Source organism: Astatotilapia calliptera, chromosome 17 (genome assembly GCF_900246225.1).
Source record: "Astatotilapia calliptera chromosome 17, fAstCal1.2, whole genome shotgun sequence".
Lineage (NCBI taxonomy): Eukaryota > Metazoa > Chordata > Actinopteri > Cichliformes > Cichlidae > Astatotilapia > Astatotilapia calliptera.
In genome coordinates, this window is record NC_039318.1 from 35,899,568 (window position 1) to 35,970,309 (window position 70,742).

A 70,742-nucleotide genomic window follows, 5' to 3' on the forward strand; every position below is an offset into this window, starting at 1 on the left:
TTGGTGCTGTTCCCAAACCAGGTGCAGATGTTTGACGTCAGGACGCTCTCGATGGTGCAGGAGTAGAAGTTCTTGAGCACCTTCAGTGGCAGATGGAAGTCTCTAAGTCTTCTGAGGAAGAAGAGACGCTGACGGGCTTTCTTAACCAGGGTGTTGATGTGACAGGACCATGACAGGTCCTGAGTGATGTGGACACCCAGGTAAAAGTGCCGTCATTACAGTGCATTAAACCTGAATTCTTTCCAAAAGCCAGCAGGGGGCAGCTCCTAATGGATTAGGATTAATTAAATCTCATTGTAAAGAAGTACGTGGCATTCAGGCATCTACTGCCTAGATCTGTGATTTAGAACAAGCACTTTGTGGATAAGTTGTATTGTACTGTTTGGTATACAGCATGAGGATTACTTTGTAATTGATGGTCACCTCTGGACTTAAAATGGAGGGTAAACTTCAAAGTAACGTCGTGATTAACACATCACTACCATATGAGACTTCAGTAGGTCAGGATCAGATCCAACACTCGCTTGTCATGTCCATCTTTTATATACAGTCAGTGTCAAGGATCAAAACACATAATTAACTTACTTTAACAGTGAAGACCAACAGATGCTTAATACATGCAGTAATTACCAACAATATTGCTATTTTTTGTTTTTCTTTAGTGCTGTTACTGTTTTCCACCTTCATCTGTTATTATTATTATTATTATTATTATTATTATTATTGTTATTATTATTATTATTATTCATCTGTCCTGTGGTTGTCACTATGATTCTTTGTTCCCGAGTGGTCTTCCATGTCCTCCTCATTTGCTGCAGCATCATCATCACAGACAGCTGATGATGAAGATCATCAGGAGTGTTAAAGCTACATTCATCACACATGTCTACTAAACTGCAGCACAGGAAATACTGTAATACTCAAAGGCTTGTTTAACCCCCTTTGGGATAAATGTTCTTCTTCAGTTATACTCAGTAAATGACAATAATCAGTGATGATTCACTATTTTCATTTGTTATCAATAATCTTACGAAGTTATCCTTCTGATAAGGATTGTATTTGTACTGTACTGCCAGATGAAGAAACAAACAATCAAAACAAGTGCTAATCAAATGAATGTAACCGAGCTAAGTGAATAGGGTCTTTCACTCTGGTTTTCCCTGCCCTCTAGTGGATTTATTGGTTAAGGGTTGAGGAAACATGAAGTTATATTACATTATATCGTGAGATTATATCGTGCACACCTTTGAAACTGCTCAGGAATTTAATGGCAATACCGTCAGTTCAAGCTTGTATAATTTCGCCTTGGTTCTAATAAAGTTTATTCAGTCAAATTACTAGTATCACATTCATATCTCATATGTCCCCTTTAAAGCTTCTCTTCAGGCTGATGTCATCAGAGGTTCGACTGCTGTACCTAAAAAAAGAAGCTGCATCATCAGCTAACTGACTAGGCATCCTCACGTTAGACAAAACATGCTTCTTCTCCTTAAAATATACTTCTTGTCAGAGGTTGTTAATAAGACTATAAAATATTCAGACAAAAAAATGCATCTAAACTTGTGATGGAAAAGGTGGAAATTACATGTAGTGAGCTGGTGATTGAACTTTTAACACAAAGCTCTTGTCCCTTGCTGAGAGTCTTTTTTAGTATGTCTTAGACCAAGTGCACAGATGTCAAGCTGCTTGATATGGGGTTACAGGCGTTGAAATCAAAAGTTCTAAGCAACAGCTTTATAATCAGCACAGACTCTAAATATCTACTTACATAAGAAACACTCCAGCTTCTAAACAGCCTGTGTTTCTTTTCTTATTATGAGGTTCCACTGAAATTTGAACTCAAATCATTGGATTCAGAGTGCCGGGAGCTACTCATTACACCACTAATGGCCCACTCAGGTTTGGTCTTCTTTATAAAGGCGGAACACGTTCCAGTTGCTCAGACTCAGTGTAACTCATAAGGCCCTGATATTATTTTCAGTGGAAGGAAAGCTGCTGGACTTGCGTAACCACGTACATAATTGGCCACACAAGATTTAAGAAGTAAGAAGCAAAGCCATTGCTTTGTATGTGTTTCCCAATAGACCTTGAAGGCCTATAGGCTGATATATGCTAGACAAAAGCAGATAATTCATGGCGTTACATTCAGCAACCTGGTCTGTAAAAACAGTGATATGCAAAATAGGTTTGTCACTGATTTTTGTGGTGAATGCACCATTAAGTAGGTTTCCTCAATGGTAATTTACAAGGTTGTTATGACCAAAAATAACTGGCTCATAAAGAGCTAGTTCTCCTTTGGTGCCATTTGAGAATCTGGTTTTAGCAGGTTTGAGAAGTGAGCATAACACATAGAAGCAACACACAGAGAAGTCAGCATAATATCAGAGAGATATCAGCTGAGGTTTCACAGAGCAGCATTGCTTAAGCAGTCTTTTTAGAAACACATCAAACATTTACACTGCTATGGAGATGAAGCCAGACAACATAAATGAATCTGTTAATCTACAGCTACGTGTGGGCCTGCCTTCTTTCATTTGAGCAATATTGTCAAAATTGTGAACATGCTGTAGAAGAGTGTATAAGAGTGATGTAGAAGAGTGATGAGGAAAAACTAGTTAATGCATTTATTACTTTCAAGTCTGATTATTGTTATTCCTTAGCGAAAAGCCTTCATTTGATCTAAAATGTTACAAACATATCCCTCACAGATCATCTGCTCTTTGTTTACTCCCGGCTACATCCAGAATTGAGATTAAAATCCCATTTTTTTCATACACAAAGCTCCGAATAACCAGGCCCAGACATTTCAAACACATCATATCATCAAAACCACCCAGCCGAACACATTTCTCACAGACTGCAGGCTAGCTTGTGCTTCATAGAGTGTCTAAAAGTAGAAAGGGAGGCAGAGTCTGCAGCTACCACCCCGCTCCTACAATGACTGATCACGTCTCCCTGTGTTTTTAGACCCCATGCATTTAACTTTGGTCTTCTCTCTCCCATAGACTATGTTTTGTCCTGTTTGTTGCTTCTGGTCTTTCCACACTTCTCTTTTCTGTCATCATCAAAGCAGTTAAAATTGATAGCTGCCCATCCCTGAGCATGGTGCTACCACAGGCTGTAAAACGAGAGTTCTTCCTCCCTACCTTTGCCAGGGTCACGTTGGTCACAGGAGATCATCTGATCTGGAACTGGAAACTCTTTATTTTGCAATATAAAAAGCCTTGAGACGATGAAATAAAAAATTGAAACTGCACACTCAGCTAAAATATAATTTAATATAATATAATATAATATAATATAATATAATATAATATAATATAATATAATATAATATAATATAATATAATATAATATAATATAAATCTTTGTTTTTGTTAATGATGGTCTATTATCTTGTGTTACAAATTCTTGGGTGTGTAGAAGTGGGAGAGAGACAGAGAGAGAGCGAGAGAGAGAGAGAGAGAGAGAGAGAGAGAGAGAGAGAGAGAGCCTGTCACTGGCCGGTGCAGTGCTTGCAGCAGTAGCTTGGCTCAGTCAGCAGACGGCGGCCAATCTACCGATTTCCTCCTCTCGTTTCTATTCTCCCCCCTCTTCCCCTTTATTGCACACCTTTTATTTTCTGTAGCAGGCTCGCAGAAATGTCCGCCAGACCGGGATTTTACCGGCAGGAGCTGAACAAGACTGTGTGGGAGGTTCCAGAGCGCTATCAGAACCTGACGCCGGTGGGCTCCGGAGCTTACGGCTCGGTGTGGTGAGTGTGTGCGTGTGTGTATGTATGTGTGTGTGTGCTGTGAGAGTGGAGGGGCGAGGCTGAACAGTCACAACATTTACGGTATTTCTGTTCATGATGCATCAGTAGACTACAGCGCTTTATGTGTGTGTGTCTCTCAGGACCGAGCTGCTTTGTTAACTGATTGTTTGGGAGGTTTTATTGTCTTCACTGCTGTTATTACTGGCGTTTTTTTTAATTATCATGCTCCCAATATTCAGCAAAACACCTTCAAATTCCATTTCCGCCCCTGTTTTTGTGTGCATGAATAAGATTTCACTGCTTGCACTGATGTCAGCCTTATAGAAAGACAGGCAGGTCTGCAGGGCTTGTTTTTGTCCCACCGCTCACTGTCTGTGGGTCTTACAGCCTGTGTGTGGGAGGGAAAGACAGAATGAGACAGTACAGGAATTTCCCCAATAACCCTCTCCTCACCCCCACCCAGCTTCTACACACACAGAAATAGTCTTGGAAAAAAGTCTCGAATCTTAAGATTTAATTTGAGTAGCACCTCAGCAGATATTCATATATATATGTGTGTTTGTGTGTGTGTGTGTGTGTGTAGCACATCTGGAATGGGAACACAGCTGCAAGTTTGATGCTGTATTCCTTGCACCTGCACACTCACTCTCCTTTGTTTATAACCCCCACGCTCTGTGTGGATGCACTATCAATTTTGCAAAATGTAACTGCCTTAGATTTGGATAAATCTGCCTCAGCCGGTGGGATGCCGTTGCCATGGCGATATGTCATGGCATAACCTCCTCTGACAGTTAATATTAATTAAGCTGTTACCAGGAGGCTATGAAAACGCAGACAAAATTGTTATTGTGTTTGTGTGACAGATCCCTGAGGAATAATCACATTGTGCCACGTATTTAAGCGGATTTGCATGTTGCCAGCTTCAGTGGTATCAGTGAGAAATGACTATTAAAGCTGTGAGTAGTCTGAAAAACCTTCCACTACAAACTGATTGATCCTGGCAGCTGAGCAAAACACTTATCTATGAGCCGAAACGCCCAAACACTGTAGAGAAGTTTACAGATATAATATAACGGACCTTCCTCCAATGACTCTAAAAGCCTTATGAGAGGTAGTTAAAAGCTATGCCATCACCTCCACAGTAAACCGGGTAGACACCAAGTGACGACATCACATGACACAAGCCCACTCAGCCTTTTCAGGCTAAAATGAGAAACTCTAAAATTTTAGGTCAGCGTTGCTAAGTTCCCAAATCCTGTAAGTCTAAACCCAAATCCTGTGATGCTTTGTAGCAAGGAAATAAAAGAGGCAGAGGATATAATAGCAGGGAGTCCAAGTTTCTACAGATGGAGCACTCACTCTGTGCAGCCAGTTTGGAATCGCCTGTCAAGTTTTGATGTGTCATTTTCTGTTTGAGCTTTCTCTGCACAGGCAAAAAAATGTGCCAATAACCGAACCCAAAACCAGGCTGAATTTCCTGCATCTTAGTCTCACTTTATTATCTCCTTCTTACACAGTAGTAGTGGGAGCTTGTGTCCAGTCACACACATATACAGAGCTCATATCTCAGCCCGTTAAACCACACCCAAGATGTCACTGCCTGTGTCCTCACAAAAGCAGTTTATGTCTTGATGGCTAACATCCTCTTCTGTCAGATTTGAATTAAGGCAACATTTGAACTGGGATGGGATGATGGGATGATGGGATGTGTGTCTCCCTCACTTACCTCACGTCGTGATAGAAGCTTTCACAGGAGTACTGAGCATTAGCATCTTGCCTATTTGCAGCTTTAGAGTTCTGCTCAGAATAGCAGCAGACTAAAAATGCACAGGGGTGGATCATGACTTTGCCTTTCAGCCTCGAGGTAATACTCACATGGACATTTTTTAAAGTAAGTTTAAGGTCTGATTCCCATTTTGGATACTCATGGTACAAAGGACGCATTATGAAAAAAAGTCCATTCAACACGTATCTTGTCCTTCTTGAGAAAAAAAAAATGCCCTAAGCAATTCACGCTTGTAACTCATATTCTCTAAAGGTGCAGTGAGCTTGTGTATAGACAGAAAAGTCAATGCCAGAAGCAGAGTTATTATTTATAGCTAGCTACTGCCACAAGACGCACTTTCTAGACTTCTTCTCTGGTTACATAAAAGGATGATTATGATTTGATAGACTGTTTTCTTGAGTCTTAATTACTGAAGTAAACATTAGCATTGTGAGTGACTCTCATAATCCCCCCTTTGAGGACAGATTCATGCTGAAAATGATGCATAACTGTTGCCAGTAGGCTACAGATATGAGCTATTCAAACCCTTCCTGGCTAACACACATCACCACAGCCCTGACAGGTGAACTCACAGAACCTGTTCACTCATATTACTCTGGATCATCAAACTATATTGATTTAAATGAATTTTTTCCCTTGTTTATATATAAAAGTGGACAATGACGCCCTCTTAGAGTTTGCATGTAACAGTTTATAGCCAAATGAATCCGTTTATCTGAGGTTTAGTGGTAGCACTTTAGAATAATGTCACATTACTAAGCATTATTAAGGTATTAGCAAGTGTTTAATTCATCCTTTATATAGCATTACTCCTCCTTAGTATGTCATTTAAAAATATTTATTTATTTATTTATAATTTTAGCTAACTATTTAATCCATTTAACACCTATTTTAAGTTAGCCCAGTTCATCCATTATTTAGCTTACTTACGTTCTTTAAAAAAGAAAAGAAGTAATAACCACTTATTAATTACTTATCCATTATCCAACGATCCATTTTTTAAAGCTAAATGCTTCCAACACTTATCAGTCAACTGTTTTAACCCTTTAAAGCCAAGCGTATCGTATTTGATACACGTGTTTTGGGGAGTTTTTGAGACTTCTGCTTCATCAGCGGGACTTTTTTTACCCCCCAAAATGATATAAATTGCATGACACATTTGTAATGACTAAATTGCAAAAATATGGCTAATGTAGCAAATGCGATACAAATGAAAACTCATATGCAGATTAACATTTGATGTATTTTTATATATATTTTGTCTAAAGGTTCAACAAACACTTCCTGGCAGTTATTTCATGGTTCAGGTTTTAAAGGGTTAATCAGCTTCGTTCTAGTTGTTTTAGCTAATTAATTTAACCATTTATCCACTGTTTTTAGCTATCAAACCTTTCTTCCATAGCAGGTCTCTTAATCCTTTTATCTTACTCACCTGCTTCTCAAAGCATAATTTCTAGACAGGCCAAGTGCGAATGGTTGAGCTTTAGATTATTATACAATTATACAAATACACAAAGGGCATTCCTCCACACACATGCTGACACCGAGTGCTTCCCTGCATTGTTAATGTTGATCTTGAGCTATTGTCACTGACTTTCTCATGGCAAGACTTGATTAGCAAACAGTAGGGGGATGGGGTTAAGGGTATGGCATCTGTATCTGTCGTGTCGTGATGGAGAGGGGGGGGGGGGGGGGGGGGTCGATACTCAAGCAGTCCAGGTCTTGAAATGTGCACAAATGATCCATGTTCTCAGTGCAATCTCTCGAGAAAATAGGCCTTAGGTCAAGGACCCGACAAGCTCATATAATCCATTATAGCTGGAGCTGAAGAACATCTATCCCCCATCCTTACTGGGAGTAGGGGAATCAAAAGGCAGATTTAAGAGAGAAAAATGGAATAGTTGCATGGAAATACATAAGGAATAACTTTGGAGTACAGACACTAGAGCAAGTAGCACCAAGAATACAAAGCTGTTTTAATAATTTACCATTCACTGCTTCTTGAATTTTGCTGTCATACTCTATGTCTAATATAGCCTCACTGTCTTCTCAGCTTCCTGCCTTGAGCCATAATCCCGTTTGCTCGAGATTGAACATCAAGACAGAATATATGTTGAGCTGATCAAGGCTGCTTTCATCTCATGTGAGCATATGTAACATCTGTTCACTAGACTTTGGGCATGAAGCCTTGCATTTGGATTACTATGAATAAAACATGACTGCTTCATTTTCTCCTGTCGAGATTGTTATATCTCTGCTTGTCAGATTGTTGATTGGAAATTTGATAAATTAGGGAGGAAAAAGCACACTGGGATTCTGAGTTGTTGTGGATCTTATGAATAAATAGCATGTGAATGATCGCAGGGTAAAAGCTGTGAAATAAGCTTATTGGAAGACAAATTTAAATGTAGCAGCTGTTTGCGTAGCTTTGCATAATTCCTATAAAAAAATTTAAATAACATAAAATTCTCTTAATGCAGACAACTTGATTTAGCACCATGTAGCAGCCTCCCTCAAATCATTTTTGGCTTTCTCTTAAATTTAATCTGAATATATCACTGTTTAGACTGCTAGCTATCTTATCTATATGAAACATTTCTCCTCATTGCAAAAACAGTTTACTTCCACCGTCTCCGTCTGAGAAACCCAATGTGCATTAAGAGCTGGGATATTAAAGGCATACTGAGACAAAAGGACAGTGGAGAAATCGATGCCTTTGCTAGCTTGTTTGTGTTGAGAATGGTGCATCATACCCATGTATGGAAGATGGCAGGGGGGAAGATATGCTCAAGGCGGTGAGGCCTGCTTTATGTCAGACGGAGGAGGCTGGCTGCTGACCTGGACGTAGCCCAGCTGGGACATCCGGGCTGTCAGCAGGTGATTTGGAGACGGAGAGCCGCATGGATGCACTGAAGTGTGCAAAAGTGCAGCAAACTAAAGCACGTAAGCATTATATATCAGCAGGAAAAGATACAGCAATATTTATAGTATGTATAGGAAAAAAAAACAGGACACATGCATCATTTCATGGACACCTCTACTGTAACTGTCTGAAAGTAAACAGACGTTATACCTGCTGTTAGCTGAATCTTTGCAGGTCTTAAGGGTAAAAGAAAAAATGTGTTAAGCTGCTAAATGGCCTAAGAACATCATCCACAATCTCTGTAGGGAACAGTACTTTTTACCTGCACAGGAGGACACTCAATTAAACAAAGATGTTATGAATTAGAAGAATAATTTGATGCTTTCTGGTTAAAAGCGTTTTCATTCCCTTGGCATCTTAGGTGAGAAGATGAGGCCACTATGTATATATACTAATCACTAACGTACACAGGATTTCTAAAGCTTAACATGTAGGCACCATCATGTCACCAATCACTTTACACAGTCCCACTCTGAAGCCTTGATTTATGCATTTGTGACTTGATCTTGTTGTGTTTCTGGAAATCAAGGACGCTACACAGTCATATGGTAACAACTTCCCAATTACAAAATGGAAAAATTCTGAATAAATGTACTATAACAATGTAATAATAATATATTAAATAAAATAAGACTTGAGACTAGTAATTGAGACCATAAGCTCACCAGGAAAATGATAACTAAGATAAGATAAGAGATAAGATAAGATAAGATAGAACTTTATTAATCCCTCGGGTGGGTTCCTCTGGGAAATTCGATTTTCAAAAAAGCACAGCACCGACAGAAGTTACAGAGTTACAGAGTTACAGAATATTATATATATATATATACACACACACACACACACACATATATATATATAAATACAGAGACAATATAAATAAAATATACGAAGGGGATAAATAGAATAAATAGGAATAAAAAATAAAAATACAAGTGAATTGCACATTTCAAGTATTGAAACTGAGGTCATGAATCAACTGAGCTTTAGGATAATTTTCCCAATGACGTCTGTGCAATCTAACCTCCTTTTATGTCACTTTCCGGTTACCTCAGAAGTCAGATGTCGAAACTTGGGAGTGAAATCTCTCTGAAGTTAGTGAATTCCAGAATTCCAGTAGTAAAGCTAGAAAAGCGAGAAAAAACTTGCTTAGTTCTTAGCAAGGTAGAGTTTTTCAAGTATCACGAGTAATAGAGCATACTACTTCTTTGCTTTTAGCTTAAAACCACTACTGGAGCACATTCGTGGATAGAGTCGAGTCAGTGCTAGCCAACAGTGGCAGCACAGATTAGTTTTAAAGTTTTACTGCTGTTTATGCTCACTTATGCAACTTTGGATTGTTAGCTCAGGGTTGGCGGGGCTGCTCTTACTTTCTAAGTATGAAATGTGACTTGAAAGGGTGTTCCAGATAAAGAAATTCAGACTTAATCTGGAATGCGGCACTGCGCCCAAAGGAGTAACACCCCCCCCCCCCCCCCCCCCCCCCGCTGGCTAGTAGACATAATGCAGGTTTTAAAGCACTTAGCTCTGGCTTTACTTATCAGAACAGGAAGCTTTGTCCATCCTTTATGTACAGTATGTTATCATAAACCGGAGTAAAACATTTCATCCATGCTGCCAGATGTAAATGATATTTGTTTTAAAATGTCAAATGTTTACAGTCGTTTTATTGCATCAGTTGTTTTGCAAGTGTTGTTCATCACACAAATTTTCAGGTCATAGTTCCTTTTCTTACTTCTTGGTCTATTTTTGCAATGTTATGCATTGTTACTCAATTCCCACCCGCTCTTCCTGTTGGTCTGTTCCACCCTCTGATGGCTGTATTATTATTCTTTCTAAGAGCGGTTGCAAAGCTGGCAGGCCTGAAAAGACACTGGCACCACAAAGGCATTCAGCATGAGCCGCAGCAGGGCTCAGTGTTCAATATGTGGAGTGACATCTACATTTCAAAAGAGATGAGATGAAAAAAAACCCAGCAGCACTTTTACAATATCTGACATCCTCGCTTCCCTTGTTCCACCACATCCTCTTTCACTCACTTCTCCCGTCTGCTTGCGTTTCAAACTCTTCCAGCCCGTTTCTCTTTTTATTTTCAACTTTCAGGCATTCATCACAGCGTGAAGGAGTAGCTTAGCCTAGCTCGTGTGTTAATGGCACTGCATTTAAGTATATCCACACACGTGTTAAATGCTTTATCTGTTTGCTCTTTGCAGTTCGGCGTACGATGTGGTCTTAAGGCAAAAGGTTGCGGTGAAGAAGCTATCCAGGCCTTTCCAGTCTCTCATACACAGTCGCCGCTCGTACCGGGAACTCAGGCTTCTCAAGCACATGAAACACGAGAATGTTAGTGCTCCTTATAAAAATACCCAGAGACAGACAGACGTGGCTCTCTGAATGTTTTTCGCTCCGTTATTGATCCGCTCTGCTTCTGTTTCTGTCTCTGCAGGTAATAGGGCTGCTCGACGTCTTCACACCTGCTGCCACATTAGAAGACTTCAATGAGCTGTAAATCTTTGTTTTTCCCTCGGTGTTTTCTACAAGCTGTACAGCTGTCCACCTTTTTAGATATTTCTCTTATTAGAGGGCATACTGATGCATATATACAGGCAATCCTAGGGGGATTATAGGCTTGTAGAGATGTCAGATGGTTGCTATGGCAGCACCTCCATGTTCTCCTCTGAACTGAAATGCCCTCCCCCATTCACTCATGTAGACTCTCTCCTCTTTTCCAGCTACCTGGTGACTAACCTGATGGGCGCAGACCTCAATAATATAGTCAAATTTCAGAGGTTGTCAGATGAGCATGTGCAGTTCTTAATTTACCAGCTCCTCCGTGGCCTCAAGGTAATTTACTGCATCACGAGTATCTCCTGCATGCCACACTGCAACATGAATAATCAGCTGTGTCTGTTTTAATGCCAGCAGACACATGTAACAGCAGCGAATCATAGACTGTATACAAAAGACAGACAGACTCTGATTTGAATACACAAACCTGGAATTTTGGTCATCGCCATCTTGTTTTTTTCTTTCTTTCTTGTTTGTTTGTTTGTTTGTTTTTTTAACTGGAGATCACTTTTTTGCATGTTTGTCACACTTAAATGCTTCAGGTCATCAAACAAATTTAAATATTTAGAGAAAGGTAACACAAGTAAGCACAAATTGCCGTATCTAGGTCACAAACGGATGGCCGGACATTCTCCTTCAGGATGTTTTGACAGAAAGCCCCAGACCATCACACTACCACCGGGACTAAAACATTTCAGAAAGTTCAGCTTTTGTCTTGTCAGTTCACAAAAGTCTTTTTGGCAAATGCGAGACGAGTCTTTCTGTTCTTTTTGGTCAGCAGTGGTTTTCTCCTTGAACTCTCCCATGGATGCCATTTTTGCCCAGTCTCTTTATTATTGTTGAACCATGAACTCTGACCTTAACTGAGAAATGTGAAGCCCGTCGTTCCTTAATGTTGTTCTGGGTTCTTTTGTGACCTCCTGGATGAGTTGTTGATATGCTTTTGGAGTAAATTTGGTCGGTTGGTCACTCCTGGGAATCATCACCACTGTTCCAAATTTTCTCGATTTGTGGATAATGGCTCAAACTGTGGTTCAATGGAGTCCTAAAGCCTTAGAAATGGCTTTTTAACCCTTTCCAGACAGATAGATGTCAGTAACTTTGTTTCTCAGTAGTTCCTTTAGATTGTGGCGTGATGTGTTGCTTTTTGAGCTCTTTTTACCTGCTTTACTTCGTCAGACAGCTTCTATTTAAGTGATTTCTTGATTCAACAGTCCTGCCAGTAATCAGGCCTGAGTGTGTTTAGCCAAACTGAACTCAAATTTTCAAAACATGGCGATTAATTACAGTTAATCAATCATTTAACAGGAAGGGAAATTACTTTTTCACACACGACCAGGTAGGTTTAGGTAACTTTTTTCACTTTATCAAGTTCATTTTCTATATACTCAGGTTATCTTTGTCTAATATTAAAATTTGTTTGACAATCTGAAACATTTAAGTGTGACAAATATGCAACACACTAGGAAATCAGGAAGGGGGCAAACACTAGGTCCACCTTTAATCTGTTGATGCCTAAAACGTGCTGAAGACTGGCTGAAAAAAACACATCATTTCTGACATTTTTCTGGTGACTTTATATAACAAGACATTCGTTCTATACATCCCATTATGTTTGGTTTTGTTTTTTGTTTTTTAAAAAAGTTCAATATGCTTTAGGGTGATTGACACACTGCTACCATAGTGTACCACTGACATGTGACTTCAAAAAACAAAAGATGGTGGATGGCGAGGCTTCAAAACAGTTCTGTGAAAATCAAATAGATAACTTTTGATCATTTATATACAATGTAACATTGAAATCACTACACTGAAGTGCACACAGACTTTGAAATCCACAATTCCAAGATTTGCCATCTAACACTGAATCATCCAGCTGCCTGTAGATGCTGGCTCTTCACTCTCCGATAGACAAAAGAGGCAGAAAGTTAAATTCTGAGCTGCACTGTTGACCCCCATCTTCTCTCTCTCTCCTCCCCCTGTACCCCTGCCACGCCACCTGTTGAACAGTACATCCATTCAGCTGGATTGATCCACAGAGTGAGTTCCTTCTTCTTGCCTTGGTCAAGAGACCACTGCTGCACTTTGGTGGTTGAAACGACAACATCTTAAGCATTTTCCTATTTCATTTCTTAAAATGTTTTAAGGTGATAAAATCACCTCCAGACTGTCCGGCATTATAACATAAACATGTTTCATTGGGTGAAATTCTGAGAGTACATTTCACATTTTGAAAAAAAAGTCGATCAGAAAATGGGATAATGGTTATTTTGCTCATGCTGCTGAGTTTCAGATATGTTGTAATTCTTGTGATGTTTCTCTATCTATTTAACCAACGTCTTCAGGACCTCAAGCCAAGCAACGTGGCAGTGAATGAAGACTGTGAGCTTAGGGTAAGACTGGTCTTTAGTTTAACCCTACAAATGCTACATTACACCCAATGAAATCCATCAATCTGGAAATAAAATGTTCACCTGTCCTACAGATCCTTGACTTTGGCTTAGCCAGGCAGACAGATGATGAGATGACAGGTTATGTGGCGACTCGCTGGTATCGAGCACCAGAGATCATGCTCAACTGGATGCACTACAATCAGAATGGTAAGATGCCATCGAATGAAAATGAGGTTTTCAAAGTATTTTGCATTTGGCAGCAATAAAATGGGCAAATGCTGAATGGCTGAACCTGTAGTGTTTCTGTTTCAGTTGATATCTGGTCAGTGGGATGCATTATGGGAGAGCTACTGAAGGGAAAAGTCCTTTTTCCCGGCACTGACTGTATCCTTATCATCGTGGCGTGAGTCCACCGCAATTTGCAGCTTTTCTTCTGTCTTAGTGGGAACCTTCCATTGCCTCTTTAAACCGTCCCATGGATGCGGACCTCTTGTGGATTTGCATTACAATCATAGGCCTTTCTATGGGGGGAGCTGCTTCAACAGAGAGAAACTGGGGAATGAATAGGAGCAAACACAAAAGACTGAATTGTCTAGGCTGTTGTATTCAGTGTCTCGGAGGGGCTCTAAAACAAATTTGATTTACTGATCTTTCTGTGCTGTCAGGCTTCGAGATGTCTTTTAAGCAGCGATCTGCCTCGGTATGTGAAAAGATACTCTAATGAGCCAAATCTTGCGAGTTGATGACTTCCGCAAATCTCGATGGCCCTTAACTCCTCCTGTGCTAAGATATCGACCAGCTGAAGAGAATCATGGAGGTGGTGGGAACTCCGACACCAGAGCTGTTAAAGAAGATCTGCTCTGAACATGTGAGGACTCTACAAAGAGATTGGGAATGTCAAAATAATGCTTTCCGCAAAAGCTGTTTCTACTGACAAAAGCAAACTGCTCTGATTGATTAGTCACTCCATTGACCTGGCTGTCAGTATGTCTGAGTGTTGGACATAATTGATCACCAGTGGTTGGACATGTTATCCAAATTGTGACTTGCCATGAGTGTAACATTGGTGTGTATTTGCAGGCACAGAAGTACATCCAATCTCTGCCCTTCATGCCCCAACAGGACTTGGAAAAGATCTTCAGAGGGGCAAATCCACTGGGTGGGTGATGGACTGCAGATTGGATTATCAGCTTCTCAAATTCAATTGAAAGCCATTAAGACTCTGCTAAAAGTTACTCTCTCCAGCCTGCAAATTTGAAATGCATTTTAACCATATAGGCTTAAATTAAATTTTGGACCTCCTGCTATTTCCTTCTTTTATTTGTCTAGTTTTTTTGTCTCTTTTTTAGCTGTTGATCTGCTGAAGCGCATGCTGGTTCTGGACTGTGACGGGAGGATCTCAGCTAGCGAAGCTCTTTCCCACCCCTACTTCTCCCAGTACCATGATCCAGATGACGAGCCAGAGGCCCAGCCCTATGACCAAACACTGGAGAGCAAAGACCGAACTTTAGAAGAATGGAAAGGTAAAGCCTCTTTTTAAAATTTGGTGATTTTATGATTTAAAACAGCTGACAGAAGATACCATACTCACGTCTTACCTGAAACACAGAATTCTGCTGTAGTCCCTGCTGTCAAACTAGAAAATATGACTATGAAAGACATTTGTCGAGGTTTTAGATTTGTGGTGCCAGTAGCAACTTCCTCTTCTGCAAATAAAAAAGTACCATTTGAAATAAAAGTCTGTTGGAACAAGAAGACAATATATTCAAGCTGCACTGATTTTCACATTTCATATTGCATGGGTGTTGCAGAAATGCACCATCTAAGCAATATGGTGCAATATTGGAGACTAGTATTCACCACAACACCACCTGCCTCATACTGTGCTGCCAAAACAACTCTGACCAGCCAGGGCATAGACACGTGACATCTGGGAAAACCTTGTGGTGTCTGGCAAGAGCACACTGGCAGCTAATTCATGGGGTCCTGTGGGTGGCAGGACGGGGCCTCTGTGGATGGAGTTTGTTTTGGCAAAACCAATAGAGGCAGTTTGGAGAGTTTTGAGCCTGGGTCTGTGCCTTGGGCTCTTTTTTCATCGTTGCCAAATCATTCTCTAGCAGTTTTAGGGGGTGTAATGAGATGGATTATTCTGCAGGGGGGGCAGCACTGTCATGTCTATAGCCCCACACGGTCTTGATCTTAAAACACCATCTGTACCAATGTTATGGTGGGTGGTATGTCTGTGAAGGTTCTCAGTCATCCAGGCCATCGTAGTCTAAGGAGCGAGGAAAGAAAAGCATCTGGACTTCTTTAAGTTTGTTGAAAACCTAAAGAAGGCAATTTATATTGAACACAGAGATGACCATCCAAGGACCTCAGGGCAAGCACTTGGCAAAAGTGGAAAGGAAAAACTTCCTTTTAACAGGAAGAAACTTCCAGCAGAACCAGGGAGGGGCAGCCAGCTTTAGTTTATGCTTTATGTTTGGGTTTTATCGACTGTAATATGTTGCTATATTGGACTAATATAGCAACCTGAAGAAACTTTAAAGTATGCACATTATATTATCCTGTGTTGTTGCCATGAAACATCAAGAAGGTGCTTTTGCAATGTCACAATTTCTATTGTTTCTATTGTTACATTCCGAATATTGAGCAGCACGCCTAACAGTGTTTCTTCTCCCTTCTTCTTCATTTACGTCCACAGAGTTGGTATTTGAAGAGGTGAACAGCTTCAAAGCATCTGGCAGCAAGACTGACAGCCTTCAGGTGGAGCAGTGAGACTTTTACTGCTCTGCCTCCTCTGCTTGAAGAAGGACCATGTAGTCAATAAATGCAAGGAGGGCTGGAAAAACAAGCAAAGGAAATGACTGTGTTTGATTTCCTGTCATGAGTTTGTCTGAGCAGCAGGGCAGGATGGTCTCCATGGGATCACATGTGAACATTACTATTACAGGGAACATTTTCGAGTTTAAAAAAAGGATTTCACCAGTGCAGAAAGTTGCTTCCTGTTATGGTTCCGCTCACTGAGGGTAAAATAAGGAACTGCTCAATATCAGGGGCCACGGAGGACGTGAGGATTCATGTGAGGAAGCAACTTTAAGAAACTGAACTTTGTTTAAAGACCAACAGAAGGTGTGGGAGGAGGAAAAAATGCACACTAGGATTTCCAAAGCAACAACAGGGATGCTGTGTCATCATCAAGACGAATGCCATTAAGCTTTCATATATAAAAATCATGCTTGCAGTGATACCATTTCACATCACAGAACAGCTTAGCATTCAGCCTGCATACTACTGATGCATGACTTCTGTGCATTTTATTGTTAAAGCATATTACTGGTGGTGTATTATAACCACTGCTTACTCTGTCTGCCACACTGCTATTAAACCAGTTTGGGGTTGAGAAAGAGGCATTACCAGGAAATGTAACCAGTGTTTCACCTCCTCTGTTTTTATAATTCATGTCTGAAAATGTTCTTCCATGGATGAAAAGTCATCCCATCCTTACAGAATAGTAAACACCAATTGTGCTATTAATTAGCAAGATAATTAATATATGCCAAAGCTGAAACAGAATGATTGCCCTGCAGATCTGTGTTTACAGTGTGAGTCTCTTTCCTCATATACAGATTCCGCTGTCAACCGATCACCTGTTGGCTTTGGCCCTGCTCCGTAAGGTCTCTCTACTGCTCTGCTGTCTTATACAGATCCCCATTTGTGTTTACAACTGTTAACATTACAGACATTGTGCAAATTGTCAGAATCAGTTCCCAGAAGGTGTCTAACAATGCTGGATAATAATCTGTTATGCAACTTGTAGCTTCATCCAAGCATTGACCGGTCAAACACCACATACTGATGATTCACAGAAAGCAGCCATATTTGGCTGCTTGTGGCAACCAGGGAGCTCATTAGTTATCTTTCATGTTACCTAAGCATCTTTTTCTTTTCTTTCCATAATTCTTGGATCATCTCTTTTTTAACCTCCATTACATGTATTTTAGTTTGCTGCAGTTAAAAGCTTGGTGCAACATTGTAACATAAATATTCATGCTTAGCAACTCTGACTGGAAATATTTGCGTAAGCACACAAGCCGAACGCATATATGCATTTTTCTAACAAATGGCTGACTTCCCCACTGATGTGTCACTCATCTTGCCACAAACTGGAGTTTCAGTTCTCGTAACTTTTTTTTTTTTTTGCTGCTGCTGCTGCTGTTTTAATAATAGCATGGTATTAAACCACTGTAAGCACAGCCAACAAACCACAGATTTTGCCCTGAAGGTCAGTGAAAATATCAAGTGAAAGGTATTTGAAGTTGAATGCAACAAACTAAATAATAGGTTTAAATTGTAATTGAATCATTTTAATTGTCCATGTTGAACAACAGGATAAGAAGCAAAGTAAGCCAGTTAAACACTCTATTCACATTTATATCTGACTGCTGCTGATGTTTAATTCAATATGTAAACTATGTTGGCAAATGTTGGCTAGAATGTCAGGTATAAAACAAATAAGTGAATTGGCTTGCCTTCCGATGTCAGGTATTAGCGCAGGCATTCACAAGACTAGCTAAGGTGAAACTGTAGCTGTTATTGTAGCCTAGTTAGGTTTTTTAAACTAGCTAGAATAAATGTACTGATACAGTTCTGTCAGTAAAGAATGGTCTATACACATCATTGGCACTTATTTAAGGTTTAATACTACAACATATGAATTGAATTTTAGCATGTGTCTTGACAGATAAACCACTCCTAGCTACATGAAGTGAATTGTATCCCAGACTTGCTCACATGTACGCGGGCATTTTGGTAAACATAGCTTCTTTCTCTGCATTTGGCCTTTTGTCCACTCATAATTAAGGTAAATGAGTGTGACACTGTGATTTTTTTTTTTTAATAAAAATTTTTTTAACAACAAAAAAGCAGAAAAACGCTGTTTTAAAAAAATTACCATGTACCCGTGGACATATCCATATGTGCTCCATCGCAGTAATGCAAAGTCTTCTGAGTTTCTTGATTCAATCTGCTCACATTAAACTCAACCAGCAAGATTACTTCTGCGTGAAGAATAATTCTTTAAGGACACAAGAAAGAAAGTTTATTCTTTTATTTTTCTTCCCCCCCCCCCCAGATTGGTTCACACTGGAGTGCTACATGTAGCCTTTTGTGCAAGTTGTCCACTAATACTGGATGAAAAATGTTGAATTTGAAGTCTAAATTAATCAAAACTGTGTCTCAGTCAAGGTGTGAGCTCTGAATGTTACAGTGTTATGTGCTTATGTTGTATATGTGGTGGATTTAATTAGCAACTGCAAACTGAATGTATATGTATGTATGTATGTTTGTTACAAGTTATGACTTTTGAATACATGGTGGCGTGTGAGTCAACTGTAGTCCTGAGTTTCAAATCGCTAAAATGAATGTCAGCTCTTAGTTTCCAAATGATTCAAAGGATTTTCTCGTCATCAGACAGTACCATGACTTTTAAGCTTTGGCTTCAACAGAATAAACTCGATCATCTCTGTTTGCCAAAATGTCTCACATAGAGTACACATCATTCTTGCATACTTCATATCATTAAACGTGTGATTTTTATAGTTTGGACTAGAACCATTAATTGTGAATAAAATACATTGTTGACATAAATATATACTGTAAAGACATAAAGCAATCTAGATGATGATGGTGGTTTTACATGTAAAACTCAGACACTACAAACCTCATCATTTAGTATTTGTTTTGCTCTGAAGAAAACAGGTTTTCCATTTTTGTTTGTTTGCTTTTTAATGGGGTGTTCCAACTGACTAAATGGGTTTTCTCACAGGGAATTTGCAGTATATTTTGTATATTTCAAAAATATACAGTGCCCCTGTGAGGAAAAATGCACTGCAATGTAAGAAAACACCAGCACTGGAAAAGTACACAAAGACGATCAAAGTTGAATAAAAGAGAAAAAAAAATAGCAAGAGCCCCCACACAAAAACCCCTCACAAAACACAGAATTTGTTATTGGGGGGTAGTAATTCATGATGACAGGCTAAACAGTAAATAGCAAACATAAACAGTATTTTATGAATAATGTGATTAAAAGACACATTGCCTAGCATCTTTTCTCCCTCACATCACCAGTGAATCCTCCCCTTCTTTTAAGCATGTTTAAGTAAAATCCTTCGCATATTTGGATTTCTGTCGTGTCTGCAGCTGTTCCATCACATCTTTATCTTCCCCCCCCCAAACACTAGCATTTTTTCTACTTCCATTGTTTCACTTTTTCTGCTTTTGTTGTGTTTATTTAACATCCACTGTGTTTTTTGTGCTTTCCAGAAATTTTCTAAAGTTGCAGTGCGTTTGAACTCACAGAGCCACTGTAGAAGGAATTCAAAAAAATAAAATTTGTGTTGCCAATAATTAATTAAGACGGCTGAACATGGATTTTGCTCAGACATCCTATATTTTGGATTTGGGGTCAAGGCACCCCATGCGCACACTCTGGACATTCCCCTGCTAAAAGCACTGACATGTATATCAGGTATTTAAACTGAGGTGCACACAACCAGGTGTAAAAGAAAATATAACTTAACTCAAAAAAATATCAAAATCCTAAAAATCCCTAAAACAAAAAAAAGAAAGCTTACTGACTTTATGTTAGAAGCCAAGGTTAGCTCTGAAGGGACGCAGGGGGGACCTAACCTTATAGGGTGGACAGATGTTTTGCAGTCTTTCCCCCACATTGTAGACACACCCACGGAGTGCCATGGGCGACCAGAAACAACCACTAACAATTCAGTGCGCGTGAGTCTGCGTGTGCGTCCTGGGGGGCCGTGAGTATCGATCCTCCAAAGCGCACAAGAGATCGCATCTGGAGGAATTTTGCGCCCCAGCAGTTTCTACAGCTGCTCTTTACTGTGGAACTTTTATTTCTTCACATGAGAGTTTGGAGCGGAGCCGCAGCCTTGTTCGTCGGTAGGGTATGGCTGTGCGCTCCAGGACGGGGTTCTACAGGCAGGAGATCAACAGAACCGTGTGGGAGGTACCGGAGCGGTATCGAGACTTGAAGCAGGTCGGAACGGGAGCATATGGGACTGTGTGGTGAGTTATGCAAGTTGTAGCTGAAAGTTTTAAAAGAATTTGATTAAAAAAGAAAAAATCTGTTGTGTTGGACTGATTGTCAACAAACTCAACCTATCCTGTGCGTGTTATGCAGTTGGACAAGTCTGTTAGACTTTAAGCAACGTCTGTGTACATACTGTGAAAGGCTATAAAGTACAGTACGGTCTGAAAAGTCTTGAGCCTCCTTTCATTTCTTTATATTTTGCTTCCAGGGAGCCAGGCTTGCTTGTAATTTCTAAATTGTTTCCTCGGGATTTCTCAAAATCTTTCAACGTTTTTCTTTGGCTCCTTTTTGACCCATTTTCAGTCCAGTCCTTGTACCTGACCATTTTCAGAGGGATTATTTTCCCTGCTTACTTGTTCGCTGATTGGTCAGCAAAGCATGAAGAAGACACCTAACTCAAGTGTTGCCTACAGACAACAGTCAGCTTAGCAAATAATCAGTTTTGCACTTTGTTCCTAGCAGCTTGTTGCAAAAACACAACATTTGTTCCTGTTTCTTCAGTTGAATCTATGAGAAATACCAAAGTAACACAGTTGGACAGGCATGAAATGTTGCCTTGCACCAACAAGGTAATTCCCAAAGTGCTATTAGCCAAAAACTTGGCATGTCTTAGCAGCGTGTGCAGTGTGTTGTTAAAAAAAGAGTCCTGTCCTTAAGAAACTGGAAAAAAAAACCAAGCTGACACAGGACCTGAGAGATGCACCTGACTCTTCAGTTGATCCATTTACTGTTTATTGAGGGCAGCTGTCAAGGAAGGAGGACGAAGAGAAATTACACCAGAACTGGACTGAAAATCAGTGGAAACGGGTGTTGTGGGCTGATGAATACAAATTTAAAAAATTGATTCAGAGGACAGCACAGAGGTACAACAGCAAGTGTCTACAGTCATCCATAGAACATGTTGGAGGTTCTGTCATGGTTTGAGGCTCCATTTTAGCCAGCTGTTGGAGATCTCGTCAAAATGGATATTGATAACAAACACATTGCCAATTGTATGTGTTTGCATTGGCCTCCCCAAGAGTCCGGACCTCAACACTGTCAAAGCAGTGTAGTATCAGTCAGTCAACATCCAAAGGAGAGCTTTGAATGTCCGTCCTGAAGACTTCTTAAAGAAACTACAAGGAAACTTGCCAAAGAGAGATCAGGCTGTGTTAAAGAATGATGTTGGACCTACCAATTATCCACTTTCAAGCTTATTAGAATTATAAATTCTGTTTTTGGCTTATATGCTTTATTTCCATGTATGTTTTAACACTTGTCTCAATAAATCTCTGTTTCCATTTCCCATTTTTCTAGGAAATTGTAAATAAATGAAAAGCGACTCAAGATTTCTGCACATCACTGCATCTTATGTTGCAATAAAAGCCTATCTAAGCATCAGGTCCTGGTTGTATGTGCTCTTTTGGTCAGTGGTCTCTCCACAGATGGCTGTCTAGGGCCCCTCTTTGCATTGTGTACTGTGACTGAGGGTCAACAAAGAAAACCCACCCCCAACTCTTATTGTTAGGGTCAAGCTAAAGACCCTGAGTTAATTCCTCAGAATGCACTTTGTCTCCAGTCACATTGCAGTCTACATTTTTTCCCACTGCAGACACGGTGACTTGTCCTGCTAGGAAAAGCACAAGTTTGCTTAACTGGGAAATACATCCACACACACACTAAAAATGGGGCAGGTGCCTGACTGAAACCAAGAACACAACAAAAGAAACACATTTCTATGGAAAAAACATGGAAAGATGCAGTTGTTTCTGGTTTTAATTCAGATCATTAAAAAACGTTTCATTGTGCAATCGGGGTTTGTAATTCCAGTTTAAATTTCAGTCTGACAATAAAACCTGTTTTCTTGCTCATCAGTTCAGCATGGGACCGCCGGATAGGGACACAGGTGGCCATCAAGAAACTCCACCGGCCTTTCCAGACCAAACTTTTTGCCAAAAGGGCCTACAGAGAGCTGCGACTTCTCAAACACATGAAGCACGAAAACGTAAGACGCGGGAACAGCAAATACGACTCACATTATAGCAGATGTTGAAGTTCATGCTTGAAGGAGAAGAGATGTGATTAAATATCATTCCAGTCGGATTTTAATTGAGCTTTTTTTCCCTCCTGGCTTATCAGGTCATTGGGCTGTTGGATGTTTTCACTCCTGAAATCTCACTCGACCGGTTTCGTGACTTGTAAGTTTCTCTCTGCTCTCCTTAACCACTCTTAAAGAATCAGACAGAGCTCATTTGAATTGATCCCATGCCTCTCCGCAGTTATCTGGTGATGCCGTTCATGGGCACCGACCTCGGCAAGCTGATGAAGCTGGAGAGGTTATCGGAGGACAGAGTGCAGTTCCTCGTCTATCAGATGCTGAAAGGACTCAAGGTGAATGAAACCCTCATGAAATTTCTTGAAACAACAGGAAAGTGTTTCAGTGAGCTGATCTGATGCCCCCTCTCTCTGCTTTCTCCACAGTATATCCACTCAGCAGGGATCATTCACAGGGTAGGTGACCTTTGACCTTTTAGACTATGAGCTTTGGGGGTGGCGGGGCTACTTTCTCTTTTTTATACTCGGTCCCATTCATCTCGATTCCCACACAGGGAGCTTTGTTATGTGAGTGTGTGCGTTTGTGTCTGATACGCTGACTGTTAGATCGTGTTATTGAAATGTCTATTTTCAAAAGCCTTTCCTTGATTTTTCCTGCCTCTCAGAGAACTGCTTATTAGAGCAGAAAACATATCAATTACTGCTAAAAAATGTGTCCTTTTTTCACCCTTGCTAGCCCTGCTAAAGAAACAAGCCTTCCAATTCCAAATCCTTTGTCCTGCCTCCCTCCGTTCTCTTCTTCTCCCCTCACCACCAACCACTCACGGCAGATGGCCGCCCCTCCCCGACCCTGGCTCTGCCAGATGTTTCATCCTGTTAAAAGGGATTTTTTTCTTCCTACTGTCACCAAGTGCTTTCTCACAGGGGATTATGTAATTTAATCTAATAAATTTTAGGGTATTTATGCATACAATATAAAGCACTTTGAGGCAATGTCTGTTATTGTAACGGCAGTCTGGCGAAGAAAGAGCGGCTAGTGGGTCCAGCGGGCATGTGGTGTGTAGGTTAGCTGGATAACTCGAGGCCAGTCAGTTAAATCGAACAACAGACCTTATTTGATGTTAGCAACGTAAGACCATACATGCCAGGTCTCCACGGCTCTCCTCTGTCCATACTTACATGTGCGGGGATGGGTAGTCGCCGGTGCCATCGCGTTACAATGATGAGGTCTCTCTCTGAACAGACTGTTCGGCTGTAATGGCTGCCGCTGCACTCACACACACACTAGGAGTCTCCCCAACTACTACAATATCAGGACAACACCCCCTAGTGGTGCTGTATCACAATAATAAGGGTTGTTACATGGAATGTAAATAAAATTGAGTTGAATTCCTACTTTTAATGACTAATGTTAAACCTGAATCACATACTGTTTGTATCTCTTGGTCTCATTGGTCTCAACATTTCTTTTCACCACAGGATCTTAAACCTGGAAATTTAGCCATTAACCCAGACTGTGAGTTAAAGGTAATGCCGAATAACAAAGAAGATGTATCGATGTGAAGTCTCTAGACGTAGTCACGTTCTGTGTTAAAGTTCAGTTATTTCCTCCACTTCAGATTCTGGATTTTGGCCTGGCGAGGCAGGCTGATTCTGAAATGACCGGCTATGTGGTGACACGGTGGTACAGAGCACCAGAGGTTATCCTCAACTGGATGCACTATACGCAAACTGGTACAGCTATCTTTCTTATAGGGATGGGGGTAAAAATCAGGAGGATATATTTCTTTCTTAATCCAAAATTGCAGATAAAGATGCTTGGCTTTGGGTTGCAGTGGATATCTGGTCGGCAGGTTGCATAATGGCGGAGATGCTGCTGGGAAAGCCGTTGTTCAAAGGCAACGACCGTATCCTTCACCGTGTTAGTCTAGCGTGTAACCCTTGCCATCTTTTATATGCAGTCTATGTTTAAGACTAACCACCTGAATCCTTCACTTCACAGCAAAATTAAGACTTATTCCCCATTTTCCTATTTTTACTGTCTCTTCATGTTGATCCCATTATACTTGCAAGCTGAAAAGAAAGCTCACAATTGAATATCAAAAATCAGTTAAACACACCCTTCTTAACCATATTTCACTGTCAGACCTGGACCAGCTGAGGGAAATCATGAAGATTACAGGAACCCCATCTCCTGACTTTATTGTGAAACTACAAAGTCAAGATGTAAGTAATAACCCGGGGTTACAGTTCCCTTTGAGTATGAAACACTGGCTGTAAAGTTGAAAAAGGGGAGGGCTGTAAAAGATATGCAATTTGCTCTCTCAGACCTCAAAGGGAAAAGCAGCTGTGGTCAGTCTGGTTTCATAGTTGCTATAATGCATTCCAATACAAAGTTGGTCACAGCGTTTTCACAGTTCTCATCACAAAAAGATGCACAGAAGTTTATCAAAACCATTCCTTTTTTCTCACAGTATGTTTGAAACACATATTTTTCAGATTGAAAGCACAGGAGTAGCTGTGTTTAGGACTTTCTCGGCACTGGGAGTCGAGTGCAGTGCATCTTCCTTACCTATTTTCTTAGTTACTGTAATGCTCTATTTTTCGTACCATAAGGCGCACCGGATTATAAGGTGCATTAAGTGAAACAAAACAGTCAGATAAGTCAAACTTTACTCAACTCATTCTTCTCGCTACTTCCACTTCCGTAACATTGATTCATTAATGTTGAATTCTCTCGCAGCTGCTCGTTTCCCATGTTGTTGCAGTATATTAATGACTAACCTCATATTGTGGATGGATTATCTCAGTTGTTCTCCTGACTGAAGTTTGGTCAGTTTACAGCATCCTGCCATGTAATTGCATTTGTTCCTAACCATCGGGAACCCTCGCATAAACCTTTATTGAGTGGAAAAAAGTTAGCGTTCATCCTCCAGCTTCACTGTGCTTATGTTATGCTAACATAGCTGTGTTGCTAGTGATCACGTAGCACATCATTATATACCAGCTAGCCCAACTTCAGTAACCCTACAAACTTCACTGCTGTTTAGTTTTCTGTCTTCATTTATTTTGGAAGTGACAGCAGAGCTGTACGTTTGAATTTTTTCAGAAATCTCTCAGTCAGAACATGCTATATCATGTTTAGGTGGAAACTAGCGAGCTAACTTCCTGCTAACTTCTAACTCCATTAAATTTAATAAATTCTGTTTTCATGGATGCCTGGATATTAAACTTAATTGTTACACCTGGTAAAGCAGCCACGCTGATCATTTTATTAAAGATGAAAGAATTTAGACAGTTTTTAACTCTCAGTGATGCTGCAGTGTTCGTTTGACTTTGGGACCTGAAGCTGACGGAATTTTAGACCCAGATTACACAGAGTCCGCAAGGCTTCTGACTACGGTAGTCACAATTGTCCGACATTCCATCAAGCGTTGTGTCTTCATAGCTTACCAAAGTCGTACTAAAACATTTTTTGACAGATTTTTGAGCGCCGTGTACTACATAAAATCAGTTCGAGGTCAGTAATCACATCCAGAATTCATACATAAGGCGCACCAGGTTAAAAGGCGCACTGGCGATTTTTGAGAAAATTAAAGGATTTTAAGTGCGCCTTATAGTGTGGAAAATACGGTACATTTCGCCAAACTGGTGCATGCGTCTTATTCTTGTATTCTACATGAGTAGCACTCAGGTGACATTTGCATTGAATTAGACTTTAAAGAATTACTTTCCTGTGTAGACTTTAATCAAGCATGTGGAAAGGTCACCTCTTATGCTCAATTCCATTTCCAAAAGTTTTAATCTTGGTTTGCATTAGATTGATTTGGTGCAGCCCCCTCCTCCTTTTAAAGCAACTTTCTCATGATTGGCTGCCCCTCACAAATAGAAGGTTTGAGCAGTAAGTGGGTGGGGCTTGTTGAAATGACAATAGTAGACATATGTGCTGTCACTGATTTAATATTTCAAATGATCAACCTTCTTCCTCTCCCTCTGCGAACAGGCCAGAAACTACATCAGAAGCTTACCAAAAGTGCCAAAAAAGGATTTGCACTCAATTTTCTCCAAAGCTAGCTCAAATGGTACGTGATCATACACCATCCATAAATTACACTAAGCTACTATCATCCAGAATATGACATGTCTCTGCATTACAGCTGTATGTGTCTTGGAAAAGATGCTGCTTCTGGACCCTGACCAGAGGCTGAGCGCCTCTGAGGCGCTTGACCTCCCTTTCTTCAGTGAGTTCAGAGATACGGAGGAGGAGACCGAGGCGCTGCCATACGATCAGACCCTAGACAACACAGAACTGCCGCTGGACCTGTGGAAACGTAATAAAAAAATACTGGAGTTGTTCAAAAATATTCTGAAAGAAATATGACAGAAGTCTGTTGAATCCAGAATCGAATGTAAAATCATGTTATCTTAGCTTAAAAGACCTCATAAAACCGTGTCCCCTCTACATCACACTATCAGATTGCTGGCTTACTTGTGGTTCTGAAGGTATTTAAAAGTAGAATGGGAGGTACAGCTGTCACGACAGATGGCCCCGCCCCTCCCTGAGGCTGGTTCTGCCAGAGGTTTCTTCCTGTTAAAAGGGAGTTTTTCTTTCCCACTGTCACCAAGTGCCTGCTCACAGGGCTCATCTGATTGTTGGGGTTTTCTCTGTATATTTGTAGGGTCTTTACAACATAAAGCGCCTTGAGATGACTGTTGTTGTGATTTTACATTATATAAAATAGAATTCAATTGAAATTAATCGAGTTGCAAAAAACCTATTATTCAGCTGTTAATGTTTTGGCACAGATCTTTACTGTTTTGGTCCTTTCCCCCCAATTCTCCTTTTTTTGTTCTAATCTGCAGCCAGCAGTTGTTCTTCAGGTTAAAAAAACAAATCTAAGAAAGCCTCTAATGCTTCCTGGTTAACACCAAACAACCAAACAAAGTGGGGCATTTAACTGCTGAAGAACCAGATTTTTCCTTTAGATAACCCCAAACATACAGAAAAGATGTATAGATAATAGGTAAAAATTGACAATGTGAATGACAGTAAAAAAAAAAAAAAAAAAAAAAAATTAATTCCATGAAGTTGTAGTACCTTCCCTAGGCCAAAAGAGGTCAGTGTACGCTAATCTTACTTGATGCAGATTTCAAATCTAATAATACACAGAAGCTGCCTTGATTCGTAACATAATCAGCAAGGCAGGCAGTGTCTTAGTTGTTAAACTTGAGTTTAGCATTGCTGTTAATAACAGTTTCCTCTTTTGTGTTGTGCAGGTCACACTTTCACAGAGATACTGACCTTCAGGCCACCCAAGGACTCGAAAGAGACGTCACTTTAAGAGCACACATACACACACACACACACACACACACACACACACACACACACACACACACACACACACACTCTCTTACAAATAAAATTGCACCTACTTGCACCTACACCCACAAGTATTCTTTTCCTTTGACATTTAGTATTTGTGTAGAAAGACTGAATGTTATTAGTTTGTCAAAATGTTTGCTTTCAATAAATGTGGTCTATTCAGTTGTTTTAAGTTGTGTTAAGTTGTTGTGTTGTAGTTTATTATATGCATGTGTTTGATTAGTTTGAGATATATAAAGTGCTTTGAATTGTCAATAAGACTAGAAAACTGCTATATAAATGCCTTTCTATTTAAATGTTTGCTGTTCGAGTGGTCAGACCTGTGACATTTCCTTTTTGGGCTACTCTCTACAACTATCACCACCCTAGATTCAAAGCACTCCTTTTATCTGGCTCTGAGCCTGTAGCCCAAAGATGGGAGTACTGCTGCAGTGTAATTCTCCACTCTTTAAAATCAGCTTCTGGAAAATTGACCCAAGGTGCACAAACTCATCCATCTAAATCGGTTATACATAGCAATGAAATTCTGAAACCTTTGTGTAACCACTATGGGTCGCACTGTGCTACGAAACAAAAGCAATGGATTGCTCGGTGACGAAGAAGGGTGATTTCTTTTCAGCTCTTACTGATATGAGCTGTGTGCTTAGTCATGTTGACTGGCTGCCTGACTGCTCTGTGTCAGTGGACTGTTTCCCGGAGATACACTTCAGCTTCGTACAGTAAAAATGGATAATACCTTCACATCCAAACCAAAAGGAGAAAACACAAATGTCATCAGAATTTCGGTGTTTCTGTTTCTGGCAGGTAACACAATCCTTCGATGAACTCAAATGTAGCTGTGATAAAAAAGTTAGCGTGGCACACTGTACATAGGGCTAACGCGTTTCTATTGACAGTTAACCTTTTTCTGCTTTTTCAGTTTTGTTGCTGTTTTTCCAAATTCTTACGTTTAACATTCTATATTTATCTACAAAAGTATGCTGAAAAAGTAAATTGAATCAAGTTAGACATTATGAGCACTATTATTTTTGATTCTTAAAATATGTTTTGCTATTGTATATTTTTTGTATAACTTTAAGCTCAACAGCTGCCAAGTTAGTAGTGGGTAACTTATGGATCCATGTGAAGATTATTCATAAAAACAATTTGAAGGCTATGCAATTTATTTAAGCCTCCCAAGTAAAATAGTTACTGGTAATATCTAGTCATCAGCCTCTGTAAGCCTATGCATCAGTAATCCAAGGAGCTTGGCGAGAAAAGCGGCTGGACTTCTTTATGGTGAGGTGAGGTGAAATGAAGTCCAGTTGTTTTTCTTTCCAAGCTCCTTAGATTAGCATGACCTGGATGACTGAGAACCTGCACAGATATATGCATAGGTCTATGGCCATGATTAACAAGATAATACTAACACGGTGTAATTATAAACACAAGTACAGAAGAAGTGTAAAGTCAGCACAAGGCCTGCAGTAATGCTACACTTTGCTAACGTTAGATGATTCTTCACATACCTGTTAGCTTAAGATAAGCAGCAAGTAGAGTTGATTAATAAAAACAATCCCAAATAAAAAACTTGTTAACAATCTGTTCCTTACCTTGTATGACCGAAAACAGCCCAAAATAGCTGAAACTTTGTTTAGGCCTACATTTTCTTGTAAACTTAAAAGCTTACATGTTTTATGTAGTTTGCTTTACTGGTTGTTAGGCTTTCACCCAGTACTGTCTTCAGATGGAAAGCCCTCTGAACTGGCTGACAGTGGTAAGTGATTTTACATTTAATTCAATACAAGTCTTATGCTAATGCTGTTCTAGGTATCATCATAAACAATATATAATAAATGAACTGTAGCTGTAAATAAATTTGAACATTATGTGCAATAAAGTACTAATTTTTGTGACATTTTCTGAAGGCTTGAAACCAGTCATTATTGGCCCAAACTATGTGACGGTGGGTGTGCCAAGCAGCATTGAGTGCGGTTCCAGTTGTGGGACATGTACCTACTCCATGTCTCTGGATGGACAAAGTGCCGTGGGTCAAAGCAACATGCTAGCCTTTACTATTAATAGTTGGGTACCTTCTTTAACAGTGACATGTACAGTCTCAGGCGACAACGGGCTGAGTGCTACGGCAACAAAGAACATCCAGGTTTTAGGTATGAGCTTGTTAGATCTTTTACAAAACTAAGAGCAGTTCACTGAGTTATTGTCATGTGAAAAATTACGGACACTAGCCCATACTGGTTCCACTAATGACAAATATATATTTTTCTATTATAGCTGGACCTACCAATGTTTCCATTTCAGGCCCCAGTTTGATGAATCCCACAGTGAGCCATACCTATAATTGCTATGCGTACTGTCAGCCATCCTGCTACTACAGCTGGAGGACAGATAAAGGCCCATGGATCCGTAGTCAAGGAAATGTTGTTTCTATCACTCCTCGGGAGATGGACACCTCCAAAACTGTCACCTGCAAAGCCACCAATCGCATCTCTGGGCTGTTTGCCACTGCTACTCAAAACATAGCTGTGACATGTAAGTCAAGATTTGGAGACAAATGCAAAACTGGGAGCAAATACCTTTACACAAAGATTATTTTACTAATAAAAGAGGGATATGGTCATAACTACTTCTTAAGTTCCAGTAATTTTTTTTTAAATAGAAGAAATCTGGAAGTTGAATATTTAAAGAAGATTGTTACAGACGGTTAGCCTGCCCAAGCAGAACTGCAAGCCTTTCATTTGCTAACTCTAAAGTTTATAGGTTTAGATGTTTTGTACCATTGTTACACCCCGGCCTAGGCAACCGGAGTGCAACATGAAAAAAGTAAAAATAAAGAAAAAAAAAAAAACACACACAAAAAACCCCACTAAAGCTCACCACCAAAATCCCGAAACGAAAGTATCGACAAATCTATTTACAACAAACTATTTATTTATAACAAAAACTATTTACAACACGGGGGAGATCGCGACCATGACACACTGAAACACAGGGTTTAAATACCTAGAGGGAGCAATCAGGAAAATGGACAACAAGAGGGAAACACAGCTGGGGCAACTCAGAACTGACGAGACAGGGAAACGTAAACTGAAAAGACTAAGATAACACAGACTTTCAAAGTAAAACAGGAAACACATAACAGTCACGCCAAAAACAACACACTGACAACACCGAAACGTAACAGTTCCCCCCACCCAAAAATCAAACATTTAACACCAAGTGAAAAGTTTGATCCAGACAGATGAAGCCGATGAAGGCTGGAGCGGCCCCACGGACCCTCCAGCGAAGGCGGATGAAGGCTGGAGCAGTCCCTCGGACCCTCCAGCGGAGACGGACAGCTGAAGCGAAGGCAGACGAAGCTGATGAAGGCTGGAGCGGTCCCACTGACCCTCCAGCAGACGACGAAGGCTGGAGCGGTCCCACGGACCATCTAGCAAAGGCGGATGAAGGCTGGAGTGGTCCCTCGGACCCTTCAGCGAAGGCGAATGAAGGCTGGAGCGGTCCCACCGACCCTCCAGCGACGACGAAGGCTGGAGCGGTCCCACGGACCATCTAGCAAAGGCGAATGAAGGCTGGAGCGGTCCCACCGACCCTCCAGCGACGACAAAGGCTGGGGCGGTCCCACGGACCCCCCAGCGAAGGCAATCCCGGACGAGCCCCCATATGTTACACCCCGGCCTAGGCAACCGGAGTGCAACACGAAAAAAGTAAAAATAAAGAAAAAAAAAAAACACACAAAAAACCCCACTAAAGCTCACCACCAAAATCCCGAAACGAAAGTATCGACAAATCTATTTACAACAAACTATTTATTTATAACAAAACACCAAACTATTTACAACACGGGGGAGATCGCGACCATGACACACTGAAACACAGGGTTTAAATACCTAGAGGGAGCAATCAGGAAAATGGACAACAAGAGGGAAACACAGCTGGGGCAACTCAGAACTGACGAGACAGGGAAACGTAAACTGAAAAGGCTAAGATAACACAGACTTTCAAAGTAAAACAGGAAACACATAACAGTCACGCCAAAAACAACACACTGACAACACCGAAACGTAACAACCATATTTAATCTTCTACAAAAACAGAAGTGTCAAAGGGACTTGTTTTATGTAGTGATGCACCAATTCATTTTTTTCTAAGAACCATAACTGACAGTATAGACAAAAAAAAAAATTTTCTTCAATGCAAAACTATTAGGTTCATAATAAATATTTACTCCAAACTGCAGTAAGTTCTAATATGTTACCACACTTAAACAACTTCAAACAAAATCACCTACTACTGGAAAGAGCTACAAATGATGAAAAAATGTTTTTCAGATATTAAAATAGTTGTTGTACATCCCATTTTACCTTACATATTCAACCATACCTAACAAAAGCAAGAGATTTGTGTACCAAAAGTTGCACTGATCCTCTTTATTCATCTCACAACTGCTTTGATGCTTTTCTTTTACCAACCCTGCTGGCTGGCTCTGACCCATGGGTAGTAAATTTGTATCTAAGAATTATAAATGGCTAACAATAACCATTTATATGTGTCCCAAAACGTAGGCTGTATCCTTTGGAGGCTGCATTTGAAGACCCGTTACGTCACAGCCAGGCGATGAGGGCTGTCCCAATTCATCGACTCCTTCAAATGCGGCCAACAAATGCGTCCTTCATTTCCCCAAATTTGAAGGATGGGTCGGGTGTGTCCTTCATGGCCCACCATATCCCAGAATTCATAGCGCGACCCAGCCAATTCCAGTTTCCAACAATGGCGGCAGCTACTAAGTTTTAATATTACTCTTATTTGGTCTGAGTGCAGTCAGTTGCCCATAGACATTGCCTGATGAGTGCTAATGACTAAATAGAGTGCACCTGTGTGCAATCTAATGTCAGTACAAATACAGCTGCTCTGTGACGGCCTCAGAGGTTGTCTAAGAGAATATTGGGAGCAACAACACCATGAAGTCCAAAGAACACACCAGACAGGTCAGGGATAAAGTTATTGAGAAATTTAAAGCAGGCTTAGGCTACAAAAAGATTTCCCAAGCCTTGAACATCCCACGGAGCACTGTTCAAGTGATCATTCAGAAATGGAAGGAGTATGGCACAACTGTAAACCTACCAAGACAAGGCCGTCCAACTAAACTCACAGGCCGAACAAGGAGAGCGCTGATCAGAAATGCAGCCAAGAGGCCCATGGTGACTCTGGACGAGCTGCAGAGATCTACAGCTCAGGTGGGGGAATCTGTCCACAGGACAACTATTAGTCGTGCACTGCACAAAGTTGGCCTTTATGGAAGAGTGGCAAGAAGAAAGCCATTGTTAACAGAAAACCATAAGAAGTCCCGTTTGCAGTTTACCATGTGGGGGACACAGCAAACATGTGGAAGAAGCTGCTCTGGTCAGATGAGACCAAAATGGAACTTTTTGGCCAAAATGCAAAACGCTATGTGTGGCGGAAAACTAACACTGCACATCACTCTGAACACACCATCCCCACTGTCAAATATGGTGGTGGCAGCATCGTGCTCTGGGGGTGCTTCTCTTCAGCAGGGACAGGGAAGCTGGTCAGAGTTGATGGGAAGATGGATGGAGCCAAATACAGAGCAATCTTGGAAGAAAACCTCTTGGAGTCTGCAAAAGACTTGAGACTGGGGCGGAGGTTCACCTTCCAGCAGGACAACGACCCTAAACATAAAGCCAGGGCAACAATGGAATGGTTTAAAACAAAACATATCCATGTGTTAGAATGGCCCAGTCAAAGTCCAGATCTAAATCCAATCGAGAATCTGTGGCAAGATCTGAAAACTGCTGTTCACAAACGCTGTCCATCTAATCTGACTGAGCTGGAGCTGTTTTGCAAAGAAGAATGGGCAAAGATTTCAGTCTGTAGATGTGCAAAGCTGGTAGAGACAGACCCTAAAAGACTGGCAGCTGGAATTGCAGCAAATGCTGGTTCTACAAAGTATTGACTCAGGGGGCTGAATAATTATGCACACCCCACTTTTCAGTTATTTATTTGTAAAAACTGTTTGGAATCATGTATGATTTTTGTTCCACTTCTCACGTGTACACCACTTTGTGTTGGTCTTTCACGTGGAATTCCAATAAAATTGATTCATGTTTGTGGCTGTAATGTGACAAAATGTGGAAAAGTTCAAGGGGGCCGAATACTTTTGCAGTCACTCGGATAACTTAAAAATGTAATTGTTTGGCTTTTTTCGGTGTATTATTTTTTCCGGAGTAAATTGGTTTGGCTGAGATCAAAGTTATTAGATTAGATTAGATTAAATTAAACTTTAAACTCGGGTGGGTTCCTCTGGGATTTTCGCACAGCTGAATAAATGTCAAACAGAAAACTGACTAAACAGAAGTGTGAGATGGTCGAGAATTTACGCCAGCGTCCGGTTATATTTAGATAGCAAGGAGCAGATGGCTGAGTTTATTTAACTCCACCGAGACGGAGACGCAGATCTGAAGGCTAGACCGTCCCATTTCACAGCCTCGCACTTCCGGCCTTGTCGGTCTTCGAAGGACCCGATCCACGTAGACCGCGAAGGCCGGTCCGAAGGATGCGGCCTACATTTTGGGACACCGCTACAGTATAGCCAGCTACTAGCTACCTTCCTAACCTAAGAAACAGAAGTGATAAGCGAATGTTTGCTGTCATGACAAAGGTTTGTTGGTAGTGTGTTTAAAAGAGATATTGACGAGGTAATTGTATATTAACTTTGTACGACAATGTGTTTCACAAATCATCTGTCTTTCAGTTGGACCATCAAAGGTTCAGATTGAAGGCCCAGACGTTGTAGAAATTGCGGAAACGTATAAATACGTGTGTACTGCCGAATGTCACCCTTCTTGTCGCTTCCTGTCGTCTGTGGACAGTCAGACCGTGAGGGGCAATGTGATCGAGATGACACTGGATCATCCGCTTAAATCGGTGACTCTCAAGTGTGAAGCACAAAATACTGCCTCAAGGAAGACAGTTACAGCCCTAAAAACTGTACAGATGAAAGGTAGACAGTCTGAAAACCATGGTTTGATGTAAAGCTTACAAGATATTAACTGTTTTTACTGATACTTGACTCAGATCTTTGCTTTCTGCTTGTGTTCAGTGATAGACCACAGTCTGTCCACTCGCCCTGAAGAAACTTCAGCCCTGCTGCTCCTTGCCTTCGGCATTGCTGCTGCCTTCACACTGTGATTGAGTACAGAACAGGTGAGGCTCTTCATGTTGCACAGTTTATTATCATTATTAAATATTACACAAATAGTTTTTGGCTGTAGTAGTAGTAGCATGTTTATTATTACGTTTGAGTATTATTATTATACAGTATTTATTAAGTGTCAGCATCAATTTAGTGTCAATAACATTTTTTTTCATCAGATAAATAATTTATCTTCTTGTCTCTGTGTTCTTTTCTCTCAGATCCTTTTTTAGGCGCTGAGGATCAGTTTTGCGAAGAAATGGCACTGAATTGCTGACTCACCTGTAGCCTAGTGCACATTGATCTTATGCATTTGCCTCACATGTTGTTAATAGGCGGATCCATGTTTATACTTGATAAATTAACTTGAAATGTTGTATGCGAAGGGAGTGTTCATACAAAACTGACATTCTTCTGCACTGATACAATTTAAATGTGTACAAAGAACACATTCTTCTTCTGACATGTACAAAATTATCATCTCTATTAATAAAAACGGACCTACTCTGGAACTCAATGACAGTCTTTTTTTAAATGGTTTGGGTAAACCTAGAGGCAAACACTTATATCTTTATAAATGGAAAATCAGTGCTAAAATAAATCACAACTAATCACTATTAATCCATGTGTGGTGTTATCAGCTTTACTACAGGAGCTGAAGCTTCTGAAAATCATAAAGACGTAAAATATATTTATATAAAGCGCCTTGAGGCACTATATAAATAAAATTGAATTAAAATTGAAAAATTTAATATAGTTCAGTTACAAAAGTTGTACCTGGGAAATTTTTGCTTTGTCACCCAATCAACAAAAGAAAAAAAGCTGGTGAAGTCACACATACTTGAGTCATCTCAGTTTCCTACTAAATCAGTAAATAAGAAAAGTTAATTTAATGAGAAAAAAACTTTTTTAGTGTTATATTTTTAAAGGCGATGGGTGGCAGGTGTGTTTCACTTGGCCTTAGCAACATTTAAAGCCAGGAGAAAATGTGAAAAAGTTCAAATTTCTATTATTCATTTATTTTTAATATTATGCCGCTTTTTTACTGGTTTGTCACACTTGAGATTAAATGAGGCTGTTTGTGACCCGTGAACTGAAATGATTTTCACGCCCTGCTTTATCAGAAGAAAGAATGAGTAACCAGCACAGCCACAGTTTCCTGTTGATAAGAATCTGCACTTAATGAGCAGTCAAGTGTTATTTAATTTCACAATGTTTGCAGTCTCAGGGAAAATGTCATATGTTTCATAAATCTTATCACATTTAGAACTTTATTTGCGGTTACCTATGAATTAATCTGTTAAGTGTTTCCCACACTTGTGCATTTAAAGGCTGTAATCTCATGTCACAAAGAGCACTGGCAATTAACACTGAGCTGCTAAAGGCGCATGAACTTATTACTTAACAAATGAACTTTTCATTTTGGTTTTATAAAAATAAATGTTGAAAACACCAAACGACACCTCCACACTGACACTGTAAATCATCGCAGGAAGATGACCTGCACGTATTTGCTCTGACTGCAATAATTAGCAGATTAAGTATTTATTAATTCTATATCTTTTCTGCATAAAGTCAAACCTCTTCTCAGTAAAACTGTGGTGAATTATTTTGCTGAAGATGTGATGAATTTTAAGTATCCTAATGCACATTATAAAAAAGTGTAATATAAATGTCAAATGATTCAGCTCTGTATTAGGTCTCATTACTTTTAAGATGTGCAGCAATTTCCTCATCAGCAGTAAAAAAGAAAAGATTAGATAAAAACAGAAACACCAAATGTGACTTAAATTTGAAACAAACATTAAAACTGTGATTTCCAATCAGCCCAACTTTATATACATGGTTACACAAACAGAACTTTCTGTTTCAGATGTATGGCCTGTGGGTATAGGCATCCAAGAGTGTCAGAAATGCCACCGTGCCGGTGGTTAGCAGAGTTGCCTCACAGCAAGAAGGTCCTGAGTTCAAGTCCACCATCAGGCCGGGGTCTTTCTGTTTAGAGTTTGCATGTTCTCCCTGTGTTTGAGTGGTTTCTCTCCGGGTACTCTGGCTTCCTCCCACAGTCCAAAGACATGCAGTTACTGGGGATAGGTTAACTGGTAACTCTAAATTGCTCATAAATGCGAATATGAGTGAGAATAGTTGTCTGTCTCTATGTGTTTGCCCGGTGACAGACTGGTGACCTGTCCAGGGTGTACCCTGCCTCTCGCCCTAACACAGCTGGGATAGGCCCCAGCAACCCTGAAAATGATATGTGGAAGAGAATGGACGGATGGGAAAAAATGTGACTATGAGACAAACGGATACTGTAAGTGTGCTGTCTCATTTAAATCTAATTGAAGAGGAACTAGAGCCGCAAAGAAACAAAAAGGAAAATCTAAAATAAAGTGTGAAATACAGAAAAATAAATAAATAATCTTAGGAAAGAAAGCTGGACTAACCATTGTGTGTTTGGGATAATAATTTTGAAGTTTATAAAAATCCTGGCAACTTGAATTACAACATATCTGTGATTAACTAGGTTAACTATAACGTTTTAGCTTTAATGGCAAGTGTTTCTACCTTGGCCACATAATACATTTATTTATAGGCGCCTTTAAGACCCTCAAGGTCACCTTACAATAACACAAAAACAATAGCAGCAATAAAATACAATAAACATGGCAAAAAAAGATTTAGACTTAAGGTAAAAAAAACAAAAAAACAAGCATGAAAGTATAAAAGCTGAGCAATGTAAAAATGTACTAAGACAGATCAGGTGTATGCAGTTCTGAATAGATGGGTTTTGAGACGTGATTTAAAAGTGGAGAGAGACAGATCTGTGAGCACAGGATTATTTTTTGCAGCACTGTTCAGAGAAAAAAAGAAACCCAGACAAAAGAACCAGCTGATAACCAACATGTACTTCTTTTACCCCTCGAGGTTGTTTGCTTTTTGTGTTGAGTGGTTGATAACAGTGGGCATACCATTTCTCCCATGTATTATAAGGACTGTACAGTCTTTATGATCATAAGAGAGTGGATACTTCAGCATCTGCGGACACCATGGTTCATCAGTCAGCCTGTCTGCTGCTGCTCACGTGTCTGCCTGGTAAGGAAGACACACACACCTCACGTCCGCTTGCATGAGTTGGAATTATCTAAGCGCAGGTTATCAGATTTTTATGAAAATGGTATGGTGAAACTTTTTTATGGACTTATTGAATTAAAAGTTGAATTTATTTATTGTAGTGTGACCTGGAACATATGGAATATATGGTGTTAATTTGACATGAAATTTGTACATTTTTCATGATAAAGGATTTTATGGCAACGCAACTGAGCTACTTAGAACCACAGCAGACTCTACATGTAAGATTCCTCGATCACTATGTTTCTAAATCTTTTAAAAATGATGTTTTATCTCGAACTTTTGTCAAAAATTACAATCCAATAACTTACTTGAATGTAACAGCTTTATCTGTTCAACCATTCCTAACAGATGGACCATCCTCAGTGGTGCTCAGTGGGGTTGATGTAGTGACTCTGGGGATACTGTACAGTTTTCAGTGCTCGGCCAGTTGTTACCCTGCATGTCAGTTCACCTGGACCTGGGGGAATGTGACTTCCCAGGGCCCAGAGCTGAGCTTGCAGCTTACAGAACTACAGGCAGCCCAAAACCTGACGTGCACAGCTGTCAATCCTGTTACCAAAACAGCAGCCGCTGCCCAAAAGATGCTGCAAGCAGCAGGTAGTGACAGCAAGATTCAGTTTGATCTCGTAAGTTGTCTTAGCAACAATAACTTCAAGCAAATGTTTTTTATTTTCAAACTTTTCAGCCGGACCTTCAAACATACAGATACGTGGCCCAGGAATTATCACTACAGGAGTTGCGTCCAACTTCACCTGCTCGGCTGAGTGCTACCCCTCCTGCAACTACATATGGAGAGTTGACTTCGATGGCATGACATTCAGTACTGTAGAAGGAAACCCGGTTTCCATCGTTCCACCTCCCAGCACTCTCTCTGGGTCTCTGACCTGCAAAGCTCAGAACTCCCTCTCACATCTTTACATCTCCACGACTCAGTCTCTGCAGGTGGCATGTACGTAAAGGTTTTTAAGTCTGCGAGTTAACAATAAAGACACTGAGAACTTCTTATTAGGCAGTGCATCATTTGTGTTGCTACTTGCTAAAGTTAAGTTAAGTTAAAACCAAATATCATCTGATCTTGTGGGGACTTTTGTCATTTGTTCATCTGTTTGCTGTGAGACTTTGAATCACGTGATCACAGTGAATCCCAGAAAGCTGATTGTGTTCATCTGGACGTTACATTTTCATTGGGAGTTTTGTCTGCAAACCTTATAAACAGTACATTTGCATAATGACTGAAACTTGCACTGCTGACGGGCTGTGAGGTCAGCTTCACGATCACTGATATGTAAATTGTTTCAGAGGTGGCGTTCCTCCTGGTCCAGGGTGTTTACACCCTCATCATTGTCATTGAACAAGAGTGGCCACTCGCCTGTAGGCGGAAAAGGACTGCAGAGTCCTGGCCTGAGTAGTTAGCTTTTCTGTTTTATGCCATCTGCTTAACCAGAGGTTGTTTAGTGTATAAATCCAGCTGGAAATCTTACAGTCTAAGTCCTAATAGCTGTGAATATTGGTTCAGTTTCTTCCCAGAAAGCTTCAACGCATTCAGTATTCTTGTTCTACACATGACAGGTATCAGAGTTCAGTTTAAAGCTGAAAGTTCGTAAGTGTTCATGAAACTGAGCTTACTGTTTGATATTTTAGCTGTGTTTACATGAGCATCCATCATGGTTTGCTAACCATTAGGGGTGCAACAATGCACAAAATTCACGGTTCGGTTCGATACTTTGGTGTCACGGTTCGATATTTTTTCGATACAAAAAAAATGTTCATGCTTTTTTCATTTGTCATTTATTAAAATTATAAATATATTTTAACTCAAACGTACAGTTTTTAAATTTAATGTTGCTGGAACAACAAAGGGATAAAATAATAAATCTGATTGAGGAATCACTCATCTTTGGAAAAGAGAGTTTATTACAGAGAAATGGCTCTTTCCAAAATAAAAGCTATACTATAGGCTTCTTCTGGGGTATACTCTCAGCAGCATATTAAACATTTCAGGTCCCCATAAGGAGAATCATGTGCTAACAGCTGTCTAAATGACTCGGGTAAAGTTTGTAGCATGCGTGCTTGTTGTTTTTGTCTGCTTCCACTTGTCTTTGCACTAGGATGATGTCGGCGTAAATGTGCACTCATATTCGTTGTGTTCCCACTAGTGCTGTCAGCGTTAATCTGAAATGATGTTAACGCCACAACACGGCAAATCTTCGTTAACGAGCTACCGCGGATCGCCCCGTGCGTGGGGCTGGATGGCATCAACACGTTAGCGAGCTAACTGCACTAACGCAGTAGTTCCCACCCATGTAATTGAGCATTGCGTGGCACATCCGACATACTGTTTTACTTTTGTCCATGACGCGCTTACCTTCAGAGTCATACGTCACATGAAGACCAAAATAGTTCCAAACGCCACATCTGAACTAGAGTGGGGGAGGTTCAATTTGCCATGTTGCAACGAGAGCTTAACTTCTGTCTGCTAGCTTGCCCTGCGCTCAGTGAATCTGGGTTCGACTACTCCGCCTAGGCTGCACTATCGAGCGCAGATCCACTGAGCGCTCAACACAGACAGCATCGTCAGAAGGAAAGTTGATAAAATAAATTAAAAAATTTGTATTGTTCGATACATATGCGTACCGAACCGAAAGCTCTGTATCGAACGGTTCAATATCGATACGAGTATCGTTGCACCCCTACTAACCATGTGTATGACTATCAAAGCAACCTCTGTTTCACTGACACCTCAGTCACTGCCTCTGTGTCAGACTACATTGATGCAGTAATTTGTGATAAAGGCAAATAATACAGTGGTTAAAAAAAGCAAAATAAGGAAAAAAACATATTCCACAATATAACTGAAATATGTATCTTTCTATTAGCAAAGCATTTGCAGCGTTGAGTAAGAAATGAAGCTTTTCATCTTGTCTGTTCTGCTTCTAACCTCAGATGGACCATCCTCAGTGGTGCTCAGTGGGGTTGATGTAGTGACTCTGGGGATACTGTACAGTTTTCAGTGCTCGGCCAGTTGTTACCCTGCATGTCAGTTCACCTGGACCTGGGGGAATGTGACTTCCCAGGGCCCAGAGCTGAGCTTGCAGCTTACAGAACTACAGGCAGCCCAAAACCTGACGTGCACAGCTGTCAATCCTGTTACCAAAACAGCAGCCACTGCCCAAAAGATGCTGCAAGCAGCAGGTAGTGCCAGCAAGATTCAGTTTGATCTCGTAAGTTGTCTTAGCAGCAATAACTTCAAGCAAATGTTTTTTATTTTCAAACTTTTCAGCCGGACCTTCAAACATACAGATACGTGGCCCAGGAATTCTCACTACAGGAGTTGCGTCCAACTTCACCTGCTCGGCTGAGTGCTACCCCTCCTGCAACTACATATGGAGAGTTGACTTCGATGGCATGACATTCAGTACTGTAGAAGGAAACCCGGTTTCCATCGTTCCACCTCCCAGGACTCTCTCTGGGTCTCTGACCTGCAAAGCTCAGAACTCCCTCTCACATCTTTACATCTCCACGACTCAGTCTCTGCAGGTGGCATGTACGTAAAGGTTTTTAAGTCTGCGAGTTAACAATAAAGACACTGAGAACTTCTTATTAGGCAGTGCATCGTTTGTGTTGCTACTTGCTAAAGTTAAGTTAAGTTAAAACCAAATATCATCTGATCTTGTGGGGACGTTTGTCATTTGTTCATCTGTTTGCTGTGAGACTTTGAATCACGTGATCACAGTGAATCCCAGAAAGCTGATTGTGTTCATCTGGACGTTACATTTTCACTGGAAGTTTTGTCCGCAAACCTTATAAACAGTACATTTGCATAATGACTGAAACTTGCACTGCTGACGGGCTGTGAGGTCAGCTTCACGATCACTGATATGTAAATTGTTTCAGAGGTGGCGTTCCTCCTGGTCCAGGGTGTTTACACCCTCATCATTGTCATTGAACAAGAGTGGCCACTCGCCTGTAGGCGGAAAAGGACTGCAGAGTCCTGGCCTGAGTAGTTAGCTTTTCTGTTTTATGCCATCTGCTTAACCAGAGGTTGTTTAGTGTATAAATCCAGCTGGAAATCTTACAGTCTAAGTCCTAATAGCTGTGAATATTGGTTCAGTTTCTTCCCAGAAAGCTTCAACGCATTCAGTATTCTTGTTCTACACATGACAGGTATCAGAGTTCAGTTTAAAGCTGAAAGTTCGTAAGTGTTCATGAAACTGAGCTTACTGTTTGATATTTTAGCTGTGTTTACATGAGCATCCATCATGGTTTGCTAACCATTAGGGGTGCAACAATGCACAAAATTCACGGTTCGGTTCGATACTTTGGTGTCACGGTTCGATATTTTTTCGATACAAAAAAAATGTTCATGCTTTTTTCATTTGTCATTTATTAAAATTATAAATATATTTTAACTCAAACGTACAGTTTTTAAATTTAATGTTGCTGGAACAACAAAGGGATAAAATAATAAATCTGATTGAGAAATCACTCATCTTTGGAAAAGAGAGTTTATTACAGAGAAATGGCTCTTTCCAAAATAAAAGCTATACTATAGGCTTCTTCTGGGGTATACTCTCAGCAGCATATTAAACATATCAGGTCCCCATAAGGAGAATCACGTGCTAACGGCTGTCTAAATGACTCGGGTAAAGTTTGTAGCATGCGTGCTTGTTGTTTTTGTCTGCTTCCACTTGTCTTTGCACTAGGATGATGTCGGCGTAAATGTGCAGTCATATTCGTTGTGTTCCCACTAGTGCTGTCAGCGTTAATCTGAAATGATGTTAACGCCACAACACGGCAAATCTTCGTTAACGAGCTACCGCGGATCGCCCCGTGCGTGGGGCTGGATGGCATCAACACGTTAACGAGCTAACTGCACTAACGCAGTAGTTCCCACCCATGTAATTGAGCATTGCGTGGCACATCCGACATACTGTTTTACTTTTGTCCATGACGCGCTTACCTTCAGAGTCATACGTCACATGAAGACCAAAATAGTTCCAAACGCCACATCTGAACTAGAGTGGGGGAGGTTCAATTTGCCATGTTGCAACGAGAGCTTAACTTCTGTCTGCTAGCTTGCCCTGCGCTCAGTGAATCTGGGTTCGACTACTCCGCCTAGGCTGCACTATCGAGCGCAGATCCACTGAGCGCTCAACACAGACAGCATCGTCAGAAGGAAAGTTGATAAAATAAATTAAAAAATTTGTATTGTTCGATACATATGCGTACCGAACCGAAAGCACTGTATCGAACGGTTCAATATCGATACGAGTATCGTTGCACCCCTACTAACCATGTGTATGACTATCAAAGCAACCTCTGTTTCACTGACACCTCAGTCACTGCCTCTGTGTCAGACTACATTGATGCAGTAATTTGTGATAAAGGCAAATAATACAGTGGTTAAAAAAAGCAAAATAAGGAAAAAAAACATATTCCACAATATAACTGAAATATGTATCTTTCTATTAGCAAAGCATTTGCAGCGTTGAGTAAGAAATGAAGCTTTTCATCTTGTCTGTTCTGCTTCTAACCTCAGATGGACCATCCTCAGTGGTGCTCAGTGGGGTTGATGTAGTGACTCTGGGGATACTGTACAGTTTTCAGTGCTCGGCCAGTTGTTACCCTGCATGTCAGTTCACCTGGACCTGGGGGAATGTGACTTCCCAGGGCCCAGAGCTGAGCTTGCAGCTTACAGAACTACAGGCAGCCCAAAACCTGACGTGCACAGCTGTCAATCCTGTTACCAAAACAGCAGCCACTGCCCAAAAGATGCTGCAAGCAGCAGGTAGTGCCAGCAAGATTCAGTTTGATCTCGTAAGTTGTCTTAGCAGCAATAACTTCAAGCAAATGTTTTTTATTTTCAAACTTTTCAGCCGGACCTTCAAACATACAGATACGTGGCCCAGGAATTCTCACTACAGGAGTTGCGTCCAACTTCACCTGCTCGGCTGAGTGCTACCCCTCCTGCAACTACATATGGAGAGTTGACTTCGTTGGCATGACATTCAGTACTGTAGAAGGAAACCCGGTTTCCATCGTTCCACCTCCCAGCACTCTCTCTGGGTCTCTGACCTGCAAAGCTCAGAACTCCCTCTCACATCTTTACATCTCCACGACTCAGTCTCTGCAGGTGGCATGTACGTAAAGGTTTTTAAGTCTGCGAGTTAACAATAAAGACACTGAGAACTTCTTATTAGGCAGTGCATCATTTGTGTTGCTACTTGCTAAAGTTAAGTTAAAACCAAATATCATCTGATCTTGTGAGACTTCATTCTCTTTTGGAATCACGTGATCACAGTGAATCCCAGAAAGTTGATTGTGTTCATCTGGACGTTACATTTTCACTCATCCAAGTGACAAAACTCCTGCTGAAAACGAGTCCAAATGAACAGAATCAACTTTTTGGGATTTCCTTACCTGGATGATTGAGCATGCATCAAGACAGGACTGTGTGTAGAGTCCAGCAGAAGCTGCAGGAAGTCATTTTTCCACAGTTAGTCCAGTCGTGTGGTTCAAGTGTTGACTTGACACATATTTTTGCTTTTTCCTGTTCAGCGGCAAACCGCAGCCTGGCCACTCGTCTTGAAGAATCTTCAGCTGTGCTGCTGCTGGCCTTCATCATTCCTGCTTCCTTCACACTGTGATCGAGTAGCGACAGAACTCGCCTGAGATATGATGTAATCAGCTGTTGTATTGTTGTTATTTTTGCAATTATCTGTCTTGTTAGTGGACCTTGAAATGAAAACTTACAATGTATATTTAACGAATATATGAAGCAACAGTCCAAATTAAAACAAAGTCGAAAGGTAACAAAATCCAGGGAAAACATGAGAGCAAGGAAAAACTAAACTAAGAAACACATAGACAAAGAATGAGGGAAAACTAAAGCTGCTCATACACACAAGGCTAATCAAGGGAAGAGCTCACAGCTGGGGAACAGCACACAGGTACAAACACTCAGAGGCATGGGGAAGTAAAGCTAAATACAAAATGCTGAAGACAAATAGGTACCGTAACTAAAAGTGGGAACATCTACCTTGGTGGTGGAGCCTTAACAAAATGGAAGGCACTAACTAAAAGCAGACTGAAACCAGACACTAAGAAACTATGAGAGAATGGACGTGAAGAAAACAACCTTGAAAATCCCAAAAGTACAGTGGCCCAGAGGGGTCAAACACATTGCAACTTCACTGCAACTTTTCAGAAAATAAATAAATAAATAAGCTTTGTCAAAATACCAAGCACCGTGACAATCTGTTATTAATTTTCTAAGCATTTTTTACAATTATTATTATTTGCTACTATAGTGTTAACTACAATAAAGATGTGGAGTTTTTATCTCACTGTTAAATGTTTCTTTTTCATATATGTGTGTTTTTCTCTGTCAGATTTTCCGGCCTTTGTGAATCAGCTCGAGATAAAATGGCTTTGAGAGTGAATGACTCACCTGCAACCTGACAATGCAGCACTTTATGCTCGTCTCACTTGTTTACAATGGGCCAGTCTCTATTTGTACTTTCTAATCAGTGAAGCTGAAAGGACTTTCATATCAGAGTACAGAAGGGACGGCGCATACGAGGCGTAGCTATTAAGATATTTGTGACATTCTTTAGCATGTGAACAAGAACGTATGGGATCAGGACGACTTACATGTGGCAAGATATTTTCTTCTGTATCCTGAAAATCTGAACAAATAAAATCTGACCGTGCAGTGAAATCACCTGTAAGAGTGTGTGTATAGTCTTAAAACTGCTCTGGAACTGGAAAGCATGCCCAGTTTCTCATTTAGCTAGTCTTGTTTTAGCTTTGGCTCCACCTGCTGTACAAAAGCTAACATTTGCATTTTAAAAATATGCAGACATATGCAACAGTTTGGTAGGCATTCACACTGAAGGTGGTTGGGTGAGTTAGATTCATCAAGATGCTACTGTGTGTTACAACCTGCAACTGAAATAACTCCACTTATTGTAATTACAATAACAGGATAGGATCATCTTTGTTGTCGTTATACAAGTACAACAAAATTTAGACTGGCATCTCTTCTGTGCCCATCAGAAAATGGCTCGGTGTTTGTAGCTGTTGTTCATGTGCATTGATTTATGTGCTTTTCACTGCAGAGCCTCACTGACATGGAGACGCTAGAAGAACTGCACCCACTGGTCCGCTCTGCACAAGCATCAGTAACATATATACTGTATGTGCAAGGCTATGTTTACCCATTCTGTAGCTGCACTACCACATTTACTATTTACAACTACCACATACTCTCATCACCCACTTGAGCACAGACTGGGTGTCATCAGGACACTACAACATAGAGCCAACACCATCCCCACAGACACAGCGGCCAGGGAAGCTGAAGAACATGCTCCCTAAGCTAAAACCCTTAGTGATCCTTGATGTGTCAGGAGTATCAGAACAGTTGAGACACATTTTTTCTAAACACCGAGTCTCTGTGGTGCTTAAAGCCCAAAACACGCTGCGCCTAAAATTGGTCCACCCCAAGGAATCGGTCCTCCAACACAGTAATATAGCGTACGCTGTGCCAGGAGGATTGCCATGATTTATACATCGCGGAAACCAAACATCTGGCTAAGCGGATGGCACAACACAGAAGAGCTACCTCGTCAGTGGACACTCTTTTAATGATGGGGATGGACACATCCTGGACAGGGAGGAACGCTGGTTTGATCGGCAATCAAAGAGGTCATTTAAGGAAAAGGACATCTCTGAACTGGAGAGGGGGCCTAAGGGTCCATCTGTCACCATATTACAATGCTGTGAGTGTGTGAGTGATACTCAGGTCTTTGATCATGACAATTTGCATATTGATCAATGAACTGACCTCACAGCCCATTGTTCATTCAGTGGGCTGGTTTCAGTCATTATGCAAATGTACTGTTTACAAAATTGGTGAAACCTGCAGTCAGCTGAGACTGAAGACGTCACTTGGATTGGACCAAATGTTTCTCCCACTGAAAACGCTGCATCCAGATGAACAGAATCAACCTTTCGGTTCCACATTTTCCTGGATTTTATTAAGACTCAACAGCTTGGGTATTTACTAAAACTCATTTTCTTCCATTTCTCACACCTGGGGAGACTCATCAAATTATCGAAGTCCAAACACATTAAAAAAAGATTCTTTATTTGGTGTTCAGTTTACTGAAAACGTATTTAGTTTTCTTGGCTTACTTCAAACTGCTCACACAGACCCATTCATATTGTTACAGAGTTTTAACACAACTAAAATTTGATTAAAACCTTTAATTCTCAATTAAACTTTTACAAACTTAAATTTGGGACAATAGGAGTGGTACGTTTAAATATCGCCTCTGTATGCCTGCCTAGATATTCCAAAAACCCCATAAAGGATCTGTGATTAATAACTTGGTTCCATTTACATTTCTGAACAATTTCTTGCTATTGAAGGTAAACATCTGCTTTTATTGCATTTGCAAATTGCAGAGTCTATCTTAATCAACAGTCAAGTGAACCTCTGTGAAAAGCTTTTCTTTATTTTTTATTAAAATGCAGCCGAAACTGAATTCCCAGCCTCCAACTTTAAATAAACTCGCTTATGACAGAAAACGACAGCGCCTTTCCAGAGGAAAGATTCACATCTCTGCAGTCTTATTAAACAAAAGTTTATTCAGCAAACAAACAACAGCTGATTTTTTTGGTTTTCTCTGAAATGCAAAGTCTGAGGCGCCAAATTTCCATTCAATGCAATTACACGCCATACTTCTTCTGCAAAGCCGTGATAGATGATCTGTCCAGGTCGGCTTGGTGAAGAAAGTCAAACAGTTCTTTGAGCACTGTGAGGAAAAGAAACCCCCCCAGAAATGATCAATATGCTGGAAAAATGTGGATGAAAAAGAAAAAGTGAACCTATGAGCCGTTTGCAGCGGCGCATCATGTAAAGACTCCACCTTTCTTCTCTGGTGATGACATGAACATAACAGCCATATCGAAGCGCCTCACGCTTGCAAGACTCCTGAGAGTCTCCAGTATGACGGCCGGCTCTTCATTCCTGCAAACAAAGCTGTTTTTTTAAATCCACCACAGAGCTACACGTGTTCACTACTTTAAGAGTTTAGCTGCACCTATTTGTCTGAGTATGACTGAAAATAACAGGATGCTTAATGCATAATAATACTACGATTAACCATAACTTTGACGTAGACACCATTTAAAAAACAAAACAAAACAAAAAAAACTTACTTGATGTAGAAGTCATGTAGAGTCCTCAGGATAAGACTGAGGATATCAGGTTCGAGGGAGTTGTGGAAAATCTTGGCGTAAGCCTCAGATTTTATTTGCTGTACATAAAAACACAAGACAAACAAAAAAAGCAAGAACAAAGACGACAATTTCAGCTAAAACAAACTCCAGCAGCCTATTTTCATTTTTTTAAACATTTGGTTCAGAACAGCTATTTCCTGTTAGCCAAAAATCTTTGATAACTTGATAGAAATTCAATTTTATTTTATTTATACTCACCCAATCACAATAACAGTGGCCTCAAGGCGCTTTTTTATTGTAAGGTAAACACTCTACAAAAATATAATGAAAACAGAGAAAGCCCCCACAATCATATGACACTATGAGCAAGCGCTTTGGCAACAGTGGGAAGGAAGAACTTCCTTTTAACAGCAGAACCAGGCTCATCTGCTGCGACTGGGTGAGGTGAGGGGAGGAAGACGGGACAAAGAAAAGCGCATGGAGGCTCACCTTCAGATATCTGTAAACAGTTTCGGGCTGGTTTCCAATCCTGCGGAGGTCCGCCTCCAGCTGGAAGCTGTTTGTTGGTGGAGGAGGCAGGTCTGTTCCTGTTGAGGAAGGTTCGGTTGATGGTTCAGGAGGAGGATGAACGGTTTCTGCCTGCTCTGGTTGTTTGGGCTGTCTGGTGAAATGAAGAATAACTTTTAATAGGACAAAAACTGATACAATAAAATAACAACTAGTGCAGAAAAGTTAAGAGCAATACTCAAAAATGCTGACACCTACTTTTCTGATGCCTGTGAGGGGACCTCTGACAGCTCCTCGATTTTGATCATCTTGGCGCTGGGGGATGTAGACAGGGGAGAAGACGCCTCCTCTACTTCCTTCACCACTTCCTGCACCAAGGGCTTGTATGCCCCTGATTCCCCCTCGGGCACCACAATCTTTCCGCTGATTTCCTCGATGTCTATCCTCCTCAGAGGTTTCTGCAGAGAAAAAAAAAGGTTTGTCAAGCTTTATAAAATTAAAAGGACCCCACCGTTGATTCTGGTCATTCCAGGAAAGATTAAAATTAACATAATAAAAGTCACATGTGCACTGAAGATTTTTATGGGCCTGCAAAACAAAACAAAACTAAACAAAACAAAATAGCATGCAAGCAATGGCAAAATAAGTGTTTGTCTTCTCTCAGCAGCGTGTTCAAACGGAGCTCCGCTGGATCACAAATCCACTTTCACATAGTTCATATTAGTTTACAAATACACTAGTCTAAGTGTGATGGCAGCAGCCACACAGGGGTAAATTAGTCCATTTTTCACTTTATTATTTTGCTTTGCAGTATTCTTCATTAATATAATTCATTAATCATTTGGTTAAACCTAACACTGGTATTATGAGGCGCGCACATAGTAGCATTGTATGGTTTTTCTAAAATGTTTTGTTATATTAATTATGTTTCTCTTTGAGTTACCTGGGTTTGGGCGGTGGCTATTTCCTGTCTGGGCAAAAGGTGTGGCTGAGGACTCTGGGGACAAAATGCCTGCTCAGCAGGACCAACCATGGGCTTACCAGGAGCAGGGGTGTTTTAGGTTTAGTTAGGTTATTCTGTGCTTAGTTAATATTAGTGTGTGTTTTTGTTTTCCCCCCTATTGTGTTCAAATGGTTTGGCCAAATCATTATAAAAGCTACCCTCATGTGTCTTTGTAATTAGGTCAGTTTGTGAGTTAAGTTGTGTCTCACTTTGTTTTGTTTAAGTTTCTGGAAATTACTTTTTGTAGAGTTATATTTAGTTGACCTGTTTTATGGGCCTGCTAAGTATGGTTTTGAATTTTGGACTTTTTGAGGGTTAAAATAAAGAAAACCCTTTTTGAAGATATTTTTTTGCCTGTGTCCTCTTTGTTTTGGCTGCTTGGTCCCTCACAATAAGGGGTGCCAAGAGTGACGCTTGCAATCCAGGAAATGCTTTTTAAACAGACATTTGCTACTCACGGTTGAGCGAAGGTGTGTTGGTTTGTCTATTGGTTGGACTGTTCTCATCTGTGAGCCGTTCACAGCCTGCAGACGGCCACTGGAGCCTGTGTACTAACACCAGGAGAAAGACTAAAGTGAGAGGAGAAAAATCTCAAGCCCAATAAAGACATCAGAAGCTAATGGAGCTAATGCTTTTGACTCATTTAATTGTTTTTCTTCTTCTATGACTACTTAGTTTTGGGCTAATGACTGGATTTTGACACATACCATCTGCAGTTTCTGGAGTTCGTTAAGGGCTTGCTTGTTTCCAGGTTCCAGTTTCAACAGCTGCTGAAAGTCTGTGACACACACAAACAGAATCGAAGATTAAAACCAACCCAACAGCAAACAGACAGAAGACACAATGTCGTTTTTTGGGCTCATAAAAACACAAACACACTGCACCTTGTCTGGCCTCTTCCAGCTTTCCTAGTGCCACTCTGGCTGTACCTCTCCGGGCGAAAGCCTTGGAGTAAGTACTGTCCAGGAAAATGGCTTTAGTGCAGTCCTCCTCCGCCTCCTTAAACCTGCAGCAGAAGGAAAGGAAAAACAAAGCCAGTCAGAAACAAGAAGGCCTTTTTAATGTGTGTCAAGAAAAAGTATCCTTACTTCTCCAGCTTGAGATAAGCCATGGCTCTGTTGGCGGGCAGCAGCACGTTCATGTGGTCTGCCTCCATGCCTCGGGTGTAGCACTCTACAGCTGCTTCATATTTCCCTTCTTTGAAGTAGGCATTCCCCTAGAGACACAATAACCCTCATCACTTAAGATCTTTTGGAAGAAAGCAGAAACACTGCTAAAATCATGAAAACCTTCATGAATCATCATCAAAAATCCTACTCTGTCCTTCTGGAAAACCGCCTCCTGTCTCCTCTGCTGCTCCTCTATCTGTCTCTGTTGATCAGGATCGACTGCAGGGGCCTCCAGGTGCTCTGCAGCTTTGCTTGCAACGGCAGCCACCTGATGTCCAAGGGCCTGAAGCGGACACAGGAGAAGATCAAAGAGGATGAACCGCCAAGTTGACTGTGCGCACACAAACACACATTGTGCACTAACCCACCTCTCTGATTTTCTTTATTTCATTCTGTGCCTCCGTGTTGTCAGGCTCGAGCTTGAGAACCATCTCGTAATCTACAGAGGATATTTTTACTGTCATCTAAGGGCGCTCAAATTAAAATATACTGTCTTGTTGGTACGCTTGTTACCTTCTAATGCAGGTTCATACTTCTTCAGCGCAAACCGCGCTGCTCCTCTCCGCGCGTACGCTTTGAAATACTTGCTGTCAAGAGCGATTGCCAGGTTGCAGTCGGACTCAGCCACAGCGTACCTGCACAAACACAAAATGGAAAAAATAATGAAAAAAATAAAATAAAATAAAAAACTACACAAACATTCTAATTGTGTGATTTCATTCTTGGTGCTCCAACTCACTTTTTGAGCCTGAAGAATGATGTAGCTCTGTTTGTGGGAAGCACGGGGTTGTAAGGATCGGCAGCCATTCCTCTCGTGTAACATTCAATCGCGTAATCGTACTTCCCATCTTTAAAAAAATTGTTACCCTGAAAATTAAACAGAAACTATAGCTGTAAAGTGTGTGTGTGTGTGGGGGGGGGGGGCTTCTGATCTTTGTAAATCCTACAACATAACGTATATAAGTGCTCATTAACCATCTGCAGATATATCGGTATCTAGGCTTATAAAGGCCAATACATGAAATTTTAAAAAGTAAGGATGAGACGAGAGAATCACTGCTCATCCATGTTATGAGGGGAACATTGGATATGGAACGCCACAAATGAATAATCAACAACATCTGACAAAAAAAAAATGTTGTTAGCAAGGATAAATGAATACAAGTGCACACTCTCTATAAGAAACTTGGAATATAATGGGATAAATCATAGTTTCAGGTAAAAACTGCAATAATCAAATGTCTGTGACAAAGAGTAATCAAATAGCTCACATGTTTGATGTGTTTTTACCTGGAAAACACTTTAAAAAGGCAGTTTTTGGTTATAATATAATTGTATTAAAAAAAATTTATATTGGCCTTGAAGGAGTATCAGACCCTTTCAGATTATATAACTTATTTTGATGTATCCTGCATGATCACCTGATTGGAGATTTATCCTTCAGCAGGACATCTAAACCTACATCGTGACTGCAAGCCCCTGTAAAACCCTATGTCGTACATTGGGTTGATCATGATTGGCCTGTACAGTACTACATCTATTTTTCCTTTTTTTAATGCCTCACATATAATATCCACCTTTTCCTTCTCGGCCAGCGCTTTCTCTGGATCTACTGAAGCTTCCTCCGAGTCTGACTCGTTGGACTCTGCAGGACAATCTTCCTCCTTATCCATTTCTTCCATTACCTTTTCCTGCCACAACAAATCAAACAAATTAAATAAAAGTTGTAGCAGATTGCATACAAGTTTTACTTCTAAAGCCAAGTGTGTTTTATAGGTTTTTAAAAATACCACATCAAACTTGTCCCAGGATTGATAGTCGTATGATTTTATTCTCGAAGCCTGTTTGGCCTCTGTTTTTGTGTCGCCATCTCCAGTAACCTCCTCCTCCTTCTTCTTCTTCTTCTCCCTTTTCTTGGCTCTGTAGTCCCTGTTCCTCACTGGAGGGAGTTTTTTCTACAACAGAGACAAGAAGCTGCTGACACCTGGACGGACTTCAGTTCACCAAGAGCCTCGCGAGCTGTCTGCAGCGGGGGGCATACCTGAACCTCCTGAACCACCCCTGTCCTCAGCTCCTCATCCTTCGTCTTGATGTCCGCCTCCCAGTTCTCCAGCTCCCTCACAAAGCTGTGCAGCTCCTCCACATTTTGCCGCATCTGAAGCTGTAACTCGGCGGCTTTGTTTCCCACGGACATGTCCCTCCCTGTGAAACACACATTTGTTTGGGGGACAAACTCTTAGCGGCACTTGTCGCCTTTGGGTTCGTGCGGCAGTCGGGAAGAAAACACGAGAATCACGCCGTCACGCTTCTTTGGCTAGAAGCTAGCTGGCTAGCAAAAACATTGCTTTACTTAAATAAAATAAACGGACTGTTGCTGCTCAAAACGTGTGAAATACCTGTTACTTCTCTTCCCGCTTCACAGTTAGAGTTTAGCTTCCGTTAGTTTGGCTAAAAACTACAAGAAAAAAGTGCCGTTTATTCACAGCTTTCTGTTTACGTTCGCAGCCATGACAGCAAGGTCCCAGCAGCCTTTGCTCTGCGTGAGCAGCACTGCACGTACCCAGAGATCGTCTATGTTAGTGTGGGGTCACTTTGGTGACTTTAATGTGCGCCCAAACATGAGAAGTTTAAAATTAAAGGCAGTGTATTTTTATTGCAAGTAAACATATCTAAGTTCCCTGACTGTGGATGATTTCAAGCTGTCACTCCAGTGAAGACTCGCCAGTGGATGGCTAGCATCAAAAGATAAAATCTAAAACTTTTTGCATTTTGAACTCACATTTCCAAACCTGCACGGACTCTGCCTCCAATCTATAATCGCAAATCTATTGACTGGATAATAAAGGCACAAATGTCACTCCATATAATTTGTTATAAGCTGACACGCCTGTAGATTGACAGTACATTAACTACGAAACACAAAATATACTCAGCTTATAAATGAAAACGTTTGATACACTGGTTTAATTTTGGTCCTCAGACCCACTTCGAGTTAACGACTTTTCTGCCCATTCCGAATAGACGATCTTCACTGTAGTCTAGCCAATTAACTATATAAAAGGCTAACATTTTATTGCTCTCCGCATTTCTTTGAATTATATTTCTATATTTTATTTTTCATAATAGTGACGTCAGCGATAACAAACTCAATTTCCATATTCATTACCTTTGACCTAAATGTCCCACGTGACCTACAAAACAGTGACGACCCCTCCTGCTAGCTGTCTGCAGCTAACCAGGAGGACCTTCATGGTGACATTTTCATACTCTGGGCATTTCGCACAATGGACCAGACTAAACAAGAGGAGGAATATGGATATGACTTATTCCCGGAGAGAAAACCGGGAGAGCACAAAAAGACCTCAATCGCAGAGAGCCTGTTCACTTTCAACCACAAGTGTCAGGTCATGTTACAGTTCGCAGTGGAAACCAGTGAGTATCAGTGTTAGCTACTTTTTAAAAAGGGAACGTCACCTCAGCAGTAAGAAGCAAATACCTGCTGGTTCGGGGGACTGCATGCCTTTTGCAGTGTACAAAGTCACAGTCTATATTGGCAGCACTTGTAGCGTTAGCTGATTCAGTTAGCAGTGAATGATAATGCTAACTAGCTTGTGTGCTTCTCTCTCAGGTCCTTACGCCAAACTCCTCCTCAGTGCCATGAAGAGTTCAGGATGGTACGTGCCACTTCAAAATAAAGTACCACGCTTGACCTTCCACTGTTAGTCTCATATTACTGTAGTGATATCTATATACAGAGCAGTCCCAACAAATGGGAAAGGGGGGATACTCTTGCTGTTGCTTTTTATTATTAACAAGCAGTCGAAATGAACAGTTTTACAAGTTTAACTTTGCTGCAGATTATTCGTTTTACAGCTACTATATACATATAAAAATCTTAAGTACAAATGCTTAAAAAGCCATTTCAATTTTTTCCAGAGTAACAAATTCACTAACATTTTCACTTCCCCAAAACATAAATACATTTTTGCCTACCCAAACCTTCTTGGCCCTGTGTGAAAAAGTAATCGCCCACCCTACATGAGTTACCTGTCGATAATATTTCAACGTTTTTTTGTTTTTGGAAAGCAGAGTTCAATTTCTTTAACCACATCCAGGCCTGTTTACCACCAGACCTTTAAGAAATCTTTTAAATAGAACCTGTTCAACAAAGTGAAGTCGTCTAAAAGCTCTTAAAAAGTGATGTGATGAACCTTCCCAGGAGTGCCTCTAAGAGTGCACTGATGTCTCACCCAGGAGGTCACAAAAGAACTCAGAACAACAACTATAGAACTGCGGGCCTCAGTTGTCTCATCTAAGGTCAGAGTTCATGATTCAACAATAGGAAAGAGACTGGGCATCCATGGTAGAGTCCCAAGGAGAAAACCACTGCTGACCAAAGAGAACATAAAGGCTCGTCTCACATTTGAGACGAGGATTCCCAAAACTTTTGGGAAAATATTTTCTGGACTGATGAGACAAAAGTTGAACTCTCTGAAAGGTTTTGTGTCTTGTTACATTTGGTATTAAACTAAGGAGAATAGCATACCAACAATCAAACATGGTGGTGTGATGGTCTGGACTGCTTGTAAGCTCGGTCATCATTTCATGCTCTGAACCTCAAGCACACTTGTGTTCTGCAGCACGATCCAGCAAGTCCACCTCTGAATGGCTAAAACCCCCAAAATAAATTACAATGCTGTAAAGAAGAGTGGGACAAAATTCTTCCCCAGTGATGTGAAAGACTCATTACCAGTTTGTTTATAACACTTGATTGCAGTTCTAATCGCAGTTACTTTTTCACAAAGGGTGAGGTAGGTTTGGACAGTTTTTTCCCTTAATAAATGAAATAATCTTTTAAAAGCTGCACTTTGTATTAACTAGTGTTATCTTTGTCTAATATTACAATTTGTTTGCTCTTAAACATGTTAGTGTGACAAATATGCCAAAGCACAGTTTTACAAAATAAAGAGCGTCACAGTGTTTTCACTTTTCCTCTCTGGATGCAGTAAAGTGTTTAAAGATCGGCACTTTTCCTGTGAGGACTGTGACGGGACGGTCAGCGGCGGATTTGACGCGGCCTCGTCTCAGGTAGGAAACACAAGAACAGAGGTGTTGCAGACCGTGCGGGCCTATGAGAACTGACCGTATTTGTGTTGGGTTTTTTTTCCCCCAGATCGTTTTGTGTCAGAACAACATCCACCAGCAGTCCCACATGAACCGAGTAGTCACGCATGAGCTCATACATGCCTTTGACCACTGCCGGGCCCATGTGGACTGGTTCAATAACTTCAGACATCTGGCCTGTTCAGAGGTGAGTGGTGAAGTCTTCTTTTCACAAGAAAACTGGGACTGAATAACAAGAGTAGTTCCATAATACTACTAGTGTCCAAAAGCTCCACTGAGAATGATCTGGAATTTCCAACAGTAGGGAGGCATCAGCTGTTTAGATTCCCTAATGTTGCTCCCCCCTGACTAAGTGTCTGGAAGCATCGTGAAGCTTACTGATGAGTAGTGAGACTGGATTCTGGGAGGATTTGGTTAAGCCTCACAGAGTGAAGCTCCTCAAAGATTCTAGTTTTTGGTGCCTCTGTTTCAGATCCGGGCAGCTAACCTGAGCGGAGACTGCTCCTTCACCAACGAAGTTGCTAGATTCAACTTCGGCTTTAAGCGGCATCATCAGGTACTTTCACCGGTCAAAAATTATTTGCAGATTTTAGCTCGCAGCTTCCATTTTCAAACCAAACTCGTGTGCTTTCCTTGGACAGGAGTGCGTCCGAGGCCGCGCCCTTCGCTCCATCCTGGCCGTGAGGAAAATTAGCCGAGCCGAGGCGGAGAAAATAGTCGACGAGGTCTTCGACTCATGTTTCAACGACCATGCGCCGTTCGGACGGATCCCGCACAGCAAGAGAGACGCCAAGTTTGCGTACAGAGATTACATGAACAGGGACCGATATTATGCAAACCTTTAGTGTCGCCGCATTTTCATGAAACTCCCAAAGGGTGCTGCGCAGGGCCGACTGCAGCTTGGCAATGTGGTCAGCCTCAGCAGAATGACTGTGTGTCGAAACAATCGTATCCCTTCAAAAGGGATTTTCAGACGATGATTTGTCCTTGGAGGAGAAAACAAAGGAGCTGCGTACAGATACATTTCACCTGCTACCTTTTGGACACTAATTCAGCGTAGTGGGATTGTAAGGACTGATTTTACTCTGGAAGTGTTAGTGATTTTTGTCCTTTGTTTTTAGGTGATTAATGGGTGCTGTTAAGGAAATACAGGATTGCCTTTTTGTACATCGGTGCGTGTGCTATGATGACAAATAAGGATGTATTTCTCTTGGTGGCTCATCAACTTGTTGCCACGTTGACCTCGATCAATTTCCTCTAAATATACTTGATTGTATGTATATTAAATAGAATCAAATTGTATGTGAATTAAAGTTTATTTCCTCTGGAAATGTTTGATTTTGGGGTTTTGTGTGTAGATTTTTACCCCTCAGCTGTAAGAATCTCATGGGATTATTGTCATCGTGGCTGGGACACTTAACTTTGTGAATGAGGTAACTCAAGAAAGAGGCCATGTAGGAGCTTCATATTGATGTCATAGGTGTGTCTACTAAAAATCTCGGCTGAGTTTGAATCTCAATGACCTCAACCTCCAGCTCAGAGTTAAGTTTTCTGAAAATCATGTGAGTGCGATAACTTGACAATGAGGTGACGTAGGATTTTGTGTGTCTACTAGAAGGCTGAGGGGTACCGCTGGTGGTTGCCAATATTTTTTTCTAGCTAGACTCAAGCAGTACCACAAAGTTATTTTGAGGACAGGACATACCCGTTGCATCTGACCTTGTTTGAATATAAGAAGGATAAGTAAGTGTACGTGTCAGAACGTTATGTTTAATCCCAATAAAGGATCCTTCAAATTAACATGTGAGACAAGTAAGATGAGGCGAGTGGGAAAAGTTCTTCCACAACAACACAGTCAACCTTGTTCACATCTGTGCAGTCACTGTAAAATGTCATTGCTGACATCTTTATTGGACATTAGCATTTAAAGAATCTCATGCCCTCCAACAAAATTAATGAGGGGAAAAAGTTATGAGGGAATTAGTCTCATAATCCCTCCTCCTGTTTCTCCTCCACCACTTCAGCCTATCTCAAAGACAACAGTTCCTGTGCCTAATGACTAGTGTCTGAGTGCAATATGCTACTCAATATTCTCCTCTTAGAAGACACTACAAAACCACACGATAAGTGGGTGGGACGGGCAATAGAGATTAGGTGAATTTTAAGAAGCCCAACAGAGAAAATGAAGCTTCAAGGCAGTGGGATTAATGTGAAGAAAACAAAGGACAAAAATGATATTTGGATTTGTGCAATGTCATACACACAAGTAATAAATAAGTACAAAACAATAGAATTACTAGTGGAATTGTGTACATATCAAATGCTAGCTGCCAAATACTTTTAATTATTACGATGACTTATTTTAGTTTTCCATAATGTAGTCAGGATTTAAGGTCATTCAAACTCTCTCACTAGTTTAAGTCTCTTAGGAATACGTTCATTTATAAATGACAGAAATTGGCTGATTAAAAAAAAATCACCATATTAGCATTTTAATTAAAGAATGCTGAATTTTACTCAGGTTTCTAAAGTGCCAAGTAGGTAAAAACTGCAGAGGATGTAACCTCAGTGATACAACAGCCCTGCCGTTGTATTCTTAACAATATAAAGATGCATATAAGGGAGACATTTAGAATTACGTGCAAAGAATTAAGGTTTAAAGTTGAGCATTTTAAGCTAGCAGTTACTACTTTGAATATGTAAAACGCACAAAACATGATTAACATTAATTTGGAGTTTTGTTTCAGGCCATTTAATGACTGTAAACCAAATAATAAGTGTGATTTTAACCTTGCTTTGGTCTCCAACATCTCCCGAGGGAAATTGTATATATTTTAGGTGTGTTGCAATTACTTATTTTACACTACGAATAGCCTTCAGTTTTTCTGTTTATTCTCTTAATACTAATATCTTAAATAGTGTAGCTATAAAAGAACATAAAGGTATTGAATGCCATTGAGGTTAAAGATTTTTTGTAGGTACACCTGTTCAAAAAAAAAAGAGAGAGAAAAAATATTCGGAGAGCAGCAGTTTGCTGGGTGAAAATGCCTTGTCACACGTCAGAGGAGAATTGTCGGAGTGCTTCAAGCTGATAGTAAGGCAACCGTGATTCACCAGGTGGCACTTCTGTAAGATAAAGACAGAAAACATACTACACACTCATCAAAACTCAGCTACACATTATAAAATCATTGCCTGCTCTGATGAACTCTGTTGCCACATTCACATGGTATGATCAGAATTTGCCATAGACAACATGGTACTACCAAGGTGTAAGTAGTGATAATAAGTGGCCAGTGAGTATTTTTAAGCAAAAATGGAAGGAGAACACACAAACACTTTGAATAAGAGCTTAAAACCTTTGTGATAACGTGTTTTCCATTTTTATTATATCAGAAATGATTTTTATTTATAATAACAGGATCATACAGGACATGATACTGATGTCAATACACGTACGTTGCAATTTTCTTACAAATTAAAGGAACGTTCATTTGGAAAATCACATTATCATGTTTTTTGTATAGAAACTAATTATTCTTAACACTTATGTATTACGGTTGTTCAAGAATAAAACAGACTGTGCGAAAGAGATGATCATGATCTCTGTAACTTTAGATGCAGCATTTGTGTATTCCTCTGCCGCATGCTAATTACTAATTTCTCAAATATGGTTTGTTAATTTTGTGTCCAGAAACAGTAATACCTTAACCTCGATGCGTAACAATGTATGACTGCAGTACTGTCTTGGTCCTTTAGATGGCAGTTTTGGCCCAAGAATTCTGATCATCACAGCCAAGTTAGTCCAACTCAAACTTAAAAAGAAAGTGCTGTTGCTGTTTTATTGATACATATAATTGAATTCCTTTCACTGAGTCCTGTTCCAGGTGAATGTGAGCCTTTTATGAGCAGAGATAGGGCGCAGTAATCAAGTTGCTGCTGAGAAGAGTGACGACTTTCATTATTCCATCTATTTAAGCAGGCAGCACCCACTGTGATCTAATTAGGTACTCCAGCAAAAGTGAAATCCCTTCACTAATCTGTGGAGGACAACACATTAACCCCAAGAGCAGTAATGAACTCATCTCATTAATTAGAATAATGTCAGATTTAGTTGTAGCATAGAGAGACAATGAAAAGCGAGGACGCCCACTTGCCTTTGTGAAGTTTTAAGGTGTCTGCTCTTCACGGGAGTGGAGCTGATAATGAGAAACCGTTGAATTATTTAGCCTTGAAAGTAGTCTGAGACTGTTTACACAACGCTTTTTTCTCTTGTTCTTTTTTCAGAGAAAAACATGTCATTTTTAAAACATTTCAGAAAGAAATATTTTTTCCCTTTCAAGGTCTCGGGTGACTTTGAAATGACTGTGAATGAAAGAAAGCAACACAGGAGAGACCTAGGGAAAAGACTGGTTGACTTGGCAGGCTGTGGCCAAGATGGTCATTTTTCTGTCCTGACTCCAGTACTCTGGGGAAAACCTGTGAACAATAGCAAATACATTGAGCCCAGTCTCCTGTCCTTTAGCCTAAGGAGAACAATCACAGTCAGATGATTGAGGACAAGAGTGCATATCTAAAGATGGCCACCTTGTTTTATCTGCTGATGCTATGGTGTAAGGCACAAATGTGACGTGAAAAGAACAAGCTACAAAATAGACAGCTATATAATGGGGCAGTACAATATGACTTGCAAAGTTTAACCTTGTAAAAACAATACAATGTAAGAGTATTACTACTGCAATTATTACACAATTACACTGTGACAGCTATTATTGTAGTTGTAATACTAAAAGTAATTTAGAGATATTTGGAGGTTGCTTCCTTAACAAGAGCTAAATGAAAGGCTAATGCTAGCTGTTCAGCACAAAAACTGGAAACAACAATTAATTTAATCCTCCTACTATCAACATCAGAGCTACTAAATCACAAGTGTTACTAAGTGACAATTCTAAGTAACTCATTAGTTTAATATCAACAAAATGCAGAAAGCAAAAATAGCATACTGTGTTTCTATCTTTGCGCTAACTAAGCTAACAGGCTCTGTCGGCTTGACAGCTACAAAATTGTTCCGTAGTTACGTAGAATTGTTTCATTTAGATTTAAGAATTAATGAGTGTCAGAGCCTGAACACAGAAAGGAACACCCAGGTGGCTAGGATGGTGTACAGGAACATTGTAAATGGACTGGTTCTTAAATAGCAGTTTTTAACTCTACTTGAGCACTCAAACCATGTTATACAGCAGATGTCATTCACCCACACACGTACATACAAGCACTTTTTTCCTACATCTAAGTGCTTTCTATCTAACATGTACACACAAATTCACACGCCGATGAAAGCATTGGGAGAGCCACAGCCACCCCATTGGTGCCACATATGGATTTGTCCCCAATGAGCGACACTGCCGAAGGTGGTTGAGAACAACATGGCTAGGATTCTGTGGGACTTCAAGTTCCAGACAGATAAGCAGCTGCTCCCAGCGGACAGCAACATCAGACCTGTCTCCTTAGCACTGCTAGCATTTCTTTCGGATGTAGTCGCTTGAATTCACTGAATGTCATTGACTTTCTGTGGTGTGTGGTTGCCACAACATTACAGATTCCTTCCAGTGTGGATGCAACTGAAGACGCTAAAGACAATGACAAGTAGCAGATCTTCTTAAAACATAAAACAGCCTCCCCCTTAGCAATAAAAGCAGAAACATTTCTTGTTGTACTGTACCCAGTACAGCCAACAAATAGCATTTGTTGTGCTCCATAAACTTCTTTATGTAAGTGTCACAGGATAATTCATTAGGCTGTTGACTGCCAAAACGCTGGGAAAAAAGTTGAAATTATAATTCAGACTGCAAATTCTCAGGGGGTGGGGGGGGGACTGTCTAACCTGACAATTAACTTCCCCAGCAGGAAAGCACTGTCTGAGACTGCTGTGGGGAGGTGAGCATGTAAATCAATTAATTACGTGTGCAAGAGGAGGATTAATTAAGGAGCTGTTTAAAGTTGGCTGAGATCATCTTCATATTACTATAGGTTTCTAGAATTTTAACACAGCCCTCTTTGGCTTGACTCCATTACTGTCGGGGCACGCATAATTTAAATATAACAACACTGGCTGACCCAAATTACAATGCCCCCCCCCCCCTCACTGTTTTCATTCTTTTACCACAGAAATGGTGCTGACATAAATTGCTGTATCTTGAACTGTGCTGACCTGTAGGCACAACCTAAAAACCACCAAGCTGTACTTTCCTTCCATACTACAACTATATATTCCTACTGAGTAAGTCTTTATTGCTCATTTGGATGCAAGAGTTAAAAACGTGAATACATTGAAAATATCTGCATGCAGACTTATCACGTATAGTCGTTTGAAGTCAAAGTACAAGGAGGTGAGCCAGGTAAGTGCCCTTTTCCTTTTCCCACGTTGCCTCAATAATAACAATAAGTCGAGGGATTTGTGGCTCATTGAATGGTGTTTGTTTAGAATGAAAGGACTGGAGCTTAGATCAGGAAATCCCTCTAAAACGCACACAGGTATGCCCACCAGATCGTGGATCATCTCAAACAACCATTAAACATCCTGTGTACGAGTTAGGCACCGTTTTAGGATGGACAGTCAAACAGCAGAGACACTGAAAAGCACACAGGTAATATGAATTCTGCATTAAAGAGATGCAGTTCAGTAACACCTCAAAGTTGCTGTTTTTTGTGGGGGGTTTAAATGCACATTTTATCCTCCATCTCTCTGTTGACTCTGTAAACTTATACAATAATTTCTGGCGCTGATGAGAGGGCTTCAGGTAAATTAGCACTGGCAGACTGTCAAAAATTCACAAGAGAAATGTAGGCTAGAGGACTTCTGCAGCAGTAATTAACGCATGCTGGCATTTGAATGTTCATTTTGCTAATAATATGCATGGTATTAATTAGGCCTAAGTGATTAACATAACAACCGCTGGACAATGTCCCAGGGTAAGAGCAGGGCTGTTTTTTCTTTTTATTAACTCTCCCTAAAGCCACAGGCTCATTAATAAATCCTAGCAGCCACCTCTGCTAACCTTGACAAGTGAGTCATGTATTTGTTTGAAAGTAATTTGATAAACTCTGCAGGCTAAACTAAAAGCCCAGGAAGATGCAGTTGAAGTCATTGAAGAAGGACAAAAACCCCGAAAGCTGAGAGAATTATAACCAACAAAAGAAAGGAAGCAGATGCATGATTAAACCAGATAAACAGAGAAATTAATAAAATAAGGCGAGAAAAGAAGGGAGGAAGAAATCTTGAATACAAAAGAACACAAGGTTGAACTGAAAAGCCGATTAGAGAAAAGCAAAATTTTGTGTTATTAACTTTTAATAACATTTAGAGGGTAAATTTGTGACTTGAACCTTGCCACACTTTGTCTTTGCTCATTCAAGGAGACTGTAAATCAGAGATATGAAACGTTAGCATTCCCTTCCTGGTATCCTAAGAAAATTTAACAAGAAGAAAAATCGAAATATTAGAAAAATTAAGCTGGCTTGACGTTGGGTTTTAGGGACAGAAAATTAAATGTTGTACACAATAAAGATATTTGGGCTGCATGCCAATCTCACACAAAAACAAACACTAGCTTTTCTAAGTAAATCTAACTGATGTCCAGAAGTAATTTCTTTATATTTTTCTTCCAAGGAAGACCATGACCTGGTCTTCTTCTGTTTTTTAAGCCACAAAACACTCACCTATGACTCATTTAAGTGTAATGAATTCAAGGGGTAAACCACAGACAACTTAGCAACAAACCAACTTTAAATTGTATCTTCTGTTGCAAAAATGCAGATTTTGTTTTCACTTCTTTCTTCTGCTTTTGCCGACATCTGCAGTCAGTGCCTACAACTATCTGTAAAACACAGTGGTGGCTCTGTCATGGTTTGGGGCTCGATTTCAGCCAGTGCTGTTAAGGATTTTGTCAAAACTGATGGCATTATGAACACACAAAAGTTCTTTTAGATTTTGACCGTGTATGCAGCACCATCTAGAAAACATGTGATTGCCAGTGGCTTCATTTTTCAGCATGACAATGATCCCAAACACAATGCAAATGCAGTAAAAGCATACCTAGATGGACCTCCAATAGTAAAAATGGCCTGTGTTTGTATAACGCTTTACTGAGTCCCTAAGGACCCCAAAGTGCTTTACACATTCAGTCATCCACCCATTCACACACATATTCACACACTGGTGATTCTACATGGATTAGTCTTCCCAGAGCTCGGACCTCAACGTTATTGAAGCGGTGCGGGCTCATCTTTACAGACAACAGAACAAAAGGAATTCAGCAAGAAGAGCTTTGAAGCCAACCTATTCTTAAAAGAACTATTCCTGAAGACCACTTAAAGAAAGCTTGCTTATGAGAGTTCAAGCCATGTTGAAGAATAAAGGTGGTCATACCAAAATACTGATTTTCAAGCTATTGTACAAGCTTGAAACTTTTCCCCTTTCCACTTGTTTCAATAAATACACAAATCCATTTCCTGAAACCTAAAGAAATGAGGGGTGGCTCAACTTTTGGACAGCGGTCCCCAACCTTTTTTGCACCACCGACCGATTTATGTCTGACAATATTTTCACGGACTGTCCTTTAAGGTGTCGATAAATACAACAAAATAAAACCAGTAGAGGTACCAAAAAAAGAGAAGCTTCATTCATAACACACGGGAAAGACCCGGGGAAACCGAGTTAACGATAAAAACGATCAAAAAAATAATGCTAAAAACCCTGAAAATCATCATTTTCACACCCGAGTCTCAACTCTCGCCGCCTGGTATCAGTGAGTCAGGTCGGTGATCTAGAAGACATTAGTATAAATTTGCAGTGTAACCATTTCTTTATCTTTTAGCTTTGTTTTGGTCTACGTCAACTATGCAAAATACACAGATTATTAATAATCTCTGGGTCTCTTCCACAGTGTGTCTTTTGTCTCCTTCCTGAGATGGCTGCCCTGCCCTGAGCCTGGTTTTACGAGCGCTTTTAAAAGGATGTTTTTCCTTCCTACTGGTGCCACGTGCTTCCTCGTATGGGATCGTCTGATTGTTGGGGCTTTCTCTGTAGGGTCTTCTGGGTCTATCTAACATAAAGTGCCTTGAGGTGACTGTTGCTGTGAATCGGCACTATCAAAATTGAATTGATCGAACTCAAACTGTGAAGTTGTGGGCTGTCAAACATAAACAAAGGTACTTAAATCTCTCTGGAGAGTTGTGTTAAAATTTCACAGAGAATTTTGCAGATTATTCTATGTGGGTTTGTCACCAAAAGTGACAACTATAATATAAATGCAGGCAATTTCTCCATTGCCTGTACAAAAATATCAATTAGTGCAGCTTTAAAAGAACACATATCAGCTCTAAAGTCACAGCCTTTGTTGTAGCAATCAGCTTGGCATCATGCTGAGAGGAAGCTGTGGAGTGAGAACTTAATTAGGTAGCATTCAAGATGAAAGACTCTTGAGGATCAGTGGAGATGTTAAGAGCCCTTTCTGTGCAACCCTGTACTCCTCTATATACATAAAAATTCGACTGAATAACTAATATGTTCAACTCTCTGTTTCTTCAGGAAGAATTATTGATTTTATTATCAAACTCTGACATATTTTGTCGTTTTTCTTTGTTGTCCAAGGGACCAGATCAGCGGTCTGGAGACTGGCAGCCTTGTGAAGACAGCTAAGACTGAATGCTCTCCTGCCTTTCAATACTTTGTCATGCAAAACTCCAAGGACGTCGGAGGATCACCTCATTCTCCTCCTCGCCCCACTTGTGAAACGTGTCCGGCCTTCTCGGAGCCAAAGCGTGCCACCGGTGGGACTTCCAATTCATTGAAGGGAGGAGTAGGAGATTGCCTGAAGGGTGGACTCCACTCTCTGGTGAGCCAATTTAGTCTGACCTCTTGTCTCTTGCGTCCCAAGTCCAGATAAGTGTCCTCCAATCTGAAGGCTTTGTCACAGTTGTGTGACTGAGCTCTGGCAGCGGGCGGAACAGCTGAACCTGAACATCCACAACTGGAGGGATTACCGTGTCTTCCTTTTTTCTTTTCTTTCTTTTTTGCTGACATTTTCCTGTCTCTGACATCGTAGATAGGAATTGGGACAACAGACTGAGCGTTTGGCAAGACACAGGCCTACTATTCGATAACTGAAAGGTCAAATTTTTGATCACTTCAACTGCTACACTGTGTTCTTGAGCTTCATACATGCAAAGACTTGGCAACAAATACACTTTTGCTTTTCTTTATTGGTATTTACTGGTAGTTTGTGTCTTTTCACACCTTTTCGGTCCAACCTGCCCAGTAACCTGGGCTTATAAAGGTCACACACCTCAGAGGCACTTGTGCAGTTATTGATTCTCAGGACAAATCACTGGAGTCCTGACCAGGGGAAGAGCACCACAACAACCTAAGGTTACGATGTTGCCATTTATCATCAAAACACGACTTTAAATGAGAGCACATCTCGAACTCCTGCAGCATTCTGTCTCATTATCATTTCCCAGAGAGTTAACATGCACTCTAACTCAGCATGGGGTTCATTACTCAGGAGGGTGAGGATGACTCTGACCCTGTATCTTCACCACACATCACACTCATTAGTCAGCGACGGATGAGGCAGGATCGGCCCGCTACGCCGCTTTTAACGCTGCACCCACCGCTATTGATCAGCCACTGGCTCGGGCACTTTTCTGTCTCTCTCAGTCGGCGAGCAATTACAGAGTAAACAAAAAGAAAACACACATAGAATATGACCTTAAAACGCTCTACTTATCACACGTGCTGGAGTGAGAGAAACACATCGATCTTGGAGTGAACTTGGGTGGCTCGGATAAAGGCTCAAAGTGAAGTGACAAAGGCAGCGCACGTACAAAGGCTGCATTGACTGCAACAATACCAAAAGGAAATGTGGTTAAAACTGATTCTCTTTCTATAAATGATTATATTAGAAGGCTAATCTTTGGTCATTTTGCCACTGGCTATCCTTGTGGTTGAATACAGACATTGATTAAGAGCCTTGCTTGAGGGCAGCTCTGCTAAAGCTGATGAGGAAAGGAAGAATATTTTGATTTCCCTGGAGACACTTGAGCCTGCTTCTTAACCTTCCACACTTTCATTAATAACATCTGTACATGCCTTTCTGTATTTCATTTGAAAACGTCATCAAATTAAAATGTGTTGTCACATTTCTCAGGAGAATAACATCGTTTGCAGAATCTGTACAAAACACTCCCCAAATTTTTCTTCCTCTTTTCTCTGATTACCTACTAAAATTACACTTGGATCCACTAGAGGTCGCTCTAACGCTGCTTTCTGTATCATATAGTTCTCTGTTTTGCCTTAATCCACCTTATTAACCCTTGCATTAACATGAGGAACAGTCACACAGTGCACACCAAATCCTGTATTTGCATACAGTGTCTATACACCCAGCATGTGAGGAGGTGTAGGAGTACAGAGGAGTACCTGAGCATCAACCAGACCTCCTGAATGATTTGTTTGCATTTTAAATCCCTGCATTAAGTTATAAAAACTGCACACAAGACTGAACCTGAAGTCAGGACAAGACGCCAGACTTCTTGCTAAAAAGCCCTTCCTTTAATGTAACTTGAAGTGACTCATCTCACAGTTCATTAGTTAGGAAAACACTCTTGATTGGTTTTCTCCCACAGGCCAGGTTGACCTTCTTTAAGTTGCCCGTTCCCATCAGTAAATTTTGGTCTGCGCAAATTCAAGACTTTGTTGTACCAGCGTGTACGAGGCACGTCTCACTTTTATCTGCAGCTCTTACCTCCCAACCCCCCTCTCCTTCCTCCCCTTCCCGAGGAAGACAGGAAAGAAATCCATCTCCTGAAACCACTTCTGATGGAAAACGCAGCTGTTTGCAAGTTTGCTCGCTGACAGAGCATGGAAACGGCTTGCAAGGCACGCTCCGACAGTCCTGCAGGCCTCCTGGCAAACTAACACAAGGGCACAGAGCTGTGGTTTCACATGGTTCAACATGCTGCATGAGTCACCCCCCCCACAACATGGTGAGGCTCGCTAACTCAGACAATAATCCAGGGGTTGAATAATAACATGTGTGAACGACACATACATACACAAGGAAAAATACATGTCAAATGTTTGCTAATGCTGCGAGGTGACCTTTAAAAACACCGCAAAGCATGACAAGCCACCCAGTGGGAGTTGACCTGAAAGCACAATACATTTTATTTTCCATTAGGTCTTTAAACATTTGTATTCAATTAGGTCACACTGTTAAACCTTTAAAAAAATCAAGAAACAAAGCTTCTGTTGTCGATATTCTTCTTCTAACAATGACTAAAATGAGTGACTTGTAGCAGCAAACACACAAATGCACTTCCCTTCAGCTCTTCAGAGAGTTTTCATGTTTCTTAGTTGTTTTGATTTTATAGCCCACAATTTTACCGTTTCACACTCCCTAGTCTCAGAATCATTTTTACACGCAGCTGTTTTCACTGACAAGGCTCTAAAACCCTCTAATTGTAGAGCCCAGTATGAAGCTACATTTTCAGCTAGGTTAATGCTAAAAGTCACGGCTGTTCCGGCTATTCCAAGGACAAAGTTTAGGTGTCAGAACCGCAGTGGGAGGTAACGTAGCTGTATTATGACTACTGTGACAGTAGGCATGTTTACTAACTCTTTCAAGCTGCTAAGGAAACAGGAGATACAATTAATTCAGAAAGTATACAGTATATAGTGCTGTGCAATACTGCACATTTTGTTATGGATCTGATACCAATTAAATACAGGGCCAATATTGCCGATATCAATACCGATACAGCTTATATAGGGGAGAACAGTGTGTCATGACTTATTACATGAGTCAACATCAATTTGCAAATGCTGAACACACTTTAATGACCACGAAATCAATGCAAGTTTTCAACAATAATTAATTAAGACAACACAACAAAACTTAAGTTTAAGCTTTTCATGTATTTTGAAACTGGGTTTTTTGAAGACCTGCAATGTAAATGTGCCTGTCTCATAGAGCACTTTGGGTCAACTTCTGTTGTCTCAATGTGCTATTAGCTATAAATAAAATCAAAAAGGTTCAGATATTTTTCATAGAGCATGTTTGGGGTACAGTATTTTCCGCACTATAAGGCGCACTTAAAATCCTTTAATTTTCTCAAAAATAGACAGTGTGCCTTATCTATGAATTCAGGTTGTGCTTACTGACCTCAAACCAATTTCATGTGGTACATGGTGCTCATGGTGCTGCTTCAGGTCCCAAAAACAAACGAACACTGCAGCATCACTGAGAGCCAAAAACTGTCTGAATTCTTTCATCTTTAATAAAAATGATCAGCGTTGCTGCTTTACCAGGTGTAACAATTAAGTTTAACATCCAGGCATCCATGAAAACAGGATTTATTAAATTTAACGGAGTTAGAAGTTAGCAGGAAATTAGCTCGCTAGTTTCCACCTAAACATGATATAGCATGTTCTGACTGAGAGATTTCTGAAAAATTCAAACGTACAGCTCTGCTATCACTTCCAACATAAATGAAGACAGAAAACTAACCAGCAGTGACGTTTGTAGGGTTACTGAAGTTGGGCTAGCTGCTATATAATGATGTGCTACGTGATTGCTATGTTAGCATAATATAAACAGTGAAGCTGGAGGATGAACGCTAACTTTTTTCCACTGTTAATGGCAGGGTTCCCGATGATTATGGACAAATGCAATCGCATGGCAGGATGCTGTAAATGGACCAAACTTCAGTCAGGAGAACAACTGAGATAATCCATCCACAATACGAGGTTAGTCATTAATATACTGCAACAACATGGGAATAGAGCATCTGCCAGATAAAACAATGGTACGGAAGAGGAGGAAGCAAGAAGAATGAGCTGCGTAAAGTTTGACTTATCTGACTGTTTTCTTTCGCTTAATGCACCTTATAATCCGGTGTGCATATATATATATATATATATATATATATATGTATATAAAAAAACACCCAGCACGCCCCTGCGGGCGGTTTATCCTTCAAGCTCGGGTCCTCTACCAGAGGCCTGGGAGCTTGAGGGTCCTGCGCAGTATCTTAGCTGTTCCCAGGACTGCGCTCTTCTGGACAGAGATCTCCGATGTTATTCCCGGGATCTGCTGGAGCCACTCGCCTAGCTTGGGAGTCACCGCACCTAGTGCTCCGATTACCACGGGGACCACCATTACCTTCACCCTCCACATCCTCTCGAGCTCTTCTCTGAGCCCTTGGTATTTCTCCAGCTTCTCGTGTTCCTTCTTCCTGATATTGCTGTCATTCGGAACCGCTACATCGATCACTACGGCCGTCTTCTTCTGTTTGTCTACCACCACTATGTCCGGTTGG

General features: G+C 40.6%; 5 protein-coding genes across 6 annotated transcripts; 4 read left to right on the forward strand and 1 right to left on the reverse strand.

The window, feature by feature from the left end:
* The first annotated feature begins 3,499 nt into the window (after positions 1-3,499).
* On the forward strand, positions 3,500-18,820 carry mapk11 (mitogen-activated protein kinase 11). The gene is made up of 12 exons (XM_026147218.1): positions 3,500-3,754; positions 10,677-10,806; positions 10,910-10,968; positions 11,196-11,307; positions 13,042-13,071; positions 13,377-13,424; positions 13,517-13,631; positions 13,737-13,808; positions 14,213-14,292; positions 14,505-14,583; positions 14,774-14,947; positions 16,129-18,820. Exons 1-12 carry the CDS (start codon positions 3,642-3,644, stop codon positions 16,200-16,202), a joined length of 1,086 nt encoding a protein of 361 aa, XP_026003003.1. The 5' UTR covers positions 3,500-3,641; the 3' UTR covers positions 16,203-18,820.
* A 1,369-nt stretch (positions 18,821-20,189) lies between these two features.
* On the forward strand, positions 20,190-28,133 carry LOC113009682 (mitogen-activated protein kinase 12-like). Its single transcript, XM_026148143.1, has 12 exons — positions 20,190-20,516; positions 22,396-22,525; positions 22,660-22,718; positions 22,800-22,911; positions 23,002-23,031; positions 24,055-24,102; positions 24,195-24,309; positions 24,411-24,482; positions 24,722-24,801; positions 26,579-26,657; positions 26,733-26,906; positions 27,853-28,133. The coding sequence occupies exons 1-12, from the start codon at positions 20,398-20,400 to the stop codon at positions 27,915-27,917; spliced, it is 1,083 nt and encodes a 360-aa protein (XP_026003928.1). The 5' UTR covers positions 20,190-20,397; the 3' UTR covers positions 27,918-28,133.
* A 297-nt stretch (positions 28,134-28,430) lies between these two features.
* Positions 28,431-35,669, forward strand: LOC113009330 (uncharacterized). The gene is made up of 7 exons (XM_026147558.1): positions 28,431-28,765; positions 29,664-29,717; positions 29,869-30,111; positions 30,236-30,493; positions 34,734-34,982; positions 35,082-35,185; positions 35,396-35,669. Exons 1-6 carry the CDS (start codon positions 28,687-28,689, stop codon positions 35,168-35,170), a joined length of 972 nt encoding a protein of 323 aa, XP_026003343.1. The 5' UTR covers positions 28,431-28,686; the 3' UTR covers positions 35,171-35,185; positions 35,396-35,669.
* Positions 35,670-47,564: 11,895 nt separating this feature from the next.
* Positions 47,565-54,858, reverse strand: rpap3 (RNA polymerase II associated protein 3). 2 transcript variants are annotated; one of them, XM_026147436.1, is made up of 17 exons: positions 54,733-54,858; positions 53,278-53,438; positions 53,027-53,191; positions 52,814-52,927; positions 51,976-52,103; positions 51,750-51,871; positions 51,605-51,675; positions 51,385-51,519; positions 51,156-51,283; positions 50,952-51,073; positions 50,775-50,845; positions 50,526-50,618; positions 49,323-49,522; positions 49,047-49,218; positions 48,537-48,634; positions 48,245-48,345; positions 47,565-48,130 (listed from the first exon to the last, which is right to left on the reverse strand). In XM_026147436.1, the coding sequence occupies exons 1-17, from the start codon at positions 54,752-54,754 to the stop codon at positions 48,045-48,047; spliced, it is 1,989 nt and encodes a 662-aa protein (XP_026003221.1). In that variant the 5' UTR covers positions 54,755-54,858; the 3' UTR covers positions 47,565-48,044. The 2 variants fall into 2 exon arrangements, with proteins under 2 accessions (XP_026003221.1, XP_026003222.1); XM_026147437.1 differs by lacking the exon at positions 54,733-54,858 and adding an exon at positions 53,633-53,810.
* On the forward strand, positions 54,252-58,160 carry atp23 (ATP23 metallopeptidase and ATP synthase assembly factor homolog). The gene is made up of 6 exons (XM_026147438.1): positions 54,252-54,668; positions 54,865-54,910; positions 56,243-56,324; positions 56,410-56,547; positions 56,833-56,916; positions 57,002-58,160. Exons 1-6 carry the CDS (start codon positions 54,521-54,523, stop codon positions 57,203-57,205), a joined length of 702 nt encoding a protein of 233 aa, XP_026003223.1. The 5' UTR covers positions 54,252-54,520; the 3' UTR covers positions 57,206-58,160.
* The last annotated feature ends 12,582 nt before the right edge of the window (positions 58,161-70,742 follow it).

Coding starts and splice junctions, on each gene's coding strand:
- atp23 (XM_026147438.1), top strand. CDS start 54,521: ATGGACCAGACTAAACAAGAGGAGGAATATGGATATGACTTATTCCCG. Junction 54,669..54,864: donor ACAGTTCGCAGTGGAAACCA/GTGAGTATCAGT, acceptor CTTCTCTCTCAG/GTCCTTACGCCAAACTCCTC. Junction 54,911..56,242: donor GCCATGAAGAGTTCAGGATG/GTACGTGCCACT, acceptor CTCTGGATGCAG/TAAAGTGTTTAAAGATCGGC.
- rpap3 (XM_026147436.1), bottom strand. CDS start 54,754: ATGCAGTCCCCCGAACCAGCAG. Junction 51,284..51,384: donor CGGTTTTCCAGAAGGACAGA/GTAGGATTTTTG, acceptor TTGTGTCTCTAG/GGGAATGCCTACTTCAAAGA. Junction 48,131..48,244: donor GTCATCACCAGAGAAGAAAG/GTGGAGTCTTTA, acceptor TTTTCCTCACAG/TGCTCAAAGAACTGTTTGAC.
- mapk11 (XM_026147218.1), top strand. CDS start 3,642: ATGTCCGCCAGACCGGGATTTTACCGGCAGGAGCTGAACAAGACTGTG. Junction 10,969..11,195: donor TTAGAAGACTTCAATGAGCT/GTAAATCTTTGT, acceptor CCTCTTTTCCAG/CTACCTGGTGACTAACCTGA. Junction 14,584..14,773: donor CAGAGGGGCAAATCCACTGG/GTGGGTGATGGA, acceptor TCTCTTTTTTAG/CTGTTGATCTGCTGAAGCGC.
- LOC113009330 (XM_026147558.1), top strand. CDS start 28,687: ATGGATAATACCTTCACATCCAAACCAAAAGGAGAAAACACAAATGTC. Junction 30,494..34,733: donor TCAAAACATAGCTGTGACAT/GTAAGTCAAGAT, acceptor TCTGTCTTTCAG/TTGGACCATCAAAGGTTCAG. Junction 34,983..35,081: donor AAAAACTGTACAGATGAAAG/GTAGACAGTCTG, acceptor GCTTGTGTTCAG/TGATAGACCACAGTCTGTCC.
- LOC113009682 (XM_026148143.1), top strand. CDS start 20,398: ATGGCTGTGCGCTCCAGGACGGGGTTCTACAGGCAGGAGATCAACAGA. Junction 23,032..24,054: donor CAGCAGGGATCATTCACAGG/GTAGGTGACCTT, acceptor TTTTCACCACAG/GATCTTAAACCTGGAAATTT. Junction 24,103..24,194: donor ACCCAGACTGTGAGTTAAAG/GTAATGCCGAAT, acceptor CCTCCACTTCAG/ATTCTGGATTTTGGCCTGGC.